Source organism: Contarinia nasturtii, unplaced genomic scaffold, assembly GCF_009176525.2.
Source record: "Contarinia nasturtii isolate CC-2019 unplaced genomic scaffold, AAFC_CNas_1.1 Cnas_scaffold_4311, whole genome shotgun sequence".
NCBI lineage: Eukaryota > Metazoa > Arthropoda > Insecta > Diptera > Cecidomyiidae > Contarinia > Contarinia nasturtii.
Genome location: NW_022201606.1, coordinates 555,235 through 627,323, shown reverse-complemented (window position 1 = coordinate 627,323; position 72,089 = coordinate 555,235). Strand labels below are relative to the sequence as shown.

The 72,089-nt window shown below is 35.0% G+C and overlaps 2 protein-coding genes across 2 annotated transcripts; one reads left to right on the top strand and one right to left on the bottom strand.

Moving 5' to 3' along the window:
- Positions 1–32,741: 32,741 nt before the first annotated feature.
- Positions 32,742–65,819, top strand: LOC116350744. Its single transcript, XM_031782656.1, has 3 exons — positions 32,742–34,703; positions 60,332–62,120; positions 62,325–65,819. The coding sequence occupies exons 2-3, from the start codon at positions 60,461–60,463 to the stop codon at positions 63,944–63,946; spliced, it is 3,282 nt and encodes a 1,093-aa protein (XP_031638516.1). The 5' UTR covers positions 32,742–34,703; positions 60,332–60,460; the 3' UTR covers positions 63,947–65,819.
- Positions 65,820–68,177: 2,358 nt separating this feature from the next.
- LOC116350752 (acetylcholine receptor subunit alpha-type acr-16-like) lies at positions 68,178–70,418 on the bottom strand. Its single transcript, XM_031782664.1, has 8 exons — positions 70,230–70,418; positions 69,810–69,991; positions 69,683–69,738; positions 69,576–69,597; positions 69,377–69,469; positions 68,826–69,303; positions 68,531–68,703; positions 68,178–68,441 (listed from the first exon to the last, which is right to left on the bottom strand). Exons 1-8 carry the CDS (start codon positions 70,321–70,323, stop codon positions 68,238–68,240), a joined length of 1,302 nt encoding a protein of 433 aa, XP_031638524.1. The 5' UTR covers positions 70,324–70,418; the 3' UTR covers positions 68,178–68,237.
- Positions 70,419–72,089: the final 1,671 nt, after the last annotated feature.

Below are 72,089 nucleotides of genomic sequence, written 5' to 3'. Positions count from 1 at the left end.
CTATCTGATTGACAAAAAGCAACTAGAAAATATTTAATGATCGTGTGGATGAAAAAATCCATTTTCGTTTTCTTTCTTTCCTTTAGCTGTCGACTTTAAATGCTTCTTTCGGGAACAATGAAATGGAACAAAAATGTCATTTCTTCTTATTCACCGTTGTTCATTCGGCATTTGCACTTGAGTGTGTGTCACCAAATAGAAGAACCTGTGAGCCACTTGATCGTGTTCGAATTTGGTTTTTAAGACCTTTTTTGTGTACCTGTTTTTTTTTTCTTTCTTTTCGTTTCACTTTATCGTTATTTGTGTTCGAGATCGGAGATCGGTGTGAAGAGTCCTGAGAACCATTTCGTCGTGTACATACAGTGTAACGCCACGCGTGACCAATATGAACAAATGATCGAAATCTGCAGTGATTCCATTTTGTTCGTTTGGAAAAGGTATTCTCAATGTGTTGAGAATGTTTTTGATGATGATTCTTGGGTCATATTCTTTTTACCTTTGATTTCTACCGCATGCAGTCAAATGATAATTTCTTTACTCCTTGTATTCGTTGTTTGTGACTCTCTTCGTTTTTTTTTTTGCATTATTATTTATTGGGTTTGACAGTTTTCACTTTTTTTTTGTTCGTTGTTTTGTGTTCGTACGATTTGGTGGTCAGGTTTGTAGCAACATGGCAAAATTTCATCGTTTTCTGTTTCGATGCGATGATTTGGAGTCGACACTTTTGCACTTTGTGAAAATAAAATAAATCGAAAACGTCTGTAGGTGTTCATTAATTTCATTATCATGCTTGTTCGGTGCTATACGTATGCACAGTTGTAGCTCTTTCAGACATGTGAAGGAATGAAAGACGACGTCTCAAAATCTTCAGAAAAAGATGATTTTTAATGACGTTTCTCTTTTACATCGTTTTGCCGCTGCTCGTAACCTGTAGTTTTTGTTGCATCAGTACCAAACGGCTCTGATGAAGTGCGCGTCTCACCGAGCACATACGGTAAATCGAAAGGAAGAAACACAGACACACATCATTTGTCAAACGGTCTGATACTACGATTCCTTTTTAAGTTCTTTTGTGTTCGCATTTTACTACGGCCAGCGCAATTTACCGTGCCGTCATTTTCTTGTATTGGCCATAAAATATCCAGACAAGTGTATTTCGACAACACAAAAAAAGAATATATGTGTTTTTACGAGAAGAATTCCGATTCGTTTGGTGTGAATATAGTATTATTGTGGCACGACGTGCATAATCGGGTCCATTTTTCTATTATGATTTTCCATTTCGTTGGACATGGTGAATTTGTGCATCTCAGGGATATAAATTGTAAACTATCTCTATTGTACGATGATCGCGCTGTGTGACTTTTTGATTTCGATTCATCCACATTTTCACGGTGCAATTGTCCTTGAAACGCAGGTATCGGCCCCGAAATGAATAAGCCAGTCGGTGGCTCACACAGTTAAATCGATTAAAACTTTGTTGTATCAAAATCTAATTCCATTCTCACAGCGTCTTTGTGGTAAAGCGTTTTACTCCTGGATGGCGCATCTTCTCTATTATTATAAATTCATATTTACTTTTGTCATTTCAGGATGAAATCGCTTTTTTTTGTTAAGAATTATGGGCCATTTTATGATTCGATTTCTTTTCATCTTTTTTCATTTCAATGCATCGCCTTTGTTACAATCCACATTGAATAGAATCTGTATCACATTTTCAAGATACGAACTAAATGAAATCATAAGTTTTTGTTTCGCATTGCACTTCATTCGATTTAAATTATCAAATAGTTATGCTCTCAAAGCGAAATGATAAATGATTGCGTCGTCAATCGACAGCTATCGAACAGTGTTTGAATCGGAACAGTAATAGTTTTGATGAGATTCGATTTTTACATGTTCGAAATTAAATTACTTTTTTGAAATGAGTACAGAAGAACATGTGTATAGTGTTGCGTTCACCCTGAGTAGCCGATTTTTATTGTTGATCAAATAAAGAAACTTATATTAAAGTCTAACCGAAACGATTGTTCCAGTCTCGCGCAGCATCCATGACAAACAAATTCGATAAAAAAAAGTGTTCTAAATAAATGAACATCTTCGATTGACATGTTCTTCTTTTTGTGTGAGATTTTTTTTTATCTCCCGTTCTAAACAAATTGAAATCAAATTAATATTCATATTTTTTTAGGTGCGATGGTCGTTTCCAACCACTTGATCATATCGCATCATTTGTAAAACGTAATATTATCGTGTAGTCGTGCTTTGATGCCTTCGTCTTTTTTTTTCATCTGTCTGTCCAAAAGTGTACCGTGACATCATCAACAGCAACAACAACAAAAAAACGCTTTTTTAAATTGGTCCACATGAAAAACTCATTACAGACGAATCATTTGTTTCACCTATGAAATACGCGGGAAGGAAGAGAAAGAGAGAAGAAAAATGTGCACGGTATGAACCGTGGTGGACGAGGACTAGGACTGTTGTTAACGAAGCACGAACTGCGACATGAACGAGTAGAAACTGTCGTAGACTAAACATAGAATAATTAACAAACATGGAAAAGAAACGACAAAAACACATTCGGACAAAGTGGCAAGAGACAGGCAACAAGACGAGGTAACCAGCGGTGAATTGAGCGACTTTGAGATCGAGCAAGGGAGAAGAAAATATAGTGTCTCATTAAAAATTCAATCATCAATTGGTTCCACATCGACATATCTCTCTGCATCGAAAATCGGTAGTAATAGGTAATTACGCAGCAACCAAAAATACAGACAAATAAATGGAAATTGCTACGCTCACATATCAAGTCGAACAAAACATTACGAAAGCGAATCACAGTCTCACTTTTTCATTTATCATCTTGAAAAGGTACACATAAAAAAGGCAGTCGGCACAACTCTGGCCGAAGAACTAAGAGAGTCAAAAGACAACAACAACAGCAACAACAACAAAAAACACAAGCAAGAAGGAAAAAAAATAACGATGACGATAAGACACTAGGTGTACAACCGATCCAAATGTGAGTACTATGCGAATAAAAAAAGGCATATATGCATAAGAAGAGCGTTCAATGGTACAGTACTCAACAGAATATGAGACATATAGAAGAGCGAATGAAGAAGATATTTTTGTACAAAGGAATAACGACCAGCGAACAACATCGACAAACAAATACACGCACTACTGCGTCAGATTGGCTGTGAGCACCAGAAGAGAGCTATTGTATTTTGTGATCAATATCGCCATCATTACGATTATCATCACCCAGCTATTACTATTAGTTTTCTGTCAACTTGCTGTGTTTCGGCATACTTTAATCATGAGTTATTATTTATTCTTGGGTCCCTTCTTCTCGCTCACTCTTTTTCACTCCATTCGATTGAGAAACGATTCCAACATAATGACATTTGTGTTTTTCTTTTTCATCGTCACTGGATGTCGTCGATCGACAAGACATTCGATTCCAAATGATGGAAAATGATAAAGCAATAATATCGATTGGATTTTTGGATCTCGATTTTCAAAGACCATAAAATAATAGAAGAGACAATTTCCACTGAGAATAAACGTGCCGACCGTATTCTTTGGCCCGGTCGGCGATTGGAATCAAATATTTTTTTCTCTCTTCGATGCGTTAATAACAAATAAAACTGTGGTCATAATGAATGCGATTGTCAGTTTATATGTTGTGCGGCGGTCATCTCTTTGTAGTACAATTCGATTGGCGCTATGAAATCTCGTCTATAATTTTAACATCACTTCAATCACTTGACAACCGAGCACGTAATAATGCATTTGCCTAAAAAAACTGATGGCGCATTTTTGACAACGATGACTTGAACTTATTTCTCTAGTTTCGACAGTAATGGAAATGGCACCACATTTTCGATTATCATCACTGCATGCCTTGCACGACGTCAGTCAAAAACAAGCCGACAACTGCCATTCACAAGCCACCATCATCACAAAAAGTATCCTGTCAATATCCGAGTAGATGGATTTCGCTCAATGTGATTAAACTAAAAGACTTGCGAAATGCTTTCACTTTAATTGAAATTTGGAATGAAGGGGACGATTTAAAAAAAAAAAAACATAAATGACAATCTTATGAGATCGATTGTTATCACTTGAATAAATTGGCTACACAATTTATGAAAATGCGATATGAACCGAATTTTCAACATTCTCACGCATTCAAATTGTGAAAACATTGCATTCATTCCCACTTCAAATGTGTCACTTTTCTTGTCGAATAATTGAAACAAGTACACCCAAAATGACTCGAAGTAATTAAAAAGAAATACAAAAGAATTGCGTTTTTTGTAATTTTTGGTCATTGTTTCGTTTGATACGTTGATTTGAATTCTGTGCGTTGCTTTTGAATGTCCGCCTTCGTGTCAATCTTCGTTTTGTATGGACTTGCAGCAATTTAAATTGTGATGGTGTGTTCATTTTACGTTTTTCACATCGGCAAAGGATGACTTAACTCTCTCTCTCTCTCTCTCTCTCTCACTCTTTCTCTTGCTTGCTTTAAAGAACAAAGCCTGTGTATGTACAAAATCCCTTTGCAATTCTTTTTGAACGAAAAAAAAAATGATGAATTTGCACCGGAGACATAAATAAAAATATGCACGATTTAAACAACGAACGTGAGTCATTTAAACATTGAGAAAATGGCAGATGAAGCGCGACCAGCAAAACTGAAATTGAAAAATGATTATTATTTTATTTTACTCGTTTTCCTTTTTTGCTCACATCATCATCATCATCACACGCATTACTGAAACATTTAAAGTCGCAGACAACGCCGCAAAATTGAAATGACACGAAGAGAAACAAAAGCACTGTCTTATGCGCTCAAAATGATTGTGCATTCGACTCATGCAGACAAATAATAATATTTTTGGGTGGCAGAGAAAGAGAGAGAGTGAGAGAGAAAAGTGCCAATTGCATTTGGCATTGGTCGTTGTCAGTTTGCTTGTATAATGTGCGCCATGCAGATGTCCACGACTTGTTCTGTTCATTTCGGTTGAACTCAATGATCGAAACGCATGATTTTTCAATTTCATTTTTACAGCGAACGGAAATACACCAATCACAAATGTGGAATGTATTTTTATTTAGCATTTTGGTAGGTTCAACACGGTTTACATTTGTTTATAACCCGAAAATTTTATTTCCAAACTGACCATAATTATACGATGTCTATTGGTGTTCATTCGAATATTATGTATGCGCGAAAATGGCAACGAAATGCTAAAGGAAACCGATAAATTGGTTTTTACCTTTTGTCGTGATTTAAATCCAATGAACGACGACCTTCAGTGCGAGCAGTTCAGAAATCAAACATAAAACATATAAAATAAAATATTTTTCTGCAGCCGCCGACGACGACCACGACCACGATGACGATGAAGACCAAGTTGCAGACGACCCATAATTATTCTTTCTGCGTTCGTTCATTTCAGTTTTTAATTGAATGAAAACTACAAGAAAACCGAAAGCGTTTAAAAGGAGGAGGCAAAAGAAAAAAAAATATGAAAAGTCATTCCCCATAAATGAAAACGAATATGTGACTCTCTTTTCAAACCCACTAATCGAAAATGTTCATACACATTCTTTTTGTTGCTCAGCGGCATATTCGGATTTAGTAAATTACAGCGAGAAACACAGATTTGACTTTGGAAGCCGTGTGCACATTCTCAATGGATTAGAACAATTCTTAAAATTTACGTAATAACCTGTGTTTGGAACACATTTTTGAAAGTAATTCTGTTGATGAGGCACCAAAATTCGTAATGGCATAACATAATTTTTGGATTTCAATTTGCTCAAATCAAAAGGAAGTATTCAATTCACTTCAGTTGATTATATTAAGCAGAATGCACTTACAACAGTATTATGCAGCAGTGCATTTGGATACATAAAGCGTGCAGGCAGATGAAAGAGAGCGAGAAGCAAACGATTTAACAAAAGAAATTGTTTGACTTTTTTCACATAAAAATAATGCAAACGATTTATTTATAGTTACATTACAAATTCTTTTCATACTCTCGTCTCACGCAATCGACATTGCGATTGGTGCATCATTTTAAACGCTAAAGAGAAGTACATCGATTCAGCGTTATTCTAAGGTTCCATTTATTGACAAACAACATTTTTATTTAAGATTTTCCGTAGTATTTATCTGATCACCGCTGATCTCTTTCATATTTGGCCAAATAACAAATTATTTACTATCTACTTAAATACTCCATGAATAAAATAAAAGAAATTTGCTTTGAATAAATTCAATCGAAATTGCGTTTTTCAAAGATCACATTCAATAATACTTAATTTCTTTTGTCCTAAAAACAATTCGCCAAAAATGAGTACATTCTGATTAGAAATGAAGTCACGGTGTCAAGGCATTTGACACCGTCAAATGATGTCGCTGCTAGGGGCTTAATTCAAAATTTTCAACGATTGTATTCTATAATAATATCTAAATTAACTGAATTTTTCTGCAAACGAATGAATTCCGGTGAATTCTACGGCGATTTCATTCAAATATGTGAGATAGTGGTGAATAGTTTCTGCTGGCAATTACTGCAATATTTATATTTTGTGTAACAAAATTGTAAATGTTTTTTATATTTTTTTAATAAAAATTAATTTTATTTTCAATTTTGAGCGATTTTCTATCGAAAACAATCGGAAATATTGAAAAAATAATAAATTAAAAAATATTGCGGTTATCATAACCTCACTTTATTAATTTGACACATTTCATTCTATTCACACGAATTCACCGAATTCATCAATAACCACTCGATTCAAAAGTGTGAATTCTTGTGAATTCCGTGAATTTTTTTGCCGTATTAAGCCCCTAGTGTCGCTGCATACAATTTATTGTAAACGTGCAATATAAATAGGTTTCAGAATGTAGTCAAAGGCATTCGATAACAAATGAAAAAATATGACTAAAAGTTAGACACGCACGCATGAAGTTTTTTTTGCATAAAATGCAGTGAAATAAGTAAGCAAAAGAGGCCATTCGGTTAAAATTCACTTTGAATGTCCACGACGATGCATTCAATTAATTACTGCTAATTTTATGGATTTTTTGAGCGGGCGTGAGAGAAGTTGCTTTTTGTCATGTATACGAGTACGCCGTTCCATTTGAAGAAAGAGAATGTGTGTGTGTGTATTTGTGTGTGACAGTGGAAGTGGAAATAGAAAGAGGAACGCAACATTATAAAAGTTAATGACAATTCCGTTGAATAACAAGTGTTTCTTGATGTGCACAACAACACTTTTAAATACTTTTCATAATTCCAAGCAAATATTTCATTGTGTCGGTTGTTGGTTTCAAAAGCCAAACCCAATTAAAATTATGATTATTTAACAGCGGAGCTGTTCAAAGTAACTACTGATTCGAAAATTTCGTCGTGTTCTAAAAACATTTCGAGTTCGTTTTTTAATCATTTCGCGGCATTTCCATATTCACGTACCTTGTACACTTATCTATGCCTATGTATGTTGAAGCGAGAGAAGAAAAATATTAAATACTTCGGTAGATTAATTGTAATTGTATTTAACAAACCATCATTTACATAAAAATGTCTGTTATTGCTTTGCGTTCACTTTATTAACTGTCGCTTTTTCGTCGTCATTGTGATGCTCGTTTCGTTAGTTTTCTTACGTTTCTCCCCTTCTCTCTCGCTCTCTCTATGTCTCTTGTTGTATTGTCGTTTGTTTTATTATTTTGTTTCTGTGAATGTGTGATGAGCGAACGCGCTCACACTCGCACCGCGCACATTGGGAATCAACTTGCACATTGGATTCACCTGATTACCATACAATAGGATTTCACAGAGGACAAAATTTACATTTTTGTCGGTTGAACGAATTTGCGTGACACCATCAGCACTGAATGCCAGCACTGTTCACTGTTTTTACTGTTGTCTCGGTCGCCGATTCGAATTGTGTGCTCATCTTTATGTGTTTCCATCAGTTTTACAATTAAAACTCGAAAAAAAATATAAAAAAACACAATAACAAACGATTCAAAACGACATGAATGCTACAGAAAGCACTGCATTTTTTCCTCTAGCGAGGGGCATTTCAGTCTGCTTATTATTTCAATTAAAATTCACTATTGCATTTATCGTCATCGAGCGTCAATACAAATGCAATTAGAAAAAAAAGTATCACGAATGTCTCGTTTTCCTTTTTTAAATCGAGCATTTTGTCTCTTTCTTCAATTAAAATGCATCTCCAAACTAACGACCAATCAAAACCAATGAAAATGAGCACTTTTGATTACGCTGATAACATTGAAATGTGACTTATAGGCTTCCAAGCGAATTACATCTTAGACTTTTCGATATTTAAATTTTAATGATAGGAATTTGTGTTAACTGCTGTGATACTACCAATCAGTATGATTGTTAATCAAATTCGTCGGTCGATGCAAGTGATCTGCATAGAACATGTTCTAATTATTCCCTTGTGATACTCCAGTGGTCAAATGAGATTCGTTTGAATTTCAATGAGGAGAATATTAATTTTTATGTGCATACTGTGAAAACACACGCAACGCACTTGCGAAGACATTGTGTCACGTGATTGTGTTCAAGTGCAACGTTAGCAAGTAAACAAAAAAGGAAACTTTTACGAGGACAGTTATTCAATGATTTATTATCGCGTCGAATAAATTGTAGCTCAACACAACCGACAGAAGAAAGCAAAGAGAATGCATATAAAGCTGGAAGTGAATAACAAACAAAGGCAAATAACAACTTCACACCGTTGAATGTGCGAGCATCAATGAAAATAATGAACAATAACTTGTTTTTCTATTTCTGTCGATGTAACGAACAGTCACAACGCCATACAAAATGAAATAGAAATTTTGAGACAGAAAAAAAAACGCAATTTTCCGATGATGAGAGTCTCATTTCAGCTACAAAAGCCGTTGTCGTTTCATCATCAATTAATGAAAATGTTTTATTTAAATTTCGATGGCAAAAAATGGCAACGTATTGTGTTATTCACAACTTGTATTCGCTTGTGCATTTTGATGAGAAAGTCTCATTCGCATCTTATAATTCGCATAAATAATGTCGTAAATAAAATGAGCTGATTGAAGGAGTGAAAGAGACAAGAGACGAAAAAAATAAACACACACACACACAACGGAAAATGATGTTCTCGCGATATTTTTCAAATCTGGCTTATTATGTTAATTGTGAGCGCTCATTTATTTTATCAACGCAAGCATAGAAACATGCGTCCCATAAATTCTCAGCAAGTTGAGATATGAAAAGAAACTTGAAACACATTCAACAATTATCAATTAGAAAAAGTTCTACGGAAAATTCTATATAGATGAGACTTGAGAGGCATGTCATCTAGTCAATCTAATGGCACCAATGCCATATGGTGGATGAGCTGCTGTAGAATGCATCAGCAAAAATAAGACAGATACACCATGTGAACCAAAACAAAAGCAACAAACTGTAATCAAATACCACAGAAAAACTTTTGTCCGAGCGCATTGCAAAAGTATAAAATTTCATGCGATGCCAAATACAACAATGGTTTGACGATGATTGACCGCAAATTCGATAATCGGGCAGCTCGTTAATTTTTCAATTGCAGAATCGACAGAAGCCGACAAGAATTCAGAGTAACTGTTTGGATCGGATCGAAACCGAAGAAAATTTTTAAGTTAAAAACATACACACAAACATTGCACAATAGAATTGTGTTTTTTTTTTCTTGTTGCTGTTGTTGCTTGCAGTCGACATTTGTTGGCCACCGAAACATGTTGAGTGGCCAAATGCAATCAAATAATTGCATGATCGAAATATACAGAACCAAAACGATCGCACTCATAAAATTGATGTGTTTCACAAGAATTATGACAGTGCCGATTCGGCCAACCGTAAAAATTGAGGAAACAACACACATTTTTTTTTTCTTGTTCTCTTCGTATTACTTATAATTTTATTTTTTCTTCATCGATTTCGGCATTCGATGCATTTGAATAGATTGTTTTTCTAACGCAATATGTGGCATTTTTCATCAAGTCTCATTTTGTAAACTGCAAACATTATTATTTTTTTTCTTTTCGTTTTCGAATGCGAAATGAAGAAAAGAAACAACAGTAACAACACCAGCACCGAAACGAAGCAACAACTACAACGTCAGAAACAAACGAACGCTTTACAACCATTGTTTGGATTTAGATTGACGAAGATGGTAAATAATGAGTTCTGATTTTGCGTGCGCTCAACAACCCACAAAGTATTAGCCAAGAACTATGTACCGTATGCATATACACACACAAACGTAGGCGATTGTGTCGGCTTCAAAAACACATCATAAAAAATGCGCACACCAAACATTGCCAGGAGGTAACAAAATGCGATGTCATAAAGGTATAAAAATTGGCATCTCTTTGATCTTGTTTCGGCCGAAGAACCAAAAGAAAATACACCGTTTTTTGCGCATATTCATGTTCTTCTTTTTGATTTGCCTTCCATTTACGTAAATTTATGTCAGAAATATGTCATTTATTCTTTGCACATTTCCTACATCTCTTTCACCGAGATAAGATTCAATGTGAACTTCATCGCCGATGGATTGAGTGTCTATTTTTACATTTTTATTAAAATTCAATGGTGTCTTACTGCAAATTAAAAAAAAAGTTGAAAGAACTACATGCATGGAATAAAACCGGATCTGATTACACTTATGCAATACTTCTTTCATTTTGGAATGAGAGATGCAAGTACTCACATTGTATTCGGATCGAATTTGTTATTTTATTTGATTTTTGAAGCGTGCAATATGCATTGTGCATCTGTATATTAAAGGGAACGAGAATCGATCCTGGATCTTCAACGAATGTATACAATTTTTTTTTTCTCGTTCAATTTATTGTTTAAGCAACAATCATTCGTGTCTATTTTTAAGCGTTCATTCAATTGAAGGGATTTCCAAGCTCCTATGCACCAATATTACAAAATATGAATTCGTATTTTGTTTACTTGTTTTTCAATTTCATATATTTTTTCCTCCTCTTCTGTTTTTTACACTTCCCGTACATTGTTTCGGCTATAGGTTGTTCGCTATTACAGTTGTAGACATTGTCATTGCATGCGGTGATTGTGTGTGTGTGTGTGTGTATTTGTGTTGCCTGTACATTTAATTCTTTTTGGGTCATATTTGATATTGAGATCAAAACTTATATACTTGGTTCGGATAATGTGCATGGCGTGATTAAAGTAAGTTCATGTAAACAATACAATTTCATCGAGTTCTTTATCGCCATTGCTTCAGATACTTTTGCTTATATGATGTTCATCAATCTGAATGTGCCAGACAAAAAACATCGTCGTGTTTCATGCGAAATGATTCCATTGACGGGGGCACAATTGTAGTTGGAATCTTATGAATTTCATTTTATTTCGCCCGTTCTTCATTGTCATTGTTTGTGCAGGATGTTACGAATAATAGCAAAGACGTTGATTACGCTTATTTCTTTTCATACCTCTTCATTTGTTGTTGTTGTTGTGTATTTTTTCGACTGGTGTAGATGTATGGTTTGTTGGGTTGCAATTTGGCAATGTTAAATCATCCGCGAAAGACGCAAAATTTGATTTCTTATACATATATTGCACTTTCTTGATCAATCCAATATAAAAAAAATTGTTTTCAAATGAAATTTATACGAATCGTTGTCTCCTTTGTTTGTATCGGTTATATTTAGCTAAAGCACAGATTCAAGACACTGATGTGTGTCTTTTTTTTTCGAGAAAAAAATGCCTCATACTTTCTATATTTGAGTCAAACATTATATCATCTGCTTTCTGTAACACTCGGTTCCATCATGTTTGTTTGTCTCTTTCTTTTTTTTTCTTTCTCATGCTCACTCTCACGCCTTTGTGATTCACATAAAAGTCGTTTCGTATCGGTCGAATCGTTTAAAATACGCATTAAATGTTGATCCATTTAATTTAAGTGATCTAATGTAAACGGCTCTGATCGAAAATAGATAATTTCATATTGCGCATTTGAGTCGGTTCCAGTTCGTTTGGTCGATGGTTCGGCGCATCTACGGTTTGTATGTTTATAAGTGGATCCCGAATATTTACGAAGATGGTCTGTTGTGTGTATGTGCAATGATTCAATTTGGAAAATGATTGATGGCTATTTTGTAAGCACACCGAAACACACTCGCACTTTGCGATATGAGACGTGGCGAACACAATGAATTGCCTCATTTGGCTCGGACGAAATAGACTCGCATTATTACATTAAAATTATCGCTCATTTAATCGTTGAGCGCGCACTTTTTTTTCTCTCGCTCTCTTCAATTTTTATTTTTGAGATTTTTACGAATCTCAAGCGAATCGATTGACTGAAGGCTGTGATGTGCCAAACACAGTAACATCACTCATATGAAAATTAAAGTCAAAACCGTAAGGCAAAAGCCTAATTACGTGCAATTCACATTAAACAAACACAACAAGCGAGACTGATTAGTGTTGTTTACGTACATTGTACAAATAACACCTTCATTCCAAGTTAAATAGTATATTATTATGATTATTGACGCTTGTAACAATAATGCCACAATGAAAACTATGCTATTTTGTCATTGGTTCGAGTGATCGAACCAATCACAGCAAAGAATGTACATGTGACAAATCTCTTTTAGTGTGTAACACATACAAATGTGTCGCATGTGAACACAACAAAGCTTGTCGATAAAATCTTCGGCACGGAAAAAAGCCATTTAACGAACAAACAACAACAAAAAAAACCGAACCGATGTCATTTTATTTGTCGTGAGCCATTGTTTGATTTCGTTTTTGTTCGGTCATGCACAATGACAGTGAACAAATGGTGACACAACCAATGATTGAACAAACAAAAAGAGAAACAAGAGATGGGTAAAAAAAGAGGCAACAACGACAAAAAGAAGGCGAAAAAAATATATAAAATACAAACGACGACACACATAAAAAAAGCAAACATCTTTATTTATTTTTTTCGGTCGGTGATTTGTGGTTTGTCGTTTCATTATGTCATCTGAATTGCCGTGCCCATGTATATGCACACCGATCATTATTGTCACGATATTTTGACGAAGCATGAATTGTATACGTTTTATTTTCTGTTCACTGTGGCTGTGCTCCGCATTTGCGGCACAATCACATGCAATGCCATTGTATTGTCAACGGAACATGAGAGAAGACATTTTTACACAGACGAAAACAACAAAATTGCTGTATACAAATAAACATCGTTGAGCCCATTTTAAGGCGAACGTACACATTATCCATGTGGCTTTATAATTGTGGGAATGAACACAGATACTTGAATTGTTGCTGTAATATAATGTCGATGTGAATGACGAATTATCCAATGCTTATGCTCATATCTTCCAACTAAATGAGCACATTTGCCTCATAATCTCATAGATTCAGCTCGACATTTTCGTTATACATCACAGGCCAATGAAATCATTTGAACACATTTAGATTGAATCACATCCATTAAGTCTACTAAACAATGTAATAGGGTGTTTTTTTTTATCTACAAATGATTGTCAATTTACACACAGTTTTTGAGATCAAGTATTTGAAAAAAATGCTGGAGAGGATTTTTTTGTCTATTTCCAAATATATCCAGCACTGTAACTTGATGATGCTATTCGAATTAATTCAAACTCTCCAGTCCCCATTCAGATTCATTTTTTGTCTCTCAGCTGAAACTGAAATGGTGTCTCGTACATCGAACACTTTCCACATAAGTTTAGTTTGTAAACAAATCCCGCCGAACTAAATATCCATATAGTGAACTGTTTTTCCAGTGAACACTAGCTAAATATCTAGCGATAACTTTTGTTTTTTTTTCAGGCAGATGTGCGCCATAGCCGAGTGTATATAACGATGATGTTTGTATTATTATATTTTCAACCGTACTCTAATACTATTATATAACATGATTTACAAACTATCTGTGTGTGTAGTCTCTGCTATTTTTTTTTTACCCAACTAACCTTTGCAATGAATCTTCTTTTTCGCTTGCGGCAAGCATAGAAAACTTCTTGAATTTTTGTTTATACCATAGAATTGAATGAAGAGAGAGAGTTTTAAGTAGGCCATTGTTGTAATTTATAATAATAAAACGAAAAAAAAACACACGATGGAAATGAAAACAAGACGAATGTGATGCGGAAATCAGTTGCAGACATGTCGCGCGATTTGTATTTGTGTGCGTGCTTGAGTTAAAAAGGTCGATGAGTGCATGTGTTATTCATGGAATAAAAGAATTAGGTAAAAATCAAACTAGAACTATCCTCGCTATATTTTTTTTTTAGAATTTGACCATGACGGGAATGAAATCACATTCACATGCGATTGTGCAACATGCGAGAGAAACAATAATATCGTCATGTATAGAGGGTGGTTTCATTCGCATTCTCCGGTACATTTTTGTCTGTTTCGAATCATATTTCACACATCCAAGTAGACAGATACTTTTGAGAAGACAAGAGAAAGAGAGAAAGATTGGGCTTGAAATGTGAAATAGAATACGCGTACATAGATAGACAAACAAAAAAGGGTGATATTTAATAATTTAGCGATTATTATTTTTCGCTCCTACTCTACCTATCTGAATTGACTGCCACAAATCCCTAAGCACATATTTTTAATAATGTACACCATATTAAATGGCTTGGTTTCCATTTAAAACATTGTACATATTCAATGATTATGTAATATGTGGTATTATTCTCATACCCATTTGAATGAATGGGCTTTCTACTCGGTCTGTCTCTGAATTTTTCGGGAATCATCGAATAAACAAATCATCAACAGCAACAGCAGTAGCAGCATCAACGTCATGAGCGTGTCACTGGATTTTTTCAACAGGAAAATAGATTTACGGCCATATTAGTTTGATGAAAACCATGTTGAGCTGAAAACGACAAATCAACCCCATTTATTTTTCTTTTGCAAAGTCCATTTTGAATGCAATAAATGTGCGTGAAATCCAAGTTTGCATTCCATATTTTAATATGAGAACGGATTTTATGCATGCATTACGTCATTTTAATGAATTCGACGATGTTGTTAGATAAAACGACACACAACCGTAACGACACAATATGTACACCGAGAGAGAGAGAGAGAGAACGAAAAGAAAGAGCCATTACCATTGTCAATGGCAGTTTGAGTGCATATGCACGATCCGATTGAAGGGCTTCCACAATGATTGAAGCGAGGGCTGATACTTATGTGACGTGTATGCAAACACAAGCACATTTCAAGTAGCCTCTTGTTAAATAAATCTGGAAATAGAAAAAAGTTTGACAAATAAAAAAAACTCCTCCAAAATTTGAACATATTCAAAGGCAACCCAAAAAAAGTATTTTTTTTGTGTAAAATCACAACAACACGAGCGAAATGAACACAACTGGCTGCAATTTAAGCGAATGCATAATTTGATAGAAATTGGTTGTCGACTGCTGCTACTGCTGCTGTCAATGACAATAGACATGCTTCGATTACGCCCTTACCGACAATAAGTTCATTGAATTAACGGGGAAATAAATATTCAAAATGGTTGCCAAATGTCAACCCTTTTGTTAATATTTTTTTTTACTACGACGAATATAGTCGAGGATTCAAACATATGCCCCGAAATCTATTCTCTTGACTCTCCGACTCTTTGCTTCAAATCTCAATTGCGGTTGGTTTTATTTACTCAAAGAAGCATTCAATTTTGTACAGTTTTGCATCATAAATTATAAAGAATATTTACGGACTGTTATGACTATTAGAATTAAGAGAGCGAGACCAAAGCGCTTTAGTTATTCATCAGTTTCTTCTTCTTCTCTTGGTAAATATTTTGCAGGATTCTACGGTTTTCTGATTTAAAATATTCAAATCTTATATGAAAATATGTTGATATCTTGTTGTTGAATTTAAGTCGCGATTCAAAATAAGTCCGTGTGAAATGCAATTAATTTAATTCAATGTTAGCCAAAGCAATTTGTTGGTGATTGAGGTTGTACTGATTTTCGAAATGGACTTTATGAAGCGAAGAATCGGCCCTTTTGAGTGAAATCAATGACATTCGGAGAATGTTACACCGAGCACTAATGGCGAGCATTTCCCTTTGATGTAAGAGAGAGAGATAGAGAAAAAGAGTAAATGAATGAATGAGTGAGGAAGAGATGGAAGAGAGAGAGTAAATTAATCAATATGCGTCGATTGACGGTGTTCATGAACCCCTATCAACACACGAATGATTTCTTTTTGTGCGCATTTAAAAGAAATGCAAAGAAGTGCTTGGCTCAGCTCATTTCGCTGATGATTTCCAGTGAAAATGTGTTACACTTCGTGATAATCGTATGTGGCGAAAATTGTGTATGCGTCAGTTGAGAGCGTAGACAGTTAAACGGTGTAACATCATAGGTAGGTAGTAGCAAAAATCGACTATACGGTATGTAATCATGTAAAATGTGTGTATTTATATGGATTATGATCGTTTTGCCATTAATTATATTCCGAATAAGAGAAGCAGAAAAAAATGTACACGGCCGCCATATGAATTCAATACAATTTCATTTTTTCTTATTTCTTCAGCCATTTCTGCGTTATAATCGACGGTTTTGTCTATTTTAGTGTGCATGTTTCATTCTCGCTGCATCTCGCTCTCGTTCGTCGACGAGTGACCGGTGAGCGTGCAGCCGTTAAACTACACTCTCATGCGCATACCTGATTGATATATTGTCTTTCACAATTAAATGCACAAACATGCCATATGAAGCATCGAAATGCAGCGCATCGAGGAATCTATTTTCCATTTTGCCATCGCACACGTTTTTGTGCACTCATAAAAACAACAACATACGCGCTCGCGCATATTCAACATTCACCATTCGTTTGCGAGCATTTGGCATTTTAAAAGTGGCTACTTTTGTTTTGCATTGTGCTCTTTTTAAATTTAATATTGTACTTGTTTTTGTTTTCGTCTTAATTGATAGGTCTTAGCGGTTGCAGTGGTGTGGTATTGTACAGCAGGTATCAATTTAATGAAAAACGCAACAAAAAAATTATTATGCGCGCAATCACTGGTTTTTGAACATGTACTCATGAGACGCATATTCAACAACGGTAAAGTTAAGTTACTTTATTTCATGGTTTTCGTGGTATTTCTTCTGCTTTTTTCCCATTTATGCTTTTCTCGTAGGCCCTTTTCTCTTCACCAGAAAGCCATCCGTTTTATTCGAATGACTTTGGACACACTCAAATGAATTAATCTCATGAATTCACCGATGGACAATTAATTTTCTTCGTTCAAAATGGTTAATTAAAGTGAATTTTCATTAAATTAAGAATTTTCCATCGTTTTATTTTCTTCTTGGCTTTCTTCATTCAGACTTACCTGAGATTTAGACATTCTTTTGGGAAACATTCCTTTTGAGTTGATGCGCTCATGAAACATCATCAATATGATGAAACTTCTCGTCATGCAAATCAGTGTTATCATAGCGTTCAACAACTAGGTTACGCTGCATTCTTTATTATTCACATTCCATGTGCAATAGGGAATTCAGAAAACGATTTAGCAATCATACAATTGACCACAATTTCACCTCTTCACTTAAGATCGTTGCTCCGTTCGCAAGAGATAACTTACTCACCGAACATATTCGCTGTGTATGCAATATTTCGATGATATAAAACAATGAACCGATACCAATCAAAATTGCATGTTATTTTGCGATGAATGAAGTGATTGTGAGCCCCGTGCACGGCAAGATTTACTTTTTAAACCGATGAATATTCAATTTAATCAGCAGTCACAAAAGAAAGTCTTTGCAATAGCAAAATTATAGTGTTTAAACCGCATTTGCATGCTTGGCTTTTGAACATCAGAATCAAAAAAAAATTCCATGAATATTTGGTTAAAGAATGATTGATACTGGTCGGGTGGAATGAAATTTCAATTTTAGCAAATGATTTAAACCTTCAAAAGCTGACCAAATGTGAAAGTAGTGACAGTGCCATGCGCAGTGTTGCAAAAAGAAATGTGCAAGAGCCAACCTTTTTTAGTCTTCAAAGTAAATTATTATCAGTTATTAACGGTGCATTTGATGTTGGCCATAAGATATAAGGAAAAAAGACGTTCCCAAGTCACAAAAAGACAGAGTATAAAAAACATTATCCTATTTAATCGTTATGGGGATTATCGTTAGTGTGAGCATTCATTACATGTATTGTCGTCACATAAATTAGTCATCGATCATCAAATGTTGCTGTATTCATTCGATGCCATACACTAATCGCGTTTATTCGACGGAAGGTGAAGGAAATTTAAATGAAATTAAGTTACGGTGTCACTCAATGTAACAACACATAAGAAGTTGATGAGTTTTCATTTCCTTTTCTTTGTCGTTTGATGAAGTGCTTGAAATGCCTTTCGACTGCACTGATTTCAATTGTTAAAGATATAGTTTCATCAACATACTCCTCTCTCTCTCTCTCACTCAATTTTTGTCTTGTGTTTTGTACAATTTTTCAATGTGTTTGCTTCGTTCGAGCACCTCACATAATCGCATTTTGTTTGGAGATGAGTTTTCTGATCGGTTCCGATATTCAATAGCATTAATATGTAACGACTTCTCATTAATTTCCTTTGACGACACGATAATGATTGCTTGGTTCTCTCTTTCTCTCCCTCTCTGAGTATGTTTTGTTCGTAAGGTGCAATAATGATGGTGCACCAATAGCGCTCTTGGTCCAGCACGTAATTCATTTTATTCATGAATGTTGTGTTCTTATTTTTCTCTTTTCACAACTAATACACTATTAAATAGCCGCAAATAAAAAAAACGATAATTTCATCGGTTCGAATGTGGCCATCGATGGTGATGACAACAATAAAAGACAACGTGCTGCTATAAATACGAAACGATTGCGCGCTGTGTTAAAAGAAAACCGACGATAATACAATTATATTGTAAACAATGGACGACACTAAATCTCGAGTCACATACTCACAATAAAAAAAACGACGAAGACCAGTACGATGGACAAAATCGTGTACAGCCTTTAAAATCTGGCTGAAATCGGATTAGAATACTGGAATGAGATGCAAACGCTGTAATAAACAAGCAAAATGGTCGTTAGAAGATGAAAGGAGGTAAAAAAAACAGAGAAATAAAATTGTCATTAAAAATAATTGATTTGATTTGGTTTTTTGAAAAGTCTTTCACACAAACAAGCTCAAGTGATGGGATTTCGATGGGATGGCAAGAGCAACGGAACGACTACTTGTTGACGAATTCGATTTGAACGCTTATTCATCGTCTCGTTGAAAATTGGTTCTTGTAGTAGGCAACAATAGAGTTTAACGTTTTGATTAGCTCATAAAATCCAATCGCGCGGCTCTGTCGCTGTGTTTACTTACTAATTTTCCCACTTTTTTTCCGTTGACTCTTTTTTGAGCACCTCTTATACTGTCGGTGTGATGGGAAACTATCCGATAGACAACAAAAAAACCACAACATTCGTTTGGATTTGCTCATTTGACGAGTTTGTACCTCGTTTTCTTTCCAGCCGAATCTATAATTTTCGAAGCAAAAACGACACGAATTAGATACAAATTATGTAATTATCCTTTGTGCTGCTCATAATGATGGATAAATTCATCGGATATTTCTAATAATCGCTTGATTTGCCGGAATCTTTCTATCTTTTGTGTGCTTTTCTTTTTTTACACTGTTCAAAAGACATTGTAATTGACATTGACAATAGACACCTCTCTGATACAGATTTCAAGCAATTTTAATGGCTGTGGGAGAAAAGTTCATTAGTATGTAATGTTTCTTTTTTATTCACTTCATATTTGGAACCCCTGTTCATGTGAACGAAAACTATGTTCTATTCAATCATAAATTTACGAGAAATTCTTTCACCATCGCTCATTATGCTGGAATTGATCTTTCGCTTTTTTTTTATGCTATACATTGTTTCACTTCCGAATCACTTTTCTTCTGAATTGATTTTCTTGTGCAATTTTTTTGGATGGTTATTTTTTTCTTCCAGAAATTAGAGCAAAGAGAAATATAATTCGAATCATAATTATGCACTGAGTATATTCGAATATGCAACAGTTGCGCATTGTTTTCATATCTATCCACATGACGATTCGATTAAATGTGGTTTTTTTTACCATGCTGACTCTTTCACTATGGGTGGTCGCTTGTGCAATTCAACTGCTGTAGTTGCAACCAAAACCGAATAAAAAAGCATACTATGTTATAGCACAAGCGGAGAGAAAAGAGAAGGAAAAATAACAACACCCGAACATACAGAGAAACAAATGATTGAAACGATGTGCCGACGAAAGAGAGAAATAGTATCATTTCTGTCATGCGAATAAATATCGAAATGAAAATAACAAACAATACAATCCATATCTCGATTATGAATCAGAAATTTTTGCTAGACTCCCATATTGATTCTATTGGTCGGTAAAATTGTGAGGTAGAAAATAATCATGTAAGCGAATGAAGGCACGAAAAAACTAATAATAATAACAATCGAAGAAATTATTTCGAGAAAGTAAAAAAAAAATATAGACAGATAATATGTGGCAGGTCCAATGACCAAACGAAATTGAAGCACAAATACGGGAAACAATGGCACCGCATCCCGAATATAGGAGCAAATCCATTGAAATGGATAAAAAAAAGAGACAACAAACGAGCACAGTTGACGGCTTGCAGCAGAATAGAAAAAAAACCAATCATCGTTGGATTTATTGTATAACTTATTAATGTTTTAAAAAATTTATGATTCGGAATTTGCTGACCGAAAAGTTGTAGTTGTGGTCGAAACAAAGGATGAAACAAGTTGTTGAAATGCGCGTAACGTAGCCGACAAAGGCCAATACAATAGAACGATTTGGGTAGTCGATGATTTTTCCTATTGTTTAGTGTCAACAGGAGGGATGCACGTAACAATGCATCACTCTGACTTGATACTATTAAATCTTAAAGCTGTCGCATTTCGTTGAGTACATTTCAATAGATGCATTCACCCGATTCCGAATGTGCGATTCAATCTCTCAGCGCCGTTACATACGGTTCAATATCGTAACGAAGATCAGGCGATGGCCGCGAAATTAAATTTTTCAAAAATCATCATCAACATCACCTCGCATCGTTATTATGTTCGCTTACCTTCCATTTTTACAAATCCGTCACGCTTAGAATGTTCATTTTACCGATGAATTATGTGATTGCATAATGCAATGTCATATGGTTTATGGGAACGAAGCGAAGCGAATCAAAAAGAAACACACACACACTCACATTCTGATCATTAATTGACTTGGATATAAAATTGTACATTTTGGCGTTAACATCAAAAGCGACAGCCGCCAACACACCGAATCAATTCGACATTTTGCAAAAATCTATCAAACGCTTCATTCTTCTTCATCACCATCGTTTCTTTTTATAATACAAAAAGCTTCACTTTGCTTTTCGAAATCAAGTGAACAAAAAATGCTACCGAAAAGATTAATTATTATGTGAATGTGGGTTCGACGCGTTTGATCTACCCTTTCGAGATCGTTTCACATCTATGAGAATGAATGCTATTTTGTTTTTACTTTCGCTTTTGTGTCATTGTGCATCTTCGACTGGCCAATCATTAAATGTGATCGAACAATAAATGGCAACCAAAGTGCAAACGGATAATCTATTCGACGCAAACAACAGATTGATGTCGAGTCGTTCAGACATCCTTTTGGAAAATGCCAGACGCTTGGCGGTTCCGTTTTTATTGAAATCACACATTTATCCTCGAGTTTGTATTGTTCGTGTGGAAATCTCATTTGTATCGTGTTTGCCCATTTTCCGCTGAAAAATGTACTTCAACAGCAACTGGTCCATTCCGAATGACAAATACAAATTATACTTTAGCCCATTTCACAAAAGGACACAGATAGAACGAGCGTCGTCGGAAGACGGAATGAGACCAAAAAGGAAAGAAAAAAATATGTTGTGAAAATACCAACTACACAATAATGGATATTGATTAAAAAAAAAAAAAAAAACAGAAGAGAAAATCGCATCGAAAATGTTGTGCAGAAAATTGGCATTGTTCCAAAAACGAGAGCACCGAAAACAAACTGAGCAACACACAAAAGAATCGAAAAAGGATTTATATTTGTTTGATAATTGTTTCGTAAAAAGATTGTTTGTGTGTGGATATTTGTTCATTGTCATTGTGTTACATTTGTTACAAGCCATTTTGTGAAGATTTCACAAGGATCCCCGTATGAATTGAAGCGCCGCTGCCGCCACTCAGTCGACCAAACATCAAAGACAATTGACCGGTGATGTTGGTGCTGTTGCTATTTTATTGCAAAAGTAAATCACCTGAACAATACAATATGAAAACGAAATTACAAACACATAAAATAAGTGAACATCTCGGTTAGTGACGTCCTTTTTTTCCTACGCACATCCCTTCTTCATCGGGTCGGGTCGAAACAATTGCATTTGTCTAATATTTTGATTGTTTATGTGTGTGTTTTTTGTGTGCACATTATTATCTCTTTATTTTCGAATTTTTAATATTTTTGTGATTTATTTGATCACATGATGGATGCATTGTTTCGAACGAAGGACTTAAGTGAGTAAAATCCATTGCTGTTTTTGCTACCGGATAATTTTTCGTGCATGAGTTTTGACATGCGGCTGTTCAGCTACTGAATTTCACATTTTATGCGTTACGCATTTACCATTCTCTTTTCTTCCTCATCGTTTGTTTTTCTTTGTTGATGTTTGCTTCTTTTCCTCTCTAAATAAGCCATTGGTGTACGTTGTTCGTGATGTGTGATTTCATTTCGTTTGAATTTTAATTAAACAACTCGAATAAAATTGTCGATTGGAGAAACAATTCACGTATTTTCGTTTGTTTTAATTGGTTTCTCTTTTTTTTTACCATTAACCACTGTTTTATCTATCGATGGCATAATATCCGATGAATTGGAAATAACGGCGTATCATTTAGTTCGATTAAAGTTATTGATAATTGAAACAAACTCATCGCTGGTAAAAGGCCGATAATTAGTCCACGCACAGCCAAAAAAAAACTACAGAAAAAAAATAATTTGAAATTTTAAGTGATTATTACTTACGCTAAGCTTTCCCATTTTGTGCATTTCTCTCTCTTTTCCTCTCCCTCTCTGAACATTTTCTTTTCGTTTCGGTCATTTGGGTTAATTGGTGATTTATATTGTTCATCTAATTCTATTGAACGAACCGATAAGAGTGATATTTTAGCAAATTGAAAATGGAATTTAATGAGATTTGTTTAATTGATTAATAAATTCTCGAATTTTATTGCTTCATTTCGAAGTCAATTAATTCAGAGTTAAATTGAATCGGCTGAATTGAGTTTCATTGCATTGAAATTGATACATTCCAAAAAAAATAACAGTTCAATTCAACCGAAGGAGAGAAAAAAAGTTATCATTTTCAAATAACCGTTCGACATGAGAATGACGAATGAATTAATCAACGTAAAACTGTGAGAATACTCACTTCGGCCAAAATGAACGGGGGGATTCTACAACAATAGTGATTTACATAAAATATTTATGCCAAAAATCACCTGAAAGCAAAAATCGAATGGCGCAAATTCGAATGGCATGAAATATATACGAAACGCTGTAGACACGCGCGCCAAAGCGAAATGATGTTGGAAGTGCATGTTTGTTATCATGGAGATTTCAAAGTATTTTCTATTCATAGAGATAATAAAACGAAACCGCACAACCAGCTCGTTATTATTATCACCAACCAATGTGCGCGCACGTACACACAGACACACACCAAGCGCAACAATAATAATAATAGATGGCAGCGAGAATCGACACAAGTGTAAATACACTTGATGTGATGCGTGAATGTGATGTGCGAATCAAACATAAATATTTAATGGCATATTGAGTTATTATTGCGATTTTGCAAGACCAATGCTCACCGTGTGCACACAATTGGTATCGTTCGTCCCCCGCAATCAATATACATACATATTGCAGTCAGTGTACGCACTGGTGCTTTATGTGGTGTGGCTCACGAACCATGTGCATGGTACTGTGTGTGCTAAATAGAAAACTGCGAAACAAGCACCGGCCAAAACAAACAATGAAATCGGTCTAATGCGAATAAGGCAAGCATTTGCCACATTAAACGATACCGTAATAAACGATTCATGGCGATAAAAATAGCGACACAATACACACTCGCACACACTTAATATGAGATCACGAACGGCGGACGCTGACATTGTGGCCAACCGACAAACGAGCTAAAGAAAGAAATAAATAAAAAATATATGCACACAACCAGTTGAAATGGAAACGAATATCAAATGAACAAAAATGTGCGCGATGAATAACAACAACAAGCCACACGCTCGTGTGAATCCAAAAATAAAAACCGAAGCAAATTGAATCCATGTGAAAAAAAAAATTGTTCAAGCTCTGCTGCATTTTTTTTTCTTCTTCTTTTCGATTCGCGCTCGAATTTGAAGGAAAAACAAACAGCAAAAGCAAAACTCTTTTTTTTATTGCCAATTAACGCAATAACGCGTTCCAATTAATTTTTTTTATTCAATTAATTCAGATGTGTCTTTGTTTAACCAAACAATGCATGCATTGACCAAAACGTCCAAATGCATTCACAATGCACATTTTGATTTCGTCAACACATGTATGTTTATGACAAAATTTGTGCAAAAATTATTGGACCAAATCGAAATAAAAACCCCATTGTTTATACTCTGGAAACTCTTTAAATGTTAAGACGCTGTTAAATATACGACGCACTGCTGAATGTAGCGTAACACAAAGGATTTATCAAATGTAGATATGAGACGTGTCATTAAGTCAACTTGTCAAACTCAACATAGAGCTATCAAAAGCGATCATTGTTTTTGACATGGTTTCACCGTTTTTAAGGTTGAGCACCCACATTGCCGACTTCGGACTCTGCGAATTCAGAAATTCATTCGCAAATATCAACGAAACGTCGAAAAATCGAAAATAGAAATGTTTATTAAAGTAAATTGAAGTAAAAATTTTCACATTTTTCTCTCCAAGTGATGATGTCTTCAGGCGTGCGAGTACGCGCATTTCAGTTGTGCAAACGAAATGTATTTATATGTGTGTTTTTTCTGTTCTCTTTTTCTTGATCGTTGTTTTTTTCTCTTTTGCTGCGTAAAAAAATTGATACTTTCTGTTTGGCTGAATCTGAGGCTCTCGCGCCGCTTACGACCGTCGAGTGTTGCTACAATGCCTTTACTAAGACGCCACATTCAGCTGGAAATGTATTCGGTTGGATTTTTCCCTTCAGTGATTAAATAGGAGAAAATTTGCATAAAACAATAACACCAATTGCCATTCGAAGTATCTCTCTACTTATTATTGTGTGTCTTTGTGCATTTGAACGAAAAAAAGACCATCAAATCGTGCTACTTGGTGGCTTGGCTCGACACGCAAGCCACTCAGTCAGCTAATAATGTCGTTTGTACTCGTTTCGCGTTCAGTTTTTTTTTATTTCGTTGTTGTTGTTTTTTTATTTTTCGTATTCGTTTTGTTTGCAAAACCAGCAAATGCTATAGAAAAACCTTTAAATTATTAATAAATCGATTGAAAAATAGCAACAACAACAACGCCAACGACGACGACATCAAACAAACAATAATAAACTGTGTGCAAGTGCATGTTGAGCTCGAATTGCAATGCGATACCGAATGACGACGATGGGCATATTGGCATATTTTTCACTCCTTAACGAGTGGCCGCGCAAACGATATAGCAACAACACGAAATCATTGTGGAAAATATTTTGAATTTCAAAGAAAAACAACATGGCATTTCGCATTCCAAGCTGAACAACAACCATAAGTTGGCTGACTATTGTAAATATGAATTTCTTAGCGAAAATTACATGTATGGTTGAGTTGTGTCAGCTCATTTGAACGGTCTCTCGGAATCAACGAGAGAGTATGTGGCAATGCCACACACATACACACACACTCACACTCACACAAACGCGAGCATGAATTTAATCCAATTGTTTATTTATTTACTGCTTTTTTCGCGTCGATTTTTACTTTTTCTTGATGTTTTCAATTGATACATTCGATCATTTACTTACTCGAAAGTGGAAACGCAATCAAAGTAACACCATTCAAGTCGTTCATATTGCCACATATTTTTCCATCATTTTTATGGATAGAAAGCGTCAATTTTAAATGCGATTCTTCATCTTTTTCGAAGAAAAAAACTGTTCTCGGACCATGCAAATAACTAAAAAGTGTTTTGGTATACTTGAATGTTTAAAATTTCCCATTGAACAACAAATCAACCAAAACAATTGCTCTAATTTGGGCATGAACAGCAAAAAAAGGGGTACGTTGTGATCCCTTTTTTCTCCATTCATATCCTAAAATAATATTCGAAGTTGAAAATTGTATTTTATGACCAAAGCAATTGACAAGGTTTTACGTTCGAAATAAAATGTCTAACTGTCGCTTAAAAGCGTTTTCGTCGGTTCATTCATTGTTTTCGTTCCATGCGAAAGATGCCGTTCAAAATATGCCATCCAATAATAATTATGTTGTAAAAATGCTTGAGCGACGTGTGTGTTTGCCAGTTTTGTCTGTTTCGTTGTGTCTGTGTTTAGTACACTGTTTACAGCATAATGACAGCCCATTTCCAAAACTTCAATTACCAAATTAGAGCAGCATTTTTTCCGGCCTACAAAATGCCATTACCCGAAAAACAGTCTATTTCCGATTTATTGCTGTGCAAATTGATGTTTACGGAAGAAACATGGCATGGCATTGTCGGAACGACGAACATCAAATTCAAAGTCCATTCAATATTTTCAAAAAAAAATGAAGACCCCGAAAAAGCAAAAAAAGGAACAAAAAACTTACGTAAAGTGATGTAAATGCATTAAGTGTGTGTGTGTGTTCAAAGATTGAGTAAGTCATAAAGCATTTATTGTCACATTGGTACCAAGTGTATATACTTTAGATACAGCAGAGACACATTCGATTTTTTATGGTTTTATTGTTGATGTGTGACTATATTGTTGCTGCAATGCGGCTTCTTCAAATGCACACATTTTCGAAAAATGGTTCACATTTTTTTCCCGTTTTGGGTATTGTTGTTTTTGGACTACTTTTTTTTCTTTCTCGTCCAGTTACACATTTTCTTTGTCGCATTGTCCGGCGAGAAGAGCACAAAATGAAATCAACGAGTGTGAAGTAATGTGAAAAAGAGAATGTGCTGTGTTCGGCAATGGCACAATATATCTCTCTGATAAGGTCGTTCTTATCGTATGACCAACAAAGACGTTTTATTGCTTCCTATGTTTTTCTTTTGATTTCTGAAGGTTCTTTTTCTCTGATGTCTATGGTTTTGTTATTATTTTTTTGGGTGAAAATCCGTTTTCAGAGCACAAGTGAATGGTCGCCGCTTTTATCAACAACACATCCAATTAGTCACAAATGTGAGCAGATTTCATCGCATTGTAGTTCGTTACCCGTTTCGCAATTTGTTTACTAGAGTTATGTATTGGCGTCTTTTCGCCACCAAAATCATAAACATTCCGAATGGCATGGAATGAACGGTATTTCGAGTCAATTTACCTTTCTTCCGTCACATGCGCGTTTGTATGCCTATTGTTGGCCATTTTTGCAGCGGCAATGGCAATCTATCACAATACGATCTATTAAATGGACTAGATGATGGCAACCGATTTTAGAGAAGCGTGGAACAATAAAACCTATTAAATTTAATATATAACATCGCCATGTGCACACACGTACAACCCAATTAGTCACATTATTATCATAATCATGGAATTTTGATGATGAAGAAGAAAATATAACGCCATTTTCAACAATAACGGACGATATAATATATAAATAAATATATTTCTTTTTTTTTATTTTGCTTCTTAATCGTCAAAGGGAAACTGTGAATATTCAATGTTTGTGCATGCAGAGAGCATCATTGCATTAAATGCGAGCGCGAATGAACGAGCAACGACTCAAACACCGTACAAAAGAAACGAATTGTGAAAATTAATGAATAGTCGTCGATACGAAAACAAAATGTCTGGCTAAATGAGCGAATTATATCATTAACAGTCATCAAAGCGTTGAAACAGTTTCTCGATGCTACTTTTTTTCTCTCTGCTAAGCTCTTATGTCTTTGTTCTCTATTTTATGAACAAACATTTCCAAGTAGTTTTGGTATCCATTCATTTTCAACTTTTTTTTTCAACGTTTATTGGCAACAATCGTGAACATGCACGAATAAGAAGAAGACGTTTACATTTGGTGTAAACAATGTTGTGTACGCGTTACAGTTACGACAAAATATCAAACTAATTTACAAAATGCGAATGTGTTTGTCGGTCATTTCACACTAAATATGGACGCGCTATTACAGCTAAATACAATTTCGATGATTATGCCTTGCGACTATTATCTCGCGCATTATTTCTTCAGTGCATTTTAGATTTGGTAAATGGTGCGCACAAATATCAAAGAAAGAAAAAAAAAATCATATTTCGTCAAGGTTTGGCGTATAATGACTTATTAATCCAATACAAAATGGCACATCGTTAAAATCATTTCGGCATCCAAAGTCACTTGTTTCGCATTCGCGTTGTGACTGAATGGCGCGTATGGATGACTTACAAAATGAGTTGCGTTGATATTGGACGCCCAATTGGTCAAGAGCCGATGGAAAATAGAGTGTTGTACACGCTTGGCATATGTGCCGCTTTTTAATAACAATTTGTAATGAAACATACGCGTACTCGTAAATGCGGAACAAAACTGTAATTTTTTTTTTGTTCAGTGCTCGTTATTTTTTTTTTTTTTCATTCGTATCAATTAGAAACTTGAATAAACGAACGAACCAATTCCAAGAGCATCTGATGATGTATATAGCTGCAATATGGGCAATCAAAGATCCTGCCTCGTTCGTCGCGCGGCCATTTCAAAATGTACAATTCCAATATTGTGATCCTGATCGAGAGATGTGTTGGTTGGTAAACACCTTTTCAAAAATATAAATGAGCATCGAGTCAACTCCAAGAACTCTACACTGACAACATCACCAATAAATTGCACATATGCTTTGCACTCTGTCTTCCTTTACCAGGAAAGAAAAACGTCCAATCGATATCTCGATATAAAATGGCATTTTATGTGCTTAAAAAGAGGAGAGAGAGAAAAATACAAACAGCCGTGAGTATAATTACAATCCTTATTTATACTTTATTTCATATTCAATGTATGGCTCTTGTTGTATGTTCTTCATTCCGATCTGCGCCAATATGCCGTAGCTCGGTTCTTTCAGCTCAGTTCGGTTTATATAAAAAAGAGAGTATAATATGTGCACAATATGTTGTGTCGTTTGGATTTGTTTCAACTTTTGGCCTTTCGTATGTGTATGTTATTCGATTATTTTTCTCTGTCATTTTCGACCAATCCAAAGATTTGGTTGGTGTTGTTTCCGAGTTCATAATCATAAACAGAACACATTGAACCATACATCAAATCCACTTCGGCTTCACATTTGCAGCTTTTTTTCGTTTCATCTCTCGTCCCGATCTTTTGCATGCCCTCTTCCGTCGTTGCTGTTTTTTGTTGTTGTTATTATTACATGGGCAAGACGAACGAACAATTTGTAATGGCTTGTGGTGTTGGACAATTGACACTTAATTGCCGTTGGCTACGTACAATTTTATTTGGACTTTTTTCTTCTGAATTTCATTCGCCAGACTTTTGTCCAAAGCAATGTACATGTGTTGCTGTACAATATGTTGTTCTTCCGTTCTCATTTTCGTCTTCGTTTTGCACAAGAAGCTTGTCTCTTTTTGTTCATGCTCCACTGTATGTGTGTCACATGTTCGGTTCACTAAGTGTTGTTTGTTTTATTTAATGGAATTCATATTATATTGGCCCGTTCTTTTTTTTTATTATTATTTGTACGTTTTTCGCCAGTCAGCGGCTATTACGCTGTTGGACAATTTAGTTGTTGTTAATATTTGCTTTGTACGCATTTGACATGTTTTGCATGGAGGGCGAAAAATGAAGACATCGCTTTCAAATATAACCAACGCGCTATACTTATTTTCCGGTTGGCGTGACAAAATCAAATTTTCCATTACATGCGCATGTAATTTGTCACCACGCCTCTTCAGAAATTGCGTTTTTTTTCTCTTCATCCTCTTCCCACTACATTCACTGTGTCTGTTCTTGGGTACACTTTCTAAACAAATTTCCATTTATTTCTTCTTTCTCCACTGCTATGCCATAATAAGAAAAAAAAAATCTCGACCGAATGTAAAAAGAAAATCATGAACGCCATCGATAAAAATCAAATGTGAAAATGGTGCAAAATATGATTGCCATTAATTGGTTAAATTTGTTTTGGCCACTTTATTCGTTTTTGATTCGATTTACCGCTTGCTATTCATAATTTTGGCATCTGTTGCCAACATGAAAATCGATTTTCCCAAGGAGGTCACCTTTTTATACTCAACTAATTGCGCCCAAATGTACAACAAATTCACAATTTTGTTCGATAAATTTGGCCAGCACGTACGTGACAATTGTATAAACACATACATTTTATGCTTGCGAATCGATTCACGCGATACAAATTGGACCGTTTGCGTTAAAAATACAACCGTCATCGCCATATATGACTCCGCATATGAACTGCTTCTTTTTCTGGAAATGCGAAACAAAAACTGGAGAACGTGTGGAGCTCATATGGTTGAATGAAAAAAAGAAGACGATTTGAATATAGAGTGGGATGAAACCGAGCAGAGATATTAAATCAAAATCAAGCGACAATGATTTCTTTTCCAATTTCAATTATACGCATGTGCAATACTTTGTCGCATTTTCATGTACAAATCGAACGAAAAATAGGAAGAAAAATGTTTGCAACTTTATGAGACCCATGTATGGTATGTAGAAATCGGGAGAAATCTTCAAACAAAATTCTTCACTGGATTTGGATTTTGTATGAAAAACAAAGAAGAACTGGAAAAAATCAGCGTGCAAAAGAATAAAATGGAATTGTTCAAACTAGTTTTGAGCTAAAAATATATAAAATGGAAAAATTTGCGAAAAAAAAAGTTTGAAATATTGAAAATTGTGAGGCAAGTCACATATAGATATTTCAATGTGTCGTTTTCGATTATGTACAAAAAAATTAGTGTAATGCCAGCCTGCAAGATTCGATTCGTACCATAAAAATAAAAACATAAAAGCAAGTAAAACGGGCAGGCAACGACAAACTCACATTAAAAAAAGCAATATTTGTTCAAAATAAAATGTGTGATATGTGAATAGTACAGCCAATGCGAATATCAGGCAATGGTTTTCCTCCACATAAGCCAAAGCAGTTATGTACATACATTGGCACGATCAACACACACCAATACATGTGCAATACAACTTAAAAAGGGACACACCAATACAGCAAAAGCCAAATAACACACAAAATAATGTGTCTCCAAATGATATCTAGCGACCAACAACGACATAATCGAATACATAACGAAGCAACGACGACGACACCGATTTTCGAACGGACATCCCACAATTGAAATACATAAACACACCGAGAATCACATACAATAGTATGCTCAACATGCGAACGGCACGAATCTCTGCGACAATAAATACACACAATCATATGCCACTGATTGGTTTCTGCGTCTCTTTCTCTTTCTTCCTTCATTCGTTTGCATGTCGGTTCGTTGCTTTCGATACACGCGCGCGTACAGTATTTACTCATTTTCTCTCTTTTACTCTTTTGCATGTACAGCTACTGCTTCGTTGAGCGAGCGCTACGAATGTCTTAACGTGTCTCTTTACTTTTGCGTATGAATCGCACACAGAACTAGAAAATCACATTGGATTTTGGAAAAACTTTCAACTATTTTACCAGCTATGTATGTGAATTACAGCAAACGACGACCACCAAAACTTTGCATATTTTACCTTTACTTAAACTCACCGTACTTTTGAAATAATTCTGATGAAAATTCCAGAAACGTTCTGATTTTTCTTTCTTTCATTTGTTTTAATATATTTATATATTTTTGAAATTGTTCAGTGCGCACGAGACAATTCCAACCGGCAAATGTTTCGTTTGTAAAACGGAACCAGAATTGTTCATGGTTTGAATAAAAAACAACTTCTCGAGCAACAGTTGTGCATACGAAATGAATGCGAATGATGAATAAAGAAGAACACGGCAAATCCAATAAAATCAGTAATTTATCTATTAATTTTTGGTATAGAAAGATGGTAAAAGTGATTCACAAACTAAGTCGATTTCCCCTCACGTTCAAACCATACAGAAACTGTTGCATGACACGTTGCATCGACGCATATAACATTACATCGAAATGTTGTGTTGCTTCGATAAATGTTGCATTCGCTGGTATTTTTGTTAGCTACATCGGGCATGCGACGTGTAGTCTTGTGCTGGGAAAATCTTCGGCTGTGAAGCTTGAGTTTTGAGAAACAATGAGGCATAACATCATGAGCAACGAGTGAATGCATTTAGTCAACTAGCGAACATCAAAACATACAGAAGATAAAACGATAAGCCGTGCGTTAGCGAACACGAGCGAGTCGAATTTTCAAAGCGAATATTTCGTCAGTTTTGTTTTGTCGAAAGGAGAGAAAAAAAAAATTTGCGCAAGGTCACAATTTAGATTGTTAATTATTTTTGTTGGTAGAAACTTTGAAATTTCGAACATTTGTGTGTTATCGATTTTCAAATGCACTAACAACGAACGCGAAAGCGCATAATTTGTGGAGAAGACAACGGTTTTGATCGTAAAAATATTCGCACGGACAATAAATTTTGTGAACTTTTTTTTTAATTAAATTGAAATAAAGTACATATTTTATCTGGATCAGCGCGCATCACATAAGCTCCAGCTGTTAAATGGATGATATTAAATAATTGCAAAAGGAGAAAAAAAAATAAGGAGAATAAGAAAAAGTCAAGAAAAAAAAGAAGTATTAAGAACGAACGCATTTTGCGAATAATAACAATAATAATAAGACTAAACACACGCTGATATCGCTCGAGCGCATATAATCCATCGGAATATGATCCGTACATAAACGACACCTGACTTTGGCCACTTCACCCGTCACGCACACCGTCAACAGTGAGTCGTCTTAGCACTTTGGAAACCGAAACACACAGGAGAAAAATTTACAAGAGACTTTCAAACACAAATAAAATAACATAAAAAGCAGAGCAAAAAAAGAAACAATACAGCAAGAAGCATTTTTAATCGGTTTCGGTGTTATTTGCTCTTTTCGCTCCACGTCGGCCAAGTGCGACTAGAAGAGTTTGAATAAAATCGGTCATTTTGTGTGCATATGTATCGTTTTGTTGTGCGGTGCCACTGCTAATCTTACACATATATGTATTCAAGTTGGTTGGCTTTCGAGTGATAGAGAGACAGAGCAAGAGAACTTCGAAGTACATGAACGACTACATACAGACGTGACCGCGTACGAAGCGAAACAAACGACACATATAACAAACATAAAGCGACAACAACAGCAGAAGCATCGAAAAGAAGAAAAAAAAATCAACAACAGAATAACAATTTTTCTGCTCGTTTTCTGTCTCTGTCGGCTCGATTGGTCGCAACTCACTCGCTCCGTCTCTTGTTCGGTTGGCTCATTTTCCTGTGTGTGAATAAATACATGGATATTTTTGCGTCACATCGTCGTTGTTCTGTGTATTCGTTTATTGTCGCTGTCGTTGAAGCCGTCATCATAGCGCTTTGACTGTTTGGTTAACTTGTTCTGTTTAACTTTAGCGCTAGTATTGATAAATACGTTCATGAGGACACCGCGCGCAATTTTTTTTCGCCGTTCGTCGCTTTTTTTCCTCTCACACATCGGACATTTTTCCGTCTTCAGTGCGAAAAACTGCGATTCCCATTGACTACAGGCATCAAATAAAACCGTTTTTTTTTTTCGTAGTCATAGACAATTTGTTGAACTTTGAAATTTGTTTTCTTTTTCTTGACAAAACAGTTTTCTGATATCGTGATAGAAAAGCATTGGACAATTGCAAATCAAAACAATACAATTTATGTAGAAAAAGAAATCATAGAGAAAAAAACACTTTTTTTGGAAAAAATAAAGTGCAAGAAACAAAAATGTACAAATTAAAGTGATTACTTGATTCAAGTGAAACTTTACTTAAGAGTGAGATTGAAAAGTGTGTACCACCAATAAAACACCATGAAAATATTGTGGCGAAAATCGTGAAATATATCAACGAACCAAAAATTCACAAATTCGATTAACACACAAAAAATCACAAAATTTTATCGACTTTATATACATTTTCGCATATCCGGATATAATTTCGAAATAAAAAATTATTCAGCAGCTACAGTGAATGCCAATCCATTTTCTTCAAATCCTAGAAATCAGTTCACACAATTTAAATTCTAGGAGACAATAGAAAATTCCCTCCCAACAAATCACAACCATTTTTAATGGGTAAGTGTCACATTTCAAATCAAAATGTTATTATTATTATTTTTTTAATTTTATCAAATTCCATTCATTGAATTGAAAGCGAATTAAAATGTGTGCGTTGAAATGACTATTAGATGTGATGACAGTAGCAAATTAAAAAGAGAATCTTCGGTCGTTCGGACGTTATTACTATTGTAATTTAATCAGCTCAAGCGATCTTTTGATTCAATTCTAAGCTCGAATCGTACCTCACACGAAAACACACAAAAAAAAGTGTGTTTCAAACGACCATGTGTTCAAAAGCGACAAATGAAATTCAAATTATAAACATTTCCGAATAGTTGAAGGCTAAGAAATGCTATTGTAATAAAATCGTATGTGTAAATAATGATTGAATTTTTTTAAAAAGGCAAAGAAGATCGTCTCGTTTTCGTTGTTGTGCTGTCACAAGCACATAGTGTAGTGTGTTTTTTTCTGTAGATTTCTACTCTATATCAAAATATTAATCATAATTTATGAATCAAAGTTGTTGCTGCGTGTGATTTTCTCTCGGTGTATTGTATGCAAACGAAATGCTTTTGACTCTGAAAAAATGTCGTAAAACATGAAAAAAAAATCATTCTCCAAATGTTTCGCGAATAAAAAAAAAATGAAATCTTCAGTGGCATGAATAATCGACAATGGAATTTAGATGTAAGAAAAATCAGTTCGAAAATTAGTTCGTTGGCACAAAAGAAAACTTCGACTAAATGACAGTTTCATCAAATGTTTATATATATTATAGACGTGAACGGGTCTATTTTTAATTTATCGCTTCAATTCACTCTTGTACTGACATGATGATCCAGGCAATATTGTCAAAGTCGTATGACTCGTTTTAATTATAAACAAACGTAATTTTTATTTTTGCTTGGCATTTTTTTTATGATTGTCTTTCAGTTTTGCGCGGCTCGTACACGCATCTAATTATACATCGGTTGTCACTGTGCCTTTTGCGGATGATCTCAATGAATGTGATCGGGTCGAAAATGAAGTTCATAAAAGAAACTGTGTAACCGCTCGAAACAAAAACAACGAAAAAAAATAAGAAGAAGAAGAAAAAAATTAAATGTTGACAACGACGACAACTATTCACATAAAAATTATTTATACAAAAGACATAAAAGTGCCAGGGTGATTCGAATCATTGGAAACGAGTTTTGTGCCGCATTAATTCCGTGTATCGGCCGAAGTATGTTGTTGTTGTTATTATTTTGGTTTTTCTCTCTCTCTCTCTCCCTCTCGCTCTTGTCGATTAATTGAAAAAAATACAATAATAAAAGAGAGGCACCGAGATGAAATTATATGATGAAATTGTTGTCATTACCATTGCTTGCTAAAAAAAAATAGAGAGAGAAGTTGGTTGGTCGCGCCATTTTGTTGCAATGCTGCAATAAATTTAATGATTTACGAGAAAAAATCGTCTAGATGCTCGCGACACTTTTCCGTTCCTATTTCGCACGATTTGTCGGTTTATTATTTCATTTATTGAACTGGTTTTCTTGATTTTGCCAATCGTATATGCCGTAATGAACATATGAAGCGAACACCACCAACTTCCATTTTACTGGCCGCCTGACTCTAAATCACATTTTATGCTTTGTATTCGAAGGCTTTTTTTTTCTTCTTCTGTTTGCTTGTTCTGTACACTCTGCACACCGCACGCTCCTTTCATGATGATGATGAGCAGAGAGCAGTCAAAGAATAACTTACTTTGGTGCATCGCTTGCACCGGCCACAAGAATGATAAATTACTTGCTGTGCATCTTCTTGTTTGTATCATCAGTGGTCAGGTTTATCGTTTTGTGTGCCTCTCTCTCTGCCTCTCTCGATCACTCTCTGCTGAAAACTATTAAATCTCGGATTTATGCAGCAGAACAAAAATAACTACCGTATAAATGTCAACGCTGGAAATCGTCACCGGCAGCCGATCTCCGCATCATAATGATTCGCAGAATGTAAGCAATCATTTGATTTTACGAATCACATTTGTACACTCTCGATCACAACAGAACATTTCAGCATTTTTATGGCCCATCAGGATTTTCATCTTTCATTTCTACACGTTCATTACACGCGCGCATTTGAATGCATTCCCAAGCATTTTTATTCACACATAATAACACATACAGTCTATTGTTTCGATTTTATATTTATTGCCCGGGCAGATCGATTTATGCTTACCACAAAAATTTTGAATTATGTTTATCTTTCAAGCGCTCCATACGCTCATTTCGTCAATATAAAAAAGTACAATCATTCCAATTAGAATTCTCTGTCGCCAATGCAACGATGCACTGGAATTCGATATTGTTGCGATTAAAAGCGCTGTTGTCGATCAAGTCGTTATATAAAATGTATATAATAAAAATGTTCCTAAATTGTTTGAATTTATTTTTCGTTGTCACATCATGCACTCTTGAAGGCGAATGAATGATTTATAAATTAGCACGAGTCGTTGTGGTGAGGCAAGCATAAGAGAGCGGAGCTACGAAGTTTGAACCATAGACACTTCTAACACCTTTGATCGAATTTCGATTTCGAAATGTATGCGATTAATGATAAGCTGAAAGCGATCAATGATGTGTTTTTATGTCATGCAGTGAGACACTTTCTTGTTGTTTGCCGCTGTCCATTCGGACAATACAGCATGTCGACAGATAAATGGTCTGCGACGAAGCAAAAACTTTGTTGATTTATTTTTTTTTCTTCTCTTCATTCGGTTCACACACAAACCCACAGACGAAATAAATCATAAAAAAATGTAATAATGCGAAAAAATTTCTCGATGCAAATTGCCCGCAGCTCAAAAAGTTCGCACGGTAAACCAAATCATACACATTTAGTAAAATGCAAGACACAACCGAAGGAAGATGACTTGAAAAATGAAACCAACAAAAGACAAAAAAAATGCACGCACACACACACACTCGACACCGAAAGAAACGCCAAAAAAGGCACATTGGCAATGATTATCGCTTCGGTTAAGGGTCTCTCACGAAAATAACGCAGGAAAAAAAACAGTCATAAAACATATTTGTCAAAAGGTAAAAAAGCGAAAATGAATTGCGTCCCAATGCAGAGTAAATGCTAACGGAGTAGAGCCAGAAAGACAAAAAAAGGAGGCAGCATAACACAACAAATGTAATAAGTCGATTCGCGAACACAACGTATGATAAATAAAAACCTATTGGTTACACCGTACAATCAGAGTCAGCTTTGGTCGTGAGCATAAAGATATGGTTGTGGTTGATTTTATTTTTGCTCGTTTTTTTTTCGGTAAGTTCACGTCACACAAACACAACGGTTTCGATTTTTCGTCGTTCGTATTTCGTGCGCGTCCAATGATACTTGAGGCTCCCCTTTGTCCAATTGATGAAACGAGACGTTTTTTTTACTGTCGACATTCATCAGTCGGCTTGTTCTATAAAGATGATTAAATGCTACGAGTTCCCGAAAAAGCCATTTGTTTGTCGAATTTGTAAATTGCAAAATGACCGCGCCGCATTTCGTTCATCATCATTTATGATTTGTTTCACTTTTCGTGCATTGTTTTTATGTGCTTTGCTGTTGTCTTATACGTTTGTATTCGTGCGTGTTTGGGTTTGTATGTGTGTGCACATATATTAGATTCAGATCCATTGCAAATACACAATCAATTTTGAACATTAAAATGTCAACATTCTTTTTTTTGTGAAACTTTTTAACGAGGATGATATCGGTTGATTCGGTTTTTGGTTTTCTTTAGAACCGGAATAGAATCGTGACCAAAAAAAACACGAAGAGAAATTAAGCACGCAGATGGATATATAGATCCAGGTGGTCTGTTTATTCGCTACAATTCACTTTCAAAGTTGTCGCAAAACTTGCATTCAGCAGCCCAAACTATTTATAACGTAGACAAAGGCAACCGCGAGCACACCACTGTGATCCGATTTGTTCTTGTATTTGCTTCATTTTTTTTTATATTTCGATGTTTAATTATGAATGCAAAAATCCGATCCAATATCTCTTTGTGAATTTTAACGACATTTTTTTGTTGAAAAATTCGTGTTTGCCAATAAATAAAATCAACAAGAAATCGAACAAAACAGTTGTTGCTTTCGGCGAATTTGATGACTGAGAAATATGAAAAGAACAAACGGATTTCTTCGTAAATATGATGTCTTAAATGGCACCGCATTCACGGTGATTCCTTGGTTTGCGGGTGAGTTTGTGTGTGTGTGATTCAACAACAATCAAAATGTGACATTTATTTATTTCGATAAATATTTCTTTTGGCGGACGGCATCTTTTCTCATCTTATATATATATATTTTGATTGACGTTTTGGTGACCCTTCATTATAATAAATACAATCATAAAAACCTGAACCGAAAAGCGATTATTCACCGTGGCGGATCGAACAAACATATAAAAGATGAAGAAAATAAGCACAACGCGATCAACGGCGACGAATATTTAAACACGCTCTGCAAATGCGTAATAAAACATAAAAATCAAAGAGAAAAAAATGTCGAGAAATTAAAAGTTTGTTTAAAAGAAGAATATCTGTGATGATTGTTGAACACATTCACATCTCATACATTGTGAGATTCGTTTCGTTTGTTCTTCACAGTTGTGTGTGTGTGCTTGTTGTAGTTTGTGTCTTGCTGATGATAAATTATTTTATGGGCACATTGAACAACAATAATAATAACAAAACAATCCGTTTTCTTGAGAGAGTCAACGATGTGATCGTATTTTGCGTGAACTTGTCTTCATCAGTGTTCGTGTCAACAACGGCATTGTCGTTGGCACAGTCATCGTTCATTTAAAACGACGAATTTTGTTTTCGTCGTCGTTCAAGCAGTTATTCTTTGAATTCAATCATATTCATCGATGAACATTTTTTTTTTCAATTCTCAACCATATCAAATATTACCTGATCTATAGAATAAACGAATGAGAGGAAACGGGAATAAAAACGACGATTCTCTTAAATGACAAATCAACGACTGCTTGATGACACCCAGTCAAATTTATTGACGGCATACAGGGAGAGAGGGAGAGAGAGAGAGAAAAACGTAGTGTAATGAAAATAAATAACAAAACGAAAAATCGAAAATATCATCGCATCGAAATGACGGAGAATATGATTTTGATGGCATGCACTGAATGCGCTCGTGAGACAGAGAACAGAACATTCAAGAGCTTGGCGATGGACATGTTGACAATGACACTGCAATCAGTGCAATTAGATAGAAGAGACACGAATAAATACAATAACTATATATAAATGGCAGAGACAAACGACAAAAAATCCCATTCGAACAATACTGACGCGATTGATTGACATCTGAAAAAAACAACACAATCGAGACAAAGCAAAACACGCTGATTGCGCGACATTCTTAGATTGTCATTGAAAAGGGCATAAACGAAACATTCACTTTTTCCCCCTAGCGATTGAATTGAATTTAAAAGTTTACATTTATTACTTTGATTAGGTTAAATGAATGCAGAAAATGAATAGTTCACTTTGAGACATTGATAAAAAAAATAACGTGGAAATTCTATTTAAGGCTTGGTTTCGAACAATATGCATTGTGAGAGAAATAGAGGAGAAGAAAAAAGGGAATAAAAGAACTTTCAATAAATGTAACATAACAAAATGACACTAAATTGTTTGCATTCATAGCCACCTACGCAAATACGACCATCGAACTAATGAGACGTTCTTGAAAAATTATGACAAATCTTTTGTTATTCTCGATTTGAAAAGTCATTTTTCCAACAGAACACAAATCAGAAAAATAACAAAAAATACTCTCTCGATATGATGTCCAACGATGATTTTTTTTTGCTTCTTTAGCTTATATTTATTTATTTTCTTTGGTGCTTCGTCGTTTTTACTTTATATTTGCTTAATATTTATCTGATGCTTTTTGACACTTCTAAAGTGATTGTGTACACTTCGGTGCACATTGAACACTATTGATGAATGACGATGAGAAAATGAATTGTAGTCACAATCTTTTGTATTATTTTGTATGGACAGAACCAAAGAAAATTGTTCTAAGATCGAATGGAATTCTTAGTTTGTCGCTTATGACAAGTGCTTGTGTCGTGGGCACATGTTTATGAAATCGAGATTTGGTTGAATGAAAGAGAAGTCAACAAGAAGAGATATGCATTCGATTCAGCACAGGTTCATGAAGGCACTAAAGGATATGAAGCGCCTTGCTACCTTTAGTTAACAAGCCCGATTGATGTTTTAAAATTACTTTCAAGTAAAAGTCGTTTCAATCATCATTATGATTTGCAATGGCTATGTAAATTTTAAAATCATTTTCACAGTTCCAAAAAAGTAGAAGCAAATCACTGTGTGAATCAATTACTGAAAAATATCTGACCAAGCACGCAGAATTGAGATGCGATTCGATGATTTGTGTTATTTTCAATTGCGAAGTGATATCTAAACAAAAAAATCAATATTATTAATTGGCCGCGGCCTTAAAATAAATGAGAAAACACTCATTAATGTCTAATTCGCCGCTTTATATCACTTCGCACTTTGTGCATTTGGCATTCGTACAAATTGAAAAATGGTGAATGTTTATTTTTCCTGACATTTTCTGTATCGCACACAATTTACGTCAATGATTTTCGGAATGTGGTGTTTTCATTGAGAGATGCAATACAGCGATTTTCTCAAAAAAAATGGCCGTAGACTGGGCTCAATCACTACTGTTTAATTTGGAATGAGTACGTAATCAAAATGGCTCAAATTAGATAAACTTCATCATTTTCGCTGTTGTGGCCGACTTTTTCTTTTCGTTGCGCGACTGTGTGGGTATTTTGAAATAGTCAAAGCAAATTACAGGAGAAAATGGCCTTAAAAAAATTAGATTTCACAATGCGTATCAAAATAAAATCAGCTTCTTTGTAAGTGATGCCAGCAAGATGATCCAGTGAGATTGAGATGTTTCAGATAATCCAAAAGAAACACACACACACGTCAGAAAAACATCAATTAAAAAAATTGTTGCTACATTTTATTCTCCATTGTAACTGTTGAAGAAGAAGAAAAAATGGAAGTATCGCGCGCGCTTGAAACGAAGAAGCAACCAAATCATACATGAAATTTACGTGAAATGGCATGCATCACAATAATTAATGACTGAGCACGGAGCACTCGATGCCATTAAGTGTTCAGTTATTTTGAATGAATTGATACTTTTTTCTGTTTGTTGCGTTCACCTCAGTTGCTCTGTTTGAATAAGACGTCACAATACGATTGATATGAACATCTAATTAAATTTTCTTTCCCTTTATATTGTTTATATTGTGTCATCGTCTTAAATACGCGTGGTTTCGATTGCCTTCATGACGTTTCCCCCACTTCCCCAAATCATTTCGTCTGCGAATTTTTCACATGCACAAGAAAAGAAAAACTTACAGACGAAGGAAGTTTTTTTTTGTTAATTTCCCCGATTGCTGCTCTTCTTTCGCTATTGATATTGGCAAACGCAGAAAACACGATGAACAAAAAATGCAAGAAAATTCAAATTATTAGAGCGATGAGATTATAAAAATATATGTTCATATTCAATTCATAGACGCTGATATGAAAATCACATACAATTTCACCGTGAAACGAGCACCCGGGCGAAGTCGTCGCGCCACCGATACACATCTATGAAAGCTCAATATGAAAAAAAGCTACCGCACAAACGCAAGCCAAGCAAACGAAAAAAAAAAAATATAATGATGAAAACGTAATTAATTTTCCACTCGCTCATTTCCACACCACCTCCGCGGCCACATACTGTCATCGTGTTCCATTATTTGTTTATAATGATATGATTTGTGATTGGCGCATAATATAACTTCTTCGTTTTCTTCTTCAGCTTCTCTTGCTCAGCATAAATCTGGAATGCGAGATAGACAAAGATACAACGAATAGTGTATGTCGAATGAACACCGTTATCTTGTTCGATTCACGCACACGAGAGAGCTGTGCGACTCTATGTATTCCTCGCGCCACTAATTGGTTATTATATTCATAATTCAGTGTGAATTTCATTTCTTGTTTCTTACTCTCTTTGTTTGCTTCGTTTGAGGTGCGCTGATACATTGTGTTTAGAGAGCTACTGTTGACGCTGCTGTGATTGCTGCCGCTGTTTCAATTTTGTTGTTCATTTTTTCGCACCCAACTTTGAAATAGATTGTAGCAACAAAAAGAACTGCAACACACGGCTAATACTGCAAGCAACTGAAAAACTATAGAAAAATTATGAATAAATTGATGGGGAAAAGTAAACAATTCAATGCAATCGGATGAGTTAATTCAATCAAATTACAGCCATTGAACAACGAAAGCATAAAATTTATTCAATATTTTGCTGCAAAAAAAACAAACTCCCCAAAGTCGCACTGATCTCCATCCATCCGTCATCCAATTGAATTGTACTGTGACGATGCGTTTTATTGAGTTGAACGAGTAAAAATGGCCAATTTTACAAGCAATTTGAATTTCCTTTTAATTGGATCATTAGAAACCACGCAGACACAACAAAGTAACACAGAAACTTTCATATTATATTGAATTCGATAGAACGACATCGCACATATATTTAATAATTCATCACATCAGATCATAAAAATGGTTAAAAATTAGACTGTAAAAGAGAAGAAAAAAGCCATAAAAATAATCATAGAAGACGAGAAAAAAATCATCATATCGAATAAATTAATTGGTTTATTTGTATAATTTGAATTAAGAATTTTGGTGGTTTGTTTTATCGTTCGACATGAAATGTGGTCAAAAATTCAAAGAGATATCATTTATACCTGGCGGCATTGATACTAATTTATTCACCGATATACTAAATCGGCTCGAACTTTTTTTTCCATCGTTTTTACAACCAGTGTCTAACCAAGTCATTCGAAAAACAATAAAAACAGAAGAAAATCGGCCAATGCAAATTAAATCGTATCGACAACACCGAAGCCGGCAATTCGTTGGCTAAATTTTGTCAAATAAGTATTACTTTGTTGTACGCTCGGAACAGCATATATATTGAAGCATCACACTAACGATATGTTTTGTCAATATTTAATTTTATGATTGTTTATGTAAAAGATCATTCAGTTTCAGTCGTAGTGTAAACGGAAGATCATGCACAAGAAAGACGGGAAAGAAAGAAAGAAACACGAAGCAAAAGCGTTCAATCGGAAAAGAAAGGTAGAAAAAAACATGAAATAAAACAAAAAAAAGCGGCAGCAGTTTCACCACTTGATTAAATGTAAATGAGCTCTTTAACCGTTTCTCGTTCATTAGTGTCGATTGGTTGGCAGCCTTCAAAGTCGAACCGATGATCATTATCTCAATGTTCTCAGCGCTCGATTGAGACACATTCACATGCGCATTGCGCACACATACATACGTTTCGTTTGAATGAGTGCGACATTTATTTGATCAAATAGGTGAGCGCTCAAAGATCTTAATTGATTGGACAACAGGCTTTTAAGTACGCGCTAATCAATCGGTCAAATGGACGAATGCCATTTCACAACGCGATTGGAATGAAGAAAAAAAAACTTGTCACACACATACAGATATTCTCCTCTCCTCCGCGCGTATATGGCTAATTGATTGAGTCGTTAAATGTGCACAACGACGTTTAATTAACACAAGAAAACCAAATGGGCTGTACCAGTATTTTCCACGCCGTCGCAATGCCATTTTCAATGGCGGTAATTGAACAACAATAATAATCGACTGATAACAACAGAAAATAATAATAATGAGACGAGTCCACATGGTTCACAGTCACACCGCATCGCGAATACACTGGTTAAATGAAATAAGGAAAGAATATTAATCATATTTATGCAGATTTGCATTTTAGAAGCGCAAACGAACCTTCAAGAGACTGCATAATGACTTTCTTGTTATGAAGTTTACACCACCAATGTACACACATTTTCACTTCGGCATTTTCGCTGTTTGTCTTCATGCCTGTCTGCCTGCCTGTTTGTGCACAAGAATAAATGGCCATAAATTTTCAATCGATTTTATATAAAGTAAATAGTTGATCAATTTATCAAAATACAAAGTGTGATTATTCAATTAAAGTACCATAAGATCGCTTGAATCAGAGACTGAATTGTATATTTTAACTATTATAGATCGTGCAATTGACGGCAATCTCCTACGTAAATTCACATATGCATTGCAAATGAATCGTCTTTTGTCTCACATTAAATTTAAAATTGCATAGGTGGCTGTAGCGAGAAAACAAAAAAAAAACCGACTAAATCCATTGAAAATGCAGATTTACTCCAGTGATGGATAAATGGTGTTAAATTCATTCGAACGAATTCCACATGCGGTTGATAATATCCGTTTGACAAATATATTGTAGCAGAGAAAAAAAGGCAACGATTGCAAATTGCCATTAATAGCGATTTATTACAAGAATATTGCGTTGAAAGAGAATATAAATTTCGGTTCTAAAGTAGCGTGAATGCGAAAACGAATCGAAAGTGCGAAAAATGAAGGTGCATATTTGTTTTGGCCGTCTGGTTGGAAATATAAATAAAACGGGAACACCTCATGAATAATTAATATTTGTCTTTTGCCTATGAAATATGCACTCCGAACAAACCATAGGCTCGTTATCTCTCTAACGAATTGTAAGGTTCTATCACTAGCACATCAATAGCAGTTTCAACACACACAGACACATACTCAGCTATAGAGTGTTCACAATTTCCACGCTTCTTTATGCAAAGCCACAAATTGTTATTTGTGCAAATGTGCATTATACGCATTTTCTCTGAACCCAATCCACTTGCGAGCCATTTTGTCTACGCCGAACAAACAAGCAAATAAAACGTAAATGGAAAACGAGCGATCGAGCGAGAGCGAGAGAGAGAGAGAAAGATGGCGAGAACAAAAACGCAACATCGCCGTCGTCATAATCATTTTCAATGTATTCAAAGACAATTGAGCTCTTGCTATGCTAAAAAAAAAGAAAGAGAAATTACTCTGAAAATAGAGTGCCGAGGCGAAAACAACGACCGCATTTTGCGTTTCTTTTGAACAATAATAAATTAAGTAATAAATATCAATTTTCTATTTGAAAAATCATAAATTTTCAACTTTTTCCAGCAGTTTACGTTCATGGTTTATATATCTTTTTTCATATGGATTTCCTTACGTTCCTCATTCACACACATTTGCGATTCATCATTCATTCGAATGATGCGTTCGCCTTGTTCTGTAGATATACTCACAGAGTTAATACAATTATCAGCTCTGCATTTGGATGTGATTTTTGTGCTTGTGTGGGTGCGCTTCGAAAAAATAATATTCTGACGCTATTTGGTGATGATGATGATGATGGTATTTCTCTTTCATTCGTCGGATCAACATCACCTGAAAGAAACGAGCAACAACAGCAAAAGAAAACTATGATTGTTATGTGCATTTCTTCTGAATGCATTTGCTATTATTCCTCGTTTTTCGCCACTTCTTGTTGTTCGCTGCAAATAATTCATACGCTGTGAATATCACACGCTTGCAAACAATTTGAACTTGCGCATCTATTCAATGTATTTGATGAATGTTATCTTCAAAATGAGCTTACGAGGCGAAAGCAAAAGAAAATCAATATTTACGTGTGTGTATTTATGCCATAATTCATTTGTGTTAAAAACGCTAAAAAAATAGGTGATATATTCTGTGCATAAAATGCATATTCTGGGATGCAGCTAACAAGCGAGCGTTCTAAAGAAGATGATGATGATGAAAAAAGTGAGACTTTGATGCTGTGAACGCAAGAAATTCGCTGGAATTCGTTCGCTTTCGTTCGCTAATTGATTGAAAATAATGGACTCGGTGTGTATGTGTCATGTGGATTCGCTTTACTTTTCACCGCAATTATTCTAGATCGAAGAATTTTTCACTTTCAGTTCTATTTATCATATAATTATAAGGTGCATTTCTAGCAGCGAACATGTTATATGGATGTGGCGCGGTACAGAATGTGTCATGCGCGAATACACGATATGCGTACGAAAGAAAAAGTATTTATTAAAAAGTACACCAAATGAAACCTGTAATTCATTTTTCACACGATCACTTCGATACGGTAATTTTATGAGAATAAATACACTTCCTCCGATCGATACATTATTGTTTTGTGTGAAATTATTTATTCGCATACGGTTGATTTTTTTTTCTTTTCGTTTGCAACGTAATTTTATTGGTCGCCGTAATTTTTTCCACTTTATGGCCGCAAATCCGAAAATTCAATTTGAAAATAAATAGATGTTCGACCGGAAATTGCAATTATAATTTATGCACCGAAGGATTCATACAACACACACTCTCAGGAACAAATAAAACTGATACAGTAAATTGCGGCCGGGAAAGAGTGAAGGGCGAAAAACCAAGGGAAAAAAATGAGTCAAAAATAAATAAATTATCAAAATGTGGCAAAATATAAAAATGTTTTATCGTTGGCCCGAAAAGGTCGAGCATATTTTTCAATTCCACAATTCCATATTTATTTATGCGTTGTGCCAAAAAAAAAACCTGCAGAAACAACAACAAGAACGAGCAAATTACAACTCGTTTTCTTGTTTTCCATCCATTTTTCGTTTTGTTCGTGTCCAACAAAATCATAACACACGATGGAAACAGAATGAAATTATTATGAACGAGAATCGATGAGTACAGCAGAACGAAAAAAAAAACGAAAAGAAAAAAAAGAACGCAGCACCAAGAGTACATTGTGAAATAAAGGAAACTAAAATATTTACGTTTTGTTTTTGTTTGCACTTCACCTTCGTGGACAGCGCGCTACGATAATCCGACTCTTATCCAATTTATTCGATGCATGCATATGTGCATACGGCGTTCTGTAGCATCGGCCTCTCTTCGTGTACGTGGCACAAAGAGAATACAGTGCAGATGCCGTGTGCTGCATATTGATCGCGACGACGGTGTAACAGAACGCCGATGAGAAAACATTATCACATAAATTCTATCCAATTATTATTATTATTTGTTGCATATTACACATTCGTCCGTTCCTGTTGCCGTTCGATATTTTTCGGGGTCGGTTTATGCCACAAAGTTAAGTTTGGCTCTTTTTCAAGCTCCTCCGATCACAGCCGATACGACCAGATTCATTCTCTTTTCACTTCAATGCCAATATCATGTAATGTGCGCGCAATGTGCTTTTGTTGCATTTATGAACGAGTCGTCGGCAATCGCGAGCCGGTATACATTTTTATTTGTTACTTCCATCATTCCTTTTCACAAAATAAATAAATAAATATTAAATTTACGTAACATTATAATTATTTGTGCGCACAATTTGTTGTGGCCGGCAATTTTCCGTTTTCATTGTCGTTTGTTATTTTCGGTGTACGTTCCGAATCACATTATGGAAAATGAAATCTAAAAATTTGAAGACGATTCTGATGGTTTTGTGTCTCAATCTTACAATGCAAACGGCAATGTTGTACGCATCGCCATTTTATTGCACACCACTCGTTGTAGCACTGACCGGTCGAAGCTCACACAAGAAAATGCAATAAAAACGGAGGAGCGATAAGGAATCAATAAATTGAACCCAAACAATATACTACATAATGAACTGACTATAAAAATGCCAACAACAATAAAAATAAAGAGTATCGAACCAAGAAACTGCAACGAATGGCAAAACGATGATCGTAGAAAAATATGTCTATGCCTCTCATATAGTTTCTGAGTGTGTTTTTTTGTGCATTTGCAACTTTGTCGGTGTGTCTATTCCGTAAATGATACTTGCTCAAATGTCGATAAGAATTTTTGCAAGCCATGGCACAACGTTCAAAAGATCAGCATAATTGACATGGTAGCACCGTTGTCAGCATCCGAGTCTAATATGACATTTCTATTTACATGATTTTATGTAAGTGGAAAATGTCGAAAGCATCAATATTCGCTGAAGATTTATTCACTTTAAACGGCAAACTCTTTAAGACCGCTCATTATTTCTCACGTTCTTCTCATGTCAAATTGTCAATTGATTAGGATATGCTCCATACACTTCTCATTATACAACCAAATGAATTATTACAATGTGAAGAGTTTCCGTTGAGTTTTTGCAAATGTTCCATGACAACCAATCTCGTCGTTGGCAGAGAATAGGAGAGAGAGCGAGAGAAAAAAGTTGTCAATTTGCAACATCTTCAGAACGCTATTAAATGCTAATGCAACAGGCAGTGTCAATTGAATCTGGGAATCAACTTAAGAAAGTGAGACAGTCGTTAATTCTGCCACACCATGCATTTGAAAGGCGCAAAAAATAGGGCACACACAGAGTCACAACAAAAAAAATGTTATTTAGTTGCAGCTGCAAACGAATTAAAAGTCGTCGCGTCATTTTGATCATGCAAACTCTTCGAAACTTGCTCTTTTCACCCAAAAAAAAGGCAATTTAAAGAAAGACATCAATTGCATTTTGGGCGGCCAAATGAAAATTGCCGTCTGCACATCCAGAAAACATGTCTTTTCGTATTTCGATCATTACTATGTTCAGTTTCTGTTCGGTGTCCATCAATGTGGAAATGGATTCGGATTGCTTGTATATTTGATATTGAAATTGATGATAATAAAGCGGTTTGTCCTTCAGACTATTTTCATCGTCAATGGCTTTTGAGCCGGACGTTAGTTGTATCGTGACTGCAAGCATTTTTATAGCGCTGAAGGCGTTTCCTTTGCGATAATTTATTGCACATCGACTGTGAAGCACTTTTTCTTTGTTTGCGATATGAAACTTGCGATATATTGTATATTCGTTCACAAATTGGATGTTTTCCAAGCGACTAAAAATTTATTTATCTGAAATAAGATCCTTTCGATGGAATGTTTCATTATTTAAAAATCGAATTGATTTTTTTTACCCCGACTCAATTCCGATACAAGTAACAAACTCTTTTGCTCAAAAGCACAGATTAAACTTATCGATTTTATGCACCAAATCCATCGAAAAATTTCCAATAAATAATTCTCGAACGAAAAAAAATTGTGTACCATTTCGTTATAAAAAAAGTTGACCAATAACAATTTGAATATGTCGACAGCAATTCAACAGCAACAAATCGGCGAAATATTTTTTTAGGGGTAAATTTTAAGCCGATCTTCATATGAATAAATACGATATTATTATTGTGTTTCACTTGGATTACACAGTAGCATTTTACAGTTATTCAGATTAAAAACATTGCCATTTCTCTATCTGTAAATCGATAGCATGTAGTGTATTCGATACAAAAATAACTTTTATTTGAAATCGGGTTTCCATTGACGTGCTAGAAGAAACAAAAAAAAAGAACTGAACGATATTTTTAGCAATTAGAAAAATAAATTTGTGCTCATGTGCTTAGCTATTTATTTATAGCCACATACTAGCTACTCCAGCAAATTGTCGAACGTATCACTGTCGCGTTCCGATAGACGTTCGAATCCGAAAAAAAACAACAGCTTCAACCAAAGTGGTTCGTTGGAAACAATAACATTGTGCACTCAATACGTGTTTCAATGCACTTTTCGCTGTGCACATAGCGAACGAAAGAGTGAGCAAGCCAAACAGGAAAAAAAATCACAACAACAATAAAATCAAGAATAAAAAAAAAACGAAAAAAAAATTGGTCTGAGTATCGAAACCGTATGTCACGCATGCATATTTATAATCCGTTCTCTTACACTCACTTACATGCACACACTCACACTCATCAGCATTATTAAATTTATTATTTTCATATATGATTACGGCTGCTTATGAGTAGCTGCAACAGCTTTGTTTTCTGTCTTTAAACTCCGATACACTTAATCATAATAATTTCGAATGCAGTCGTACGACTAAAATTACTATGCACAGAGAGGTCCATCACTTCGAACGACAGTAAAAAAAGAACTCGTGTGTTCGTGTGTGCTTTTTTCATGAAAAAAATGCCATTGCTCAAGTGGATACTGGATATTTACCAGTCGCTCGATTTGAATTCAATTCAATGCTCTATAAATACACTTTGGTGGAGTTTCTCTGTTAAAGAATTGCTCACTTCCAGTTTCAAGTAAATTTTAAGGCCCATACTTTCATTGAACTGGGCGCTCATTCTTCAAATTTCATGAAAAAAACATATGCCACAGCAATCTCTATTCTATTTTTTTATTCTTCGTTTGTGTGTCAAGTAAATTGATATATCACTGTGTGTAATGTATGAGTTATTTTCGAATTCGTTTCTAGTGTTTTTTTCAATATTAAATATGTTACTCTTTTGTTTGGCGCCTGACGTGTGCCACCTTTCATTTCAATGTAATAAAATCCAATTGACAGACACAACGTTCTTTTTCTCTTTCTTTCTCTTTGTTGCAAAACATGAACAAATTAAATGATGTATGTTCTGATTTTAATGCTTGATCAATAACATTCAAGAAAATTCTAAAAAAAACCTCATTCATTCCATTTGATTTGAATGTGATGATGTCAAATGTCGCACATTCAATAATTACAAATGTTAAGTTCATGCAAATCGAAGTTCGTGCTGTCAAATGATTTGAACAATTTTGCAAAAGATGACAATTTTTGTTCGTGTTGCAATTTGTAATGGATTCAATGATGTGTTGATTTTAGCGTTCAGCTTAACTTCATCAAATGACACTCGAGCCCAAATCATTCACACATGTTTTCAGTTGGTTGATGTGCTGCTGGCTGCTATGTGTCGTAGAATTCATTTTCCGTCGACTAATTGCTTGTTTGTCCGTCGCTGCTGTTTAAGTCGCATGGTAATTAATTTGTGGGACTGTGCTATTTGTAATCGAATGTAACTGTAAATTAACGGCAAACAAGCATACATTTGAACGAGCGAGTCGATGTGATCGTGATTGGGCACTTGCGATAAATTATGGTAATGGCAATTTGTTCTTTTTTTTGCGTTCGCGCTCTCCGTTGCGGCGCACATTCTCGTTTGATATTTGCATTCGAGAGTGATTCGATTGTTTGCAACTTCTGTAGAGAGTAGACACGGGTACGGATATTTATATTTGCCATTTTGAATTTGAATTTAAAATTTACTTGTGATAGGTGACGTTAATAGAAAACAGTTCAAGTGCTAAATACGGCGTCAATACGAAAATGCAACATCAATGGTTTTAAGTAAACATACAAGCACTTACATTAAAATGGCAAATCAATTAAATAATTTTTCATTTCGCGCCTTCGGCAATTAATATCACATGTGTGTGTGTGTGTGCGGAGAAGAATCTGACAACGGCACGTCGAAACAAACGAGGACAAAAACCATGACGATTTGACAACATTTCATTTGTTTTAAAGTCACACTAATGCATTAAATGACTTACAACTTTACGATTATCGAACGTGCTAATTCAGTTTTGAATTGAAATCAACAACAGCACGGAAAATGCACGCTCCAATGCAAAAAAAAACGTCAAAGTCGTCACCACAATTTACCTTTCTCGATTCAAATGCTAGATCTATAAATGCATCCAAAGTCTAATCGTGCTGTGCCCACTTCTGGGCGCACACATTCGATCGACATTAGACAGTTACTTGGTGTTTTTTCCTTGCCATTTTATCGAAATTTATTTAATCCATTTGGATGTGTATCAAACAAACGTAAACACTTACAAACCGTTTCCTGTTCTTTATTAATTTGACTTTTTGTATACTATATGAAATAGAATCGAAAGCCATTTTTATTAGCTCAAAGTGACTAAGCGCAATGAATTCCAATTTGTGTGTGTTTTGTCTTGCGCGCACAAATCAAGAAAAACTAAAACAAAACAAGAAGTATGCGAACGCGCTTGCGGTTGACGCTGACACATTGCTCATTAAACGGTACGGAAACTGGCGAAGAGAAAAAAAAACCCCATATACATATCTATTGAATCGCCTTTAAGCAATTGAAATTACACTTAGATGTGGAGAAGGCTGTCTTTCTCTTTACTCTTACCTCTCGCTTTTGCATCTAAATCAATGACTATATCGGGGGATCAGAGTTAGTTGAAAGGCGATGTTCAAAAGAGCAGTAAACCGTCATCACGACAATAAAATGCGCAAAAAACACAATTTATATGAAGCACAAAATCGATTGTTAATTTTAGATAGAAACAGCGCAACGTGCGCAACCCATATTGATTTTTCATTTTTCTTCTTTCTCTCGCTAATAAGTGTATCGGCCATCGCACCAAAGCGTACACGAGGCACATTGCATAGGAAGTGTGGTTTCAGAACAGAAATAGTAAAAGTAGCATACTCGAGTATGTGTACTGTACGGTATCCAATAAATGATTAGAATCACATTTAATGGAAGAAAATTGATGCTGGCTGAGTTTATTAATAAAAGAAGAAGGAGAAAAAACGATGGAAAATTATGTTTAAAGCAAAAACGAAACGATTTGTGCGTTGGCCGTTTGGATTTTAATCGATTCATGCACAGGCCGAACATTTGCTAATGATAATGAAATGTTTATCCAATTTAAAGTTTGATGGCTGATAAATTGGTGCTTTATTTGTTTTATTCATAAGCAAAAGAAACTGATTTTTCTAATCTTTCTAACTGGCTTTCTTTAAAACCATCCGACATCGTTTTATCTGCACAATTGATTATGCGAGCATTTGTTAGCATATTTGATGGAAAATCGAAGCATTGTGTTCGCCACGATTTGACACGATCGATAATTTCCCAATTTTCGAGAAAGAAAAAAATTATTACATTTTTCGGCAAAGCATAAGTAACGCATGCAACTTTAGATCACGTACGATGTGGTAAAATCGATTTAATCACATTCGAAGCCACGTTGAAAGGAATTTTTGTGCGTTTTTGTGTTCCATCTTTAATCTTCGGCTGCTTCACTTTTCCTTTATTTTCGTTGGTAATGATCGATTTAAAGCTGCGTACACATAGCAAAAGATTGTGGTCAGAGCCACTGACAAAGAGTCAGAAAATGAGAGACAGAGAGAGAGAGAGGAGAGAGCCATATTGTCGAGTTATAGAAATCCAGTTATTTCATTTCGCTGATTATCTCCGAGTCTTGAATCCATATGGCAGCAGCGCACGTAATTATTCATGTGGTTTATGTATTTGTGTGCCATCGTCGTATGGCTATGAGGCTATGGCAATGGCTATTTGCTTTATAATGATGATCGATCAATCAAATCAAGTGAATGCTTTTGTTCGGGTTGTGATTCGTTGTTCGTCGTCACTGCGTTCGATGCCTGGTTCGCATAAGCTCCATAATGTATCATTGAACTCAATTAAATGGTTTCACTTTAAACCAGAAAATTTTTGCGAGACCATAAATCGAGCGACGCGCATAATATTCGTGCGCAGTTCGATGTTGTTTGCTTTATTACACAAAATTGAACGAAAAAAAATGTCGGCCGAGCTCATTAAATTGACGTAATTAGAAAATATCAAAGTGAAGATTATTGTAATTTAAAAAAAAAATGATTCATAAAAGACGAGTATTTCACGTCAATTCGTTTCTTTTTTTTTTCATCTTCTGTGGAAGAGTTGAGATTTTCGATTTGGGAAAATGTTGAAACTTATTTTGATTACCACTTACATGCGATGAGTTTGATTCGACACACGGACGAGGCATCGAAGTTCTGTCATCTTTCGACCATCACGACATAAATTGAACAAAACACATTTCTCCTGTCGTTGTCCGATCGATGGCAATTGATGGCTTTTAAAAGCTGTTTCGATGGAATCCATTAGTTCAGACGAATCGAATTGATGGGAGAAACGCACCAAGAAGTCGTTAACATCAATCGATGCTATTCGGCAAACGAAAATTCTTGAAAATTTTTGAACAATTTGACAAGACCAGAAAATCGATTACGTCAACTTATTTGCTCGCACAACACAACACAACGCGGGGTGTAATTTATGTACATTAAAGAACAAAGCCATGCATTTTAATTGAACATACCATTAAATCAAACCATTAACTAAAACGATTTCAGTGACTTCACATGACATTACTCATCTTTGATGTTGTTGTTCGTTATTGAAGATTCATTTTGTTGCTTTTATTATTTACAAAGTGAACGCCGCCACACTAATGTCGCTGTCCACTTACATTTTAACATGACGGCACTAAATTCGATTACAACTAAATCTTATGGCGATGAAAATTATTATAGATTTTTTGAAGCGTACAATCTGTTGTTTCAATCTGTCATCACAAAGTTGCGCACACGAATTAGAACGTCATATCTATGTTCATCTTTTGTTCGATGTAAAATGTTAGATCCATCCAATGATAAAATAGCTCTCTGGCTAATCTAATGCCATTAACTGCCGCTTTGAAATACGTCACCAAAATGTCTATATATATATATAGAAAAAGAAAAGGAGAAAAAAATGGAACATCACGAATTAATTTCTTTCTCAAAATGCGATCGCTGCTGGAGTTTTAATATGATATTCACTCACTTTGTTCGGTGAACACGATGGACATGGACAGTTCTATTCGTCCAAATAGCAGGCATTCATGACTTTGATGTATGCTTTTCAAGGTGCTGCCCTCATCGTTCTGATGTCATATACATATTGCAAAGACCTCAACGATTCGATAATATTTTTTTTTGCCCCATGTAATTTCACGAAATATTTCATTGAGTGTCAAACTATACGGACATCAATCATATGTTTAAAAGTATAAATTAAAATGATTTCATGACTTCATTCTTCGTCTTCGTTTTCCAACGATTTTCTAACAAACATTGAATGACAGTACGAATAACGAAACATAGAAATAACACCAAAGGAAGAAAATACAATGCTAAAGAGCAACATTGAACGACTTGATTTCATCCAGAACCAGAAGATACGCATAATATGACAAACGGGGCACTTTGAAGTCTCTCATTTCACAAAGAAAAAAAAAACGTTGAAATTGAGTAACATGTGTACAAAATTGAAAACTAAAAACAATATAAACGATCATCATCACAGCAAGAATTAGATCCAGAAACAAACAATAGAATATGATGATGAACGAATAAAAAGGTTCTTCAATGGTTTAATCGGAAAAATTAAATGCGACTATAATTAATTTGTTAGAAACAATGATGACGACGTTTGATGGAATTTTGAAGAGGCAAATAAGGCAATTTACAAACAAATTCCCATCAACTGACGCTCAATTCGATCGACATCTAAGCAACGACATACGCATGAAAATTGGACATTTTATAGGAAAAAAATGAAGGTCATTAATAGCGCCCAAAAATTTAATGTTCTTGAACTTACATTGGACGTACGCGACATTCTTTCTTCGAATAGTTTTAATTTGATTGCAATTATGTTATTATAAGTTATGCTTTCTTTTGGAGCCAATGAAAAGGTATAGCTGAAAATCCGTTAAAATTTAAATTATGTCACTTAAGCTTCAGCCTAAGCGATGCAATTGGACAATTATTGCTTCGAGCATGGACAATGACCGTGTGGTGAAACTAAACAAAAACGCGCAGTTTCTTTGTATAAAATGGGCGCGACATGGAAATATTTTTCAAATTATAGGTGAAAATCGTCATTATTATCACAGAAAAAGCTTCAATCGATTGAAATTGATTTCTACACAAGTTTTTTTTTTCGGCGCATTTTTTCTTTGATTCGCTTTCAATTGCCATTCCAATATGAATAATAGCAGTTTGGCCGTAATTTCCATGTCATCCTCCATTTTGATCATTAAAGAAAATACCGCGAGAAATCAAAATGATGAACACATATGCGACAACGAGAAGAAGATGCCGAGATGCTTTTAAAGTCGATGACGCAGACTAAAGATGTGACATTCGATGTGATGCCGTGCAATCACGCACAAAAGCGTATAAAATTCTCTTATAAATATGCCGTCATTTCAAATGGATTTCTTCGTCGTTTGCTTTTTTTCCTTCATTATTTATTAAATGTATTCGATTTTTATGACAACGGCAACGACGATGACGGTCTCGTGTACTTCATAAATTTGAAGTGCTCATGAAGAGAGACCGAGAGTTGAGTGACAATGAAAATTTAAACGATTTCTTTTTTTTTTCTCTTGTATTTTGTTTGTACGAGTATGTCAATCATGCGTGTGATTCAAAGAAATATACCGATTTTAGCGTTGAAAAGTGTATTGTCATAGTTGATGTTATTAATACGAATAGCCTTCAGTGTATTTTCTTTGACCAAATAATTTCAAGCCATTTTATTTCTTCCGCAATTCGATTCCTATTCAAAGCACGTCATTCATATTCGTTTCATTTTATTCGTATTTGTCCTCTTGCCCGCAGGTGAGAATTCGATCCGGTTAACAAAAACTGTCAAAGTGATCTGATCGCAGAGGAATTCAGCGGAAAATCAAAGTAAATGTTTACAATAAAACGCCATTTGAATGTGTTGAATTCGATGCGATCGACTATTAAAGCAGATAAAAAAGATGATCAAGCGACACATACACATACATTTCCTAATGAATAAATTGGTGTACCAGCATTTCAAGTGACTTTATTTGAAATTTCGTTGCTTTAAATCGTTGTCAACGATGATATTGAGTTCGAAAAAAAATAACACAAAGAGTTGATGCCTTAAATGTCGCGGACTGATTTTTTTCGCGCGCGCGATTACCTTAAGTTAAACGGTGGAAAAATACCACGTCATTCATTTTGGTCGCTTTATTTGATTGAACTTCATTTCGTTCGCTTTTTTTTGCTGAATCAACTCCAAATTGTTATTTCAAAGTAATGAAGAAAAAAACATCTATTCATTTATCTGTTGATTTAAAACACGGTTCGATGTGGCTCTCATGATGAAGTTTGAAATAATAAAAACACATTTTCGGCGTTTGTTTACATGTAGTTGTCAAACGACATACACATTATTTTGATGAGAGTGTGATTTACAGTGTGTTCGAATTATATATTGAAGGTCATTTGATGCACGACTTGTTTGCACAATTGAAATCATTGGCCGTTTGAACCATTGTCTCTGTGATTTTTTTTATTGTATGAACTTAAGGCCTTTATTTGACATTTACGGATCTCCTTTGGTCCAAAGCGATTACCTTTTCGAATTTACCGATGTCAGCCAAGACAAAAGTTTTTTTTTTGTGTGCAAATTTCAAGACATGCGTTACATATTGACCGACAATTAAATTGTCTACAACAATAACTCGATACGATGACAATGTGACTTAAATTCAATTCTTCCTGTTTTTATTGAATTGACCATAATTAACTTGGATTCGAATCAATGGTGGCATACTGTTTTTTTTTTAAATTTGTTGCATTTTTCATTCCTTTTTATTTCGCTTCATTCTCAAAGGCTCTATGTGCCATTGCTAGCCGGGGGTATATATGTAATTAAACAATAGCCAATGCCGATCGTAATCTGTGACACATTCTCATAGCTCTCTCTGACATGAGACACATGTGAGATTGGGCCATTATAAAAACGAGAGACAATGAAATAGGTAATTTGCTTTGATTATGCTAATGATCATTTGTCGGTTAAGTCGTTTCATTCGTGGACACTTTATTTCGTTGGTTTTATGTTGATTTTTCGAGATGCTTTGAAAACAATTTTTTTCCTCTGTCAAAGAACTGTTGCGACCAAACCAACGCAAAAAAAGTCTCTCGAATCAATCAGTCGTTTAATGAGTCACGGTTTGTGTTTTTTTTTGTGTGCATGTGTGTGGTGACGACGTTTGAATTTGAAGTGTGGTCAGGCAAAATAATTGAATATGTACGTTGAGTATGTAGCCGCAAGCAATATTTCGATCTCAATTAAAGTTAATTACATTCTCATGAAATTGTTTGTCTTTCTTCTTTGCATGATTTTTGTCTCTTCAACATTGCCGACATTTGTCGAATTGTCAGTTTATACACATTTTTCTCACCAATTGGCTCGTTCGACACAATTGAGAAATCGAAGATGTATTTGCATTTTCAAAGTGTTTTTCATCGTCTGACTTAATCGACGTGACGTTGCATCGAAAACATTTATTCAAGCATTTAATTGGCCGAACGAAAGAGAGAAAAATCGACGGTCTTTTTTTCGACAATTCGGTAAATATGTTGATTTTTTTCAAGCACGACTTCTTTGTTAGTTTGATGCAAACGTTTTATTGACTAATAAAAATATTGTGTGAAATCGATTGGGCGTTTATCATCTATCTACACGATGGGTATGACTCTTCAAAAAATTGCATTTTTATTTAAGTTGAAAACACTTTTTTCTTGTTTATTTTTTTCGTAGTAGAAAAATTCATTCATTTTCTACACACCGGCACCGTTATTTATTATTCAAAGTCAATTACTACCAAATCGATGCCAAACCATTCATAAATCAAGCAAATCCATTCATATTCTTCAAATTTAATCTAAATACATTAAAAATTTAACCCTGTTTTAGCATCACTAAAGTCAATAATAGAAATGTTGGGTTCATTTTTTATTTCCGAAAATGTTCTTCTTTTTCATTTGGCTCAGAATCAGTTTAGTTGTTTAAAATACAATAAAAATCAATCACCGTCGAAATTATGTTTCACATCGTTATTAATACATTTGGATGTTATTCGATTGCACCCAATAATATTTAACCAAGCATTTGAGCTATTTACACCACATGGCCTTTATGCCAACATTTTTTTATTACAAAAAAGTCGTTCAGACTCACAAGAATAGAATTTGAACTAGAATTTACCAAATGTTGTTTCTATCTTTGTCATTGCGTCAATAGAATTTGGATCGTCGTAGTTGATTTCATGATTGTTCTATTAGCTGTAAAAAAAACTTACAGTAAATTTTTAACTGTCGAAAAGAGCTCAAATCTTGTTTACTGACCGAATCAAACAACTGAAAGATATCATCGATTCTTTTTGTTTAAATTAACTTTGATTTGATTTTCGCATAACTCAAAACTTGTGATGGCATAAACAATAATTTTAGTTTGAATATCGATTTGCGACTTGAGAAATGTTTTTATTTCGTTTGGCATTCCAATATCGGAAACAAAGCACAAACGAAAAGAGAATGTAAGCTATGCGACGACAATGTTCCTTTTTTCTTTGCCATAATGGACACGCATTCAATGACATTGACTACAACAATAGCAAGGCGCAAACAAGTTGAAATAAAAGAAAACTGAGTCAAAACTCCAACATACAAAAGCATTATGTAGCGTCATATTGAGTAAATGTCTGTATAATTTAAAGCAAATCGATCGACCTAGGATGGGTTCAGAAGAAACTGCTATTCATTTTTTTACGTATGTCATTGTGTCTGTGTTATCGATTGTTTTGTCGCTGAACTTTCGATGGGTTTGCATGATTTGTCAACCGATTTTCATTGAACATTTGCCGTTTTTCATGCGTTGACATTTACTTATTGAACAATATGATATCGATTCACCCACTACGGCGGAATGACGCAAACTATAATGTTTTTTATAGTCTTTTCTTGCACAGAATGATTTTTCATTTAATTTATTAATCTATTTCTTATCCAAAATAGCATGACTAATTTCCTTCCATTTTTTTATTGCAGATATTTTGCAGACGAAGTGTATCATTGAATCGGTTTGAATGTGTGTCAGTTGTGAAGTACAATGCAAGTGAAGCGTCAATGTTGTACCACCCCTCTGAATTTGTATTGAAGAAAAATCATCGAAAATAAATGAGTGGCCGACATCTAGACGCATTGTCAGCGGAACAATTCCAAAGGGCAAATCAATCAATATCAAATCTTCTATCATTACAAAAACAAATGGTTATGTCACCAAGTCGACGGTCGTCACCACCGCAACTAGCATCACATCCGATGAATATGCATTTGAGCTCATTTGCCCATTCGCAATTACAGTTGACGAATCAAATGCACCAAAAATTAGCAGCCGGTTTGCCGCCAAACCATTTGAATCAATTCTTTAAAAATTCAACGTCATCATCGAATGGCAACAATAGGGGATCGAATGAAAGCACAAATAATAGTCGACATTCGCCAAACGCAATGGCATCATTAGTTAGTTCATCGAGCCCATTGAATCACTTACAAAATATGCAACCGTTCGATTTCCGTTGTCTTGGCGCCGGTCTATCGGGCTTTCCACCGCCATCAATGGGCAATGCATCCGGACGACTTAGCCCCGATATGGAACGAATCGAACGTCATCATTTACAACAAGTGGCTGCAGCCCAAGCGGCGGCCCGACGGAAATTAAATGAATCGGCCGGTAGTGCAAATGACAAAGCAGCCCTGCAAAATCATGCAGCCGGTCTTATGAATATGGCAATGGCCGGTCATCATTTACCATTTCCAATGCCACCACAACCAAATGCTCTGAATCCATTAGCCGCCAGTTTGATGGCATCACAATTTTCAAGCTTGATGAATAGTTCGGCGGCAGTTAATTTGGCCAAATCAAAAAGTCTTTTGGAACATCAACACCAAGAAGCACGAAAAGAATCGAAAAATGAACAACGCGATCGAATACGACACGATGACTTGAAGCAAAATTCGAGTGCGTTGAATTTAAGCCGTGACTCAGGTAATCGAAGTCCAAAATCGATGACAACACAACATAATTCACGACAACGTACACCAATGGGCATGAGTCAGTCACCATCGAACCTTGCACAGTTACGAAAATCACATTCGCCGGCCAAACGTCAATGGGGCTCGATGCCAGTAAATTTAGGCACACAATTCATAAATCCAGCCACTGGAAAGAAACGTGTTCAATGCAACGTTTGTTTGAAAACGTTTTGTGATAAAGGTGCTCTGAAAATTCACTTTTCGGCCGTGCATTTGAGAGAAATGCACAAGTGTACAGTTGAAGGATGTTCGATGATGTTCAGTTCGCGACGGTCACGGAATCGTCACAGCGCCAATCCAAATCCCAAATTACATTCACCACATTTACGACGGAAAATATCACCGCACGACGGTAGAAGCGCTCAACCACATCCAATGCTGTTGCAATCACAAGGCTTATTAACACCTGGTATGCATCCATTTAATCCGTTCCCATTGCTAACGCCACCGCCAGATGTAAGACATCCCTCGTTAGCCGGAATGGATTATAAATCAAATCAAAAGTATAGTGAAGATCATTTGAAAAATTCAATGTCGGAAAGTAGCAGCGTACACGACGATCTCGATGACGATGATGACGAAGAGGGTATCGTGGTCGTTGGAGAAGATGAAGATCCGGATGATATGAACAAAACACACGATTATGACAATGATTCAGTTGAAAACCATGGCGATGGCGCATATGATGAACCGACTGATTTTAGTGTATCGAAACGGAAGAAGATCCCAAGCCCATCTGAAGGTAAGAATTACTCACTTTTACACATACCTTTTCGTCGAGCAAAAAATTATTATATTAGTGTATATGTTGAAAAAGTTGTAGTTTTAACGATTAGGAAGAAAAAAATTCAAAGGCCGTTTAAGTTGTATTAGATTGGTTAAGCCACGGCGTTCTAAAATTTTGATCAGTGGCTCATACAGTTTTCCTTTTTTTTTTCTTTTAAAGGTGAGAACAGTGGTTTTGAAAGCAACGACGATTCACTCAGTATGGCTGATTCACACAGTAACAAAGACGATTCAAATATTTCGCATACAAAAAATAAGCGCAAACGAAAGAGTCAAAATCCAATACGATTTGCTGTGCCAATCACAAGTCACATCGATAGTATGTCCGATGAAAATGATTCAAATGACATAAACTACGTTCGAAAATCAGTGGCACAAGATGAGCCCAAGGCGCTGGTGAAACGACTACGTTCTAATGGAAGCGATGCTGAAAGCTCGGACGAAACAAAAAAACTCACCGACAATGGAGTCGATGACAAAGAGTCACGTTCACCAAGCATAACTCCACCACCGATTCGTGAAAACCACAAGAGTGAGAGTAAAAAAGAAATCGAAGAAAATGGCCAAATCAAAGCAGATGAAAACAATGAAACGAAAGACGACGCCGAACCACAAAATTTAACATTGGATTTGTCAAATAAACAAAAGCACATCGACAGCGAAGATGAGACTCCATTAATCAATGAAAATAACAATAAAATCGACAAAATTAAGAAGGAATTAACGCGGCCGCCAAGTGCATTACTTTCACCAAAGAATGACAGTGAAATCGATCACAAACACAACGACGAATTAAATTCGGATAAAAAACCCGAAGTAAAAAAGTCTGAACGCCATCATTCGATATTGAAACAGTACGATTCATTGTTTAAAAATCAAAATCCATATGCAAAAGGTGGTCCGGCCAATCCAATGAATCTATTCAATTCATCGATGAATTTCATGTTAAATTCGGCCCCATTGAGTCCGGCCCGTTCACCATCGTATTCGCCAGAAGAGCGACGTTCACGTCATGTATACGATTCGGATGAGAATGTCGAAGAGTTTGAGAACGATTTAAGTGACATTGAAATGCCAATTGACAAAGAAAATCCGCGTAAATGTGCGGAATGCGGTGAAGTCTTCCCAAATCATTTCAATTTAAAAGCACATTATCAACAAGTGCATTTGAAATTGCTACACAAATGCGATATTGATGGATGCAATGCAGCTTTCCCATCGAAACGAAGTCGTGATAGACACAGTTCAAATTTGAATTTACATCGTAAACTTTTGTCGACATCATCGTCAACATCATCGAAAAATCACAACGAAGATAACCATAACCAAAGCACTGCCGCTTCAATGGCAAATTCAGCAGCGACACGATTGCAAACCGAATTTTTGGCACGATTGTATGCCGATTCGCATCGATTACCATTCAATTTGGAAGCATTGAAAAATAACTTTCCCGACATGCATCCATTTGCGGCAGCTGCAACAAACACTTTTCTAAATGGTGATTCACGATTTCCAGCCGCTGCAGCCGCAGCTGCTGCTGCTGGACATCAAGCACCGAATCCATTTCTATTTCCACCGCTGAGTGGTTTGGCTGGATTTCCAAATTTTTCATCGTTTGCACCACATCTTCTACCTCATCCACTAAACGGTCTCTCATCTCTGTCACAGCGTCGACAATCGTCTGATTCGAATTCACCATTGGCTTGTTCATCGCCACGCGAACAAGAGCGACGCACACCAATCGACGAAAAATCACGCAACATCGATGCCCGTTTCTCGTGACCTCCATTCGATCAACACCCGTACATGAGGTATTCTCGATGGTAAATAAAATTTCGAAATTCTTGAATGAGAAAATTTAGTTGAGAAAATAAACAGAACACGGAGACAATGAGAGGCAAAAAGAGTTTAAATTCTGATGGAAAAAAGTGCAATAAAACAATTAACAAATTTAAAATATATAAATATCATCAATATCGAATGCATCACTGTTCAAGTCAAAATATCACATCATGAATAACTTTTAAGCACATTTTGAACAAATGCACTGAACCTTTGCTAATTAAAGTACTTCTTCAAATTTACAAATTTCTTCTCGATTTAAACAACAAAAAAAGAGTTAAAACTTAAATCTTATATACACGTACCGAATGCGATCATTATTAATTTTAGACTGGATGATTGAAAGGTGAAAGCTATGAAATGTGTCGTTTTGCAAACGCATTGCAATCATGAACAAAACAAAATCGAACGAAAAGAAAACAAACAAATTTAAAACTTCTTAACTATTATTTCAATGAATGTATATTTACATTAGATTATAGAAAAAAATATAAACACATTTCTCTGCAAAGCGCGACCGAACGAAGAAAGATTATCAAAGTAGAAAAAAAACAACCTTTAGAAACGAAACGATATTAAAGTATGAATGTTTAACACAGAAATATGATTATTTGACGTTTATGCATTCGAAATGGAATTTACCGTGACGGTATTAGCAATCTTTGAGATACTTACACATCGTAATATAAATAATATTAAATTTAGCCTTTGAATTTAAGTACAACTGTACACAAATTAAGTGAATAATATATTGAATGTAATGTTAATGGTTGAAACGAAAAGCTAGGCCAAGTGTCGAATCAAATATCGATTTGAGAGATTTTCTGCGGACTCTTTTTTCGCAAGATTTCTCGAATCAACATTTGAATTGATGAACCAACAACAAATACAATATGACATCACCACTTCAGTATTTTGTTATTTTAAGCTCTGACAGAAATAACGAAAACAAGTATGTATAAAATCAATCTATGGGAAAGCTTCAATATACATATAACGAACATACACAAATGTATCACAAAGAGAATCAAGTGATAAGTAAATGTATAAGTATAATTAAATTTGAAAAAAATGAAAAACATCCATGGTAATTATCTTCTCTATATTCAATCATATAATCAATAATAACGTATACGAAATGGATGTTATGGTCCAAATTCAAAATTTCACCAACACACAAACACATACACATACCATTTTTGAGATCATTCTCGACTTTAGTCCAAATTCATAATTCCGGGCAGAGAGAAATGCTGACTTTGACAATTAAACATAGAAACATTTATTCAGCAAATGATTAGATTTACTTTTAAAATAGATAAACAATGATGTACTTAGCACAATTACAAAATAGCAATACATAACCATAACCGAAAATCTGAAAATGCTTACTGAACGACTTTTTGCACGTCTGCAAAAAGAAACAAATCCAATTTCATTTTTGCTCAACATTTCCTTGGCTAAATAATAATTGAATAAGAAGCTTTCAATTTTGCATCGAAATTTATCGATTTACTTTTAAATGGATACCGAAAGGGACATAAAGGAACAAACAGAAATAACCATCGACAGTATATAATGACGAGTTTTTGTTTTGTTTGTTTGTGTAATAGTTAAGCAGAATAGATGGTTTACGAATTAGAGTTTATTTAAAATAAATTAAATTAAATGAAAACATAAAAAAAAACAATTTTCATCAATCAGTTATTATCGTTAAAATACATTTAAATGCTACTTTTATCGTCTATCTTTATATAAAAAACAAATTTAGTGAAAATAAACGGTATCTAATTACTGCATCCAATTTACAAGTAACATTTTAAGTATCAAAGAATTATTATTATTATTATTGAATAAAGTGTCAAAAATAAATTGAAAAGAACATCGAAATTGGTTTTATTTATTCGATTGTGTTTTACTCACTTTTTTAGCTCGCGTTACTTTCGTATGAGGGACGCAAACAATCGGTCGGATGGTGGAATCAAATATAGCGTTTATTTTTCGGTCTTCTAACGTCTGTGTACCACACGAATCGATTGGTATATTTATCTAAAAACCAAAAATGTTGCAGTTTTGTCTTTCAAACAATCTGACTCGGAAGTAGGTGGAGTCGGCTTCTATATGTCATCCATTTTATTTTTATTTTGTTTCAATTTCTGTTGATTTCACTCTGAATTTTATTGTTTTTACGTGATTATTTCAATGCGCTCCGCCTTTGTAAAATTTGAAGAAAAAAAAATGCTCCAGCAATGCGAAAAGTGATTCGAATTGATGATTTCCACTGGAAAATATCAAAACAAAATCATATAGAAAATATTGAAATCCTGTCACCGCAGACCTCCGGGTCACGAAACTGTGTGAGTACAAAAGAGAAACCTTGCAAAATGGCTTGAAGCTAATAAAATGGTAACAGTTGAGCGAATCGAAATGAAAGTGGAGGATTTGACTTGAATTTCAATTTGTCGATGTTGGTTCGAATAAGGATGTGTGTGCAAGAGATATCTCAAAACTGGCCACACAATAATAAAAACGTTTCAATGCGACTCAACCCCATCTCTATGACATAAGAACAATAAAAACCGCATGCACGAGCTACAATTTCTCATGTTCGGTGTTGCATTGGGCTATGAAATGCGATCGGTTGCATTGAAAATGATCTGAGTACATGATAAACCCATGAGAGAATGTAAACGAATACGCATTGAAATATACAAACGAGATGCACTTGCCGCAGTGGTTAAATATCAATGTAAAGTCCAAACCGAATAACCAAAGTCGAACCATGGCTAAACAATAGCGTATTTAAGTCATCGTATTGTACAGCCACATGTAAGTGTAAAACCATCCAACAAAAACATATCCATTCGTATACGATGTACAAGATAAGCGGGCACATATTGGCTTCATTTGACGTTGGAATGTTTTGCAATTTGTCTCAACATTGAGAGAGAGAGAGAAAAAAATTACAGGGAAGAATGAGAACTGCATTGGCCCTGTCTGTGTCTGTGTGCATGCGTGTGTGTGTGAAGTTGAAAAGTTTTCCGACCGTAAAGCGCATACGGTTCTCAGCTATATGTTTGTATGAATTGCGTGTATGTGGCTTGCATTTAATAGATTGCAAATCTAACAACAGCAAAACAAAAAGCAATAAAAGCCAAGGCACTTCCATGGTGCAATGGTGCACATTTTTGTACGTGTATATGTGACTGGATACCAGCCATATCGGATGAAGAGGAATACAGTACGCAATGCATTGAATTCGCAATTCTCACTAGCCATTATTAAAGTTATGCATCCGACAACGATTTACGATAATAGGATTTGTTGTGCCGCAATGTACATGTATATATATATTTTTTGTTTTCTAATTTAAGGAGAGAACTTTTCTAGAGAAGCGCGATAATACACACACCATGTACAAATACAAATATTCACTACGCCACACAAAACATCCCATCTACTTTTCACAAATGGAGCCGAACAAGTTCCGTTCTCGATTCACCGCCGTGAATCGTATAGTTAGGTGACTTCGTAGTGGCAAAATTAACTTTTGATTGAAAATGTGCAAAGAACCATAAACGAACGGACCGAATAAATGCACCATATGCTTTCATTGCGTACATAAAATCTGCATCAAAACCATATAGCAACGAACCAATGCAATTTCCATTGGGTCGAGTCGGTTGTAAAATATAGAATGCAGCAAGGAAAACACATTAGATGTGTGAAAATTGGAAAAAAAAGAGGGAATGAAAAGAAGAATGTGTGTATTGTGTGTATCTTCATCAGTGGAACAACCCATTCATTCGTTTTTCCAATACGATCCACAGACAATGATAAGAAACGAAAACAACGTATCACTGTTGAATTTACAATAAAACTTTTTCCAACATTACCACTTTTTTAAACAAATTTTACAGCGTGTTTCTCAAAATAATAATACTATGCTTATCGGCAAAGTGACAGCGCATATATACTTTAAGCACTGAAACAATGTACATATGTGGGTACGAAAACCAATTTTATTCTTTGGCTGATTGAAAATATACGAAAATATGCTTCGATGTGTGCATAAAATAGATACGCTAAAGTTTGAGTTTTAAATTATAAATTCACATTATTCATGACGAGATTTAGAAATATGTTTGACGATTTTAAAAAGAGTATATAATTTTAGATTTGATCATTTTTTAATGTTTTAATTTTGTTTGTTCGATGACCAAAAAAGAAATTAAACTGAGTATGCAATAGAAAATATTATAAATATAAACAGATAAAGGATGAATCCAATTCTATCAATAGCAGCCGCTAATTTCAAGTAATCCCTTTTCAATGAACTATTTCCACTGCGACACTGTTGAATAAATTGTTGATCATCATTGGCTGAAGGTTCGTCGAATGGGTGCTCTCGGAATCTAGACGCATTTTGATCACTCTGAAATAAAAATCAGTCGTAAAATATCCCAACACGCAATTTTAAGTAATTATACAATGATGTTTAAGAAAGTATATGTAAATAAAAACCTCCGTATCGTTAATGTGATCCAAAAATAAAATACTGCCAAACTTTCCATCCAAATGCTTCTTAATAATCCATGGTAGAATTCGTTGATGCTTCAATCGCGTTAAATTTATCACAATAACTGAAATCAGCGTTGAAAAGCACACCATATACAGCGCGTGATTGTAGAACAAAACTAAGAAAAAATACCGATTAAATATTAAACCAAGAAAAGTTCGGAGATGTTTTCGCAATTAATTACTACTTGACATGTATTGTCGGCTGTATAAATAACAATTTACTGTATAAAATACGTACCGATGAGCGGCGTATGTGAAGCCATTATATTTAAGTTTTGGGAAATATACAGTAAGAATAGAACAATTATCAAAGCGACGATACCATTCAAAAGGATTTTCTCGCCGTACTGAGCCGGTAGCCAAAATGTAAGTAAGGTAAGTATAATTACGATAAATCCCGGTGCCAAGATAACACTTTGGAAAATAGATGAACGTCGAGCTATTGTAATATTATACTGTATATCCATATACGGTTCTGGACAACATTGATAAAATTTAACCGTTCGCCCAACTTGAATACTCGTTATTTCCCATTCAGTATTTTCCACATAAAGTTCAAGAAGTGATCCGTTTGATTCTTTTCGTTCCAATTCAATTTCACGTCCATCATAGATCCATGATCCAAATATTAAAGTGCATTGATGCGAATCAAATGGCCAATTGCGCAGATTTGAATCACAAAGTACTTTGAATATAGCGGGTGGCACCCAAAGAACCTTCATTAAACAAAATTATACAAAAGATATGCATTTAAGAAGAAAAAATCACGAAATATTAGTAATTCTTCACTTTTCCATCGGGTTCAACTATAAAATGGGCCGTTCCATATAAGTCAAAGTTCGGTGAAATAGAATTATACAGAGTCACATCCGGTTGCCAAATCTTGAGGTCACAATAAAGAAAAAAAAATATTTTAAATAAATTTAATCGCATTAAGTGAGTTAGTTCATTTTTTCTTCATTCATATTGTCTGCCAGTAAAAAAGTACCTCATGTTGCGCCAACCCGAGTCTAAAATTTAAAATGATAGAAAAAAGAATGTAATTTAAATGAAACTCCTAAAAATGTTGAATAAAGAATCAAAGAGATATTTTACTTGCTCAAATTTCCATATTGACTTTTATTCCATTTGAGTTTGTCATCGTTCCAATTCTAAAGAATGAGAAACGATAATATGAGAGGCACGTCAATTTTTGTCTGAATCGGACATTTCAATTATTTACCATAACAAACCATGCATAAACCGTGAAAATCGATGTTGCCTCATCAAAGTCCACATGTTTGATTGTCATGCCAATTGCCACCTTTGTGGCATGATTTTGTGGTCTTGCAAATTTGTCGTACGACATTAGAAGGTCACGTTTCAAAGCATCCGCGTATGTTTCATTCCAAATCGGTTTATTACCTATTTTAAAATGCATCATTTTAATCAACTTATTGATTCGTGTTGCAAAAATTTTGTGGCGTAACATAAATATCCAACGCTATTGATGAAATTAACTTGATAAAATTCAAATTACTGAGTAAAAATAGAATGAACAACAATTCATCTCTTGATTAGTCCATTCAAAGCAAATATTTTGCGATGCAATATACGCGCTTTATGAATACAGATTTGCAATGTATGGTTTTTCAAATTTTACCTCTTCGATTGGGATCGCTGCCACCATCTTCCATGCAACTTATAACTTGTATAACGATAAAAATATTGATGAATAATAATAAATAACATTTCATTATTGAGAAAATTCCAACTGAAAAACCAAATAAAGAACAAAAAATAAAAATAATTTTGATGTGACTAAAAGAACAATAATCTTCACTTGGTGACAGTCGTTGATAAACTGATCCGTTTCTTGTCTCTTAACTTCTGTCGTATCGTTTTTTTAACTCAGTCATCTTTCGCGTTGATTATGGAAAATTATCAGACTTGACTATAAATGAAACAAATTGAAAGCGAATACACGAGACTTGCTGTTTGTATTGTTATATGTGCGGATGTCACAATAAATGTCTATTACGATCATTTATGCTCCTCATACTAACTCTATTATTTCAATTGAAACGATTGAAACGAACAATGAAAGAAATGCACACTCCAAAATCTGATGCGGAGAAGAAGAAATATAAATAATATAATTTACGCAAATCTAATGCAGATTGAATATGAATGGACTGTATGAGTAAGCATCGAATTTGAACTAAGACATTGCAATGATGACACATCATATTTTGATTGATAAAAATGCAGTGTATGTCCGAATCGGTAATAGTCTATAATATTCATCCAATTTTTGTGAATACACATTCAAAATAACCGTCTTTATTAATACGACGAAACGTGATGTGTGCGTTCTGAACTTAATCATTGTAACACACTTGATGGTGTGAGCCTCAAATTGTTTTTCGACTAAACGAAAGAAAAAGATATAGTAAAAGTGTTCCATTGGGCGGAAAAATGCGAAAAGTCCAAAGGCGCCACAATTTATTTACCACCATTAAATACTGGTGCTAAAACAATCATGAAATGGTTAAACGATTAGACTGATATTACACGGGCAAAAACGGAGTTTGTTTCCCAGTAACACATAATCAAATCAAAGAATCAAAAATGAGACTGACACATGCAAACGGAAACCCTTCAGATAGACACCTAATGCAAGCGAAAATGTTGAACTTATTCGAATGGAGCGTAACATGTGCGAGTTGAATTTGTTGAAGTGTTACCATTGAACATTTGCACATTGTAACTTGTCAAATAGAATGAAATGGCATTATCTAAACGTATTGCGCTTTAAAAAAAACTTAACCATACAACGGTATTTTTGGCACAAGAAATTCCTTAAAAATGCTTAAATGCACAAAAACTCATACGTCCGATAACAAATGGACGCTTTTCCGAAGGATAACATAAATCACCTGACAAAATGAAATGCAGTTTCCATTTACAGTGTATGTAAGCATTTGTGTGTCGGTGCACAATTTTTCTGTTTTTGCAATAAAAGCTGATTAGCTTTGGAGAAAATTTATATGAACGCATTAAATTATTTTGTCGTATCAGCTATTCCACCCGGATTTTTCCATTAGATCCGAATTTTTTGTGCATTGCACACAGTATAGCCCAATTCATTGCCATTTATGTGAAAAACAAAAACGCCCCGGAATTTAAAATCTTCATAAATCAGCACATAAATGAACTTTGCTTTGAAATAACAAAAAAAAAGTCCAAAATCCAAAGAAGCTTAATGTAACCATTTGGAATTGGTGAGTGAAACAGAAAATTGAACATTTAAAAATGGTTGGGCATGTCTGATGTAAATGCACATTGGTTAATGGGGTCTAGTTCATTGAAAATTCGAAATGAAATGATCATCGAGCATGTACTGTATTTTCACATATTCAAATATTCCAAAATTTACATGATTAACATGAATTTCCGTTGAAAATTAGTTAGCTAAGCATGTTGTCCAAAATATTGGAATAGTTGCATTTTTCATACGATA

Excerpts from the sequence above, each read along its gene's own strand:
- LOC116350744 (XM_031782656.1), top strand. The coding sequence starts at position 60,461 with ATGAGTGGCCGACATCTAGACGCATTGTCAGCGGAACAATTCCAAAGG. Across the intron at positions 62,121-62,324 it reads GATCCCAAGCCCATCTGAAG|GTGAGAACAGTGGTTTTGAA; the intron begins GTAAGAATTACT and ends TTTCTTTTAAAG.
- LOC116350752 (XM_031782664.1), bottom strand. The coding sequence starts at position 70,323 with ATGAAATGTTATTTATTATTATTCATCAATATTTTTATCGTTATACAA. Across the intron at positions 69,304-69,376 it reads TAGTTGAACCCGATGGAAAA|GTTCTTTGGGTGCCACCCGC; the intron begins GTGAAGAATTAC and ends TGTTTAATGAAG. Across the intron at positions 68,442-68,530 it reads ATCACATTAACGATACGGAG|AGTGATCAAAATGCGTCTAG; the intron begins GTTTTTATTTAC and ends TTTTTATTTCAG.